The 72,089-nt window shown below is 29.2% G+C and overlaps 1 protein-coding gene and 1 pseudogene across 1 annotated transcript; both read right to left on the bottom strand.

The window, feature by feature from the left end:
• Positions 1–13,817: 13,817 nt before the first annotated feature.
• On the bottom strand, positions 13,818–19,635 carry LOC131175356 (cuscuta receptor 1-like; annotated as a pseudogene).
• Positions 19,636–40,079: 20,444 nt separating this feature from the next.
• LOC110659526 (cuscuta receptor 1) lies at positions 40,080–45,824 on the bottom strand. Its single transcript, XM_058138980.1, has 9 exons — positions 45,413–45,824; positions 45,099–45,254; positions 44,923–44,997; positions 44,671–44,826; positions 44,499–44,573; positions 42,747–42,899; positions 42,528–42,665; positions 42,215–42,364; positions 40,080–42,124 (listed from the first exon to the last, which is right to left on the bottom strand). Exons 1-9 carry the CDS (start codon positions 45,822–45,824, stop codon positions 40,167–40,169), a joined length of 3,273 nt encoding a protein of 1,090 aa, XP_057994963.1. The 3' UTR covers positions 40,080–40,166.
• Between the last annotated feature and the right edge of the window lie 26,265 nt (positions 45,825–72,089).

Genomic DNA, 72,089 nt, shown 5'->3' with positions numbered 1-72,089 from the left:
AGCTTTGCTTATAGGAGGATGCCATTTGGGTTGTGTAATGCACCAGCCACTTTTCAAAGGTGCATGATGGCGATCTTCTCAGATTTCATTGAAGATATAATGGAGGTTTTTATGGATGACTTTTCTGTTTATGGATCTTCATTTGACATATGCTTGGCTAACCTTTCTAAAGTTTTGCAGCGATGTGCAGATACTGACCTTGTGTTAAACTGGGAAAAGTGTCATTTCATGGTTCAGGAAGGGATAGTGCTTGTACATTTGGTGTCTAACAGAGGAATAGAGGTTGATAAAGCCAAGGTTGAAGTGATAGAGAAGATGGCTCCTCCTACCAATGTCAAAGGAATTCGAAGTTTTCTAGGGCATGCCGGGTTCTACAGACACTTTATCAAGGATTTTTCTAAAATAGCTAAACCTTTGTCTAATTTGTTAAGTCATGACATACCATTTGTATTTGACCAAGAGTGTTTGGATGCCTTTTGTAGGTTGAAGCAAGCTCTTATCACTGCACCAATTATGCAACCACCCGATTGGAGCCTACCTTTTGAAATTATGTGTGATGCTAGCAACTATGCAATTGGAGCTGTTCTTGGTCAAAGAAAAGACAAAAGGGCTTATGCTATTTTTTATGCTAGTAGAACACTGGATGAGGCTCAAACAAATTATGCAACAACTGAAAAGGAATTCTTAGCAATTGTCTTTACATTGGAAAAGTTCTGACCTTACATTATTGACTCAAAGGTAGTTATATTTTAAGATCATGTTGCTATCAGGTATTTACTCCATAAAAAGGAGGCTAAACCTAGGCTCATTAGGTGGATTCTGATGCTACAAGAGTTTGATTTGGAGATTAGAAATAAGAAGGGAGCTGAAAATGTAGTTGTGGATAATCTTAGTAGGTTGAAATTGGATGATGAAGAAATGGATGAAGTCCCTATTGATGAGTTTTTCTTGGATGAATAACTTTTCTCTCTTGTTGCTAAACTACCTTGGTATGCAGACTTGGTGAATTATCTATCTTGTGGAGTCTTACCTCTAGGAATGACATGGCAACAAAAGAAAAAGTTTTTGCATGAGGCAAAATTTTATAGATGGGATGATCCTTTACTCTTTAGGAGATGTTGTGATGGTTTAATAAGAAGATGTATTCCTGATGAGGAGATACAGAGTATTGTGCATCATTGCCATGCTTCTGATTATGGAGGACATTTTGGAATCTCTAAAACAGTTAGTAAAATTCTGCAGGCTGGTTTCTTTTGGCCAAACCTTTTTAAGGATATGAGGAAATTTGTGTTAGGATGCGATAAATGTCAAAGGAGTGGAAATCTATCAAAAAGAGATAAAATGCCCCTAAATGATATTCTTGAAGTGGAATTATTCGATGTCTGGGGAATAGATTTTATGGGCCCATTTCCTCCTGCATATGGTAATAAATACATTCTAGTTGGAGTTGACTATGTGTCAAAGTGGGTAGAAGCTATTGCAACACCAACTAATGATGTTAAGGTGGTAGTGAAATTCTTGAAGAAATTTGTCTTGAGTAGATTGGAGCTCCAAGGGCTGTAATTAGTGATGGGGGCTCACATTTTTGTAATAAGCAATTTGAGAGCTTAATGAGGAAGTATGGTGTAGTGCACAAGATAGCTACCCCATACCATCCTCAAACTTCAGGACAAGTTGAAATTTCTAACAGAGAACTCAAACATATCTTGGAGAAAACAGTGAGCAATTCTCGAAAAGACTGGTCTGTCAAACTAGATGATGCTTTATGGGCATATAGGACTGCTTACAAAACCCCTATAGGAACTACTCCCTTTAGGTTGGTGTATGGTAAGTCTTGTCATTTACCTATGGAGCTAGAGCATAAAGCATATTGGGCCATTCAGACCTTGAATTTTGATCTCAAGCAAGCTGGTGAGAAGAGGCTATTGCAACTTAATGAGCTTGAAGAATTGAGGATGGATGCCTATGAAAGTGCTCGTATTTATAAAGAAAGAACTAAAGTTTGGCATGATAAGCATCTTAGGAAAAAGGAATTTAAAGAAGGTGATTCAGTTTTGTTATTCAACTCAAGATTGAAATTGTTCCTTGGAAAACTTAAATCAAGGTGGACTGGTCCATATAGAGTTTCTAATGTTTTTCCTTATGGAGCAATTGAAATTTGGAGTGAAAAATCTGGGAATTTTAAGGTCAATGGGCATAGATTGAAACATTACATAACTGGAGATCCAATAAAAGGAGCAAGCTGTTACAAGCTCTCTGATCCCTCACCTCCTTTTAGTGAGATGCATGAAGAGTCCAGCTAAGGACTATAAATTAGCACTCTTGGGAGGCACCCCAAGTTCTTTTATTTTGCTTTTGTTGATTTACTTTTATTTGCATTACTTTTGTTTTTATCTTAAATCTCCCCAAATTCAATTTTTGACATTGTTGAATCTTGTCCTTTATAGATGTATTTCAATGGATGAAAGTTGTTGCACTGCTGGGGAGTAACTCTTAATCTGATATTTTATCCATTAACTCTCCCAAGATTGGTTTATTTTCATTGCATAACCTGTGCAGGACCCCTTCTTGGCTTATGCAGAGAAATAAAATTTTCAGTAAAAAGGGATCTGCAGCATATGGTATTTGCTTCTTTATTGAGGTTGGGTGTGTAACTTTTAAGTATTTGTGCTTATCATGTTAATATGATGGTAAGTGGGTCATTTTAGTAGTTTTGAGCTTATCTGGGTTGTGTGATTCAATGTGCATATGTTGCATTTTCTTGGCATAACTTGGAGAGTCCATTTTCTTTTGTGGATAAATGCAACTTTGTGTAGATTTTTATTGAGCTTTAATGTGCTAAATGTTAATTTGCAGAGTTTGAGTTGAAATGGCATAATTCACAAATGTCTCTTATGCAGAACTTACTTCTACAAGCTTGTATGGTGCAATTGTGATGGATTCTGTATATATTGATGTGTTTTTTGTGATAATTTCTCATGATTTATGCTTCATAGGATTACATTTCTTCATTCTAATGTATTTTTTAAACTTGCAAAACATTTTCAATTGTAATCTCAATCTTGTTGAAATGTGCATAAGTAACTGCATAACTTATACAGTTTTCAGATCTCATTTTTTGCCATTTTTCGTTTCTGCCAAAACCTGCATAAGCTCTTGCATAACTTATGCAATCCTGCATAACCAAATTTTTGCCATTTCATTTCTTACAGAAATCTGCATAAGAGTGTGCACAACTTATGCAATTCTGCACCGCCACATTTTTGCCAATTTTCATTTTTGTCGAAACTTGCATAAGTTTGTGCATAACTTATGCGCTCTTGCATAACTTCAAATCCTGCATTTTCATTTCTGCCAAAATTTGCATAAGGGAGTGCATAAGTCATGTACTTTTGCACGACCAATTTTTCAGACCTCCCATTTTCTGCCGAAACTTGCATAAAAGAGTGCACAGCTTATACACTTTTCCATAACCAAATTTTCTGGGATTCCATTTTCTGCCGAAACTTGCATAAGGGAGTGCATAAGTCATGCACTTTTACACGACCAATTTTTCACACTCCCATTTTCTGCCGAAATCTGCATGACCAAGTGCATAAGTTATGCACTTTTGCATAACCAATTTTTCAGACCCCTTATTTTCTGCTGAAACTTGCATAAGGGAGTGCATAAGTCATGCACTTTTGCACGACCAACTTTTCACACTCCCATTTTCTGCCGAAACCTGCATAAGAGAGTGCATAACTTATGCACACCCATTCTCCCCTTATGCAGAAAATCACATGTCCTGTGCAAATCAAAATTTTCGACACCCCACTTTCCCACCTCCCACTTCCCGTCGTTCCTGTTCACAACCTCCCTCCTGCTCATTTTTTTCGGCATTAATCCTTCTCCCCACACCTCTTTTCACCGACCGATGCCCTAACTTCCCTTTATCTCTTTCACTTTCTTCTTCCCTCCTCCATTCCCACCATCGACGATAACAACCATGGACACACCTCCCCCTTCCCCTCAAGGCTCTCCTCTCCAAGTCATGCCCCTAGAAATGCAAGCCCCCAATCCCGATTCTCCTCCACGACAAACCCCTCCACCTCTTCCTACGTCCACCTACAAAAGGAGAATCCGGTCTAAATCAACTCGACCCATGGCCTCTGCACCACCTCCCACAAAATGAAAAGACCCATCTGCTACTCCACTTTCAAAGCCTATACCCAAAAACCCCAAAACTTCAGCTTCCACACGACAGGGGTTGGCGTTTCTACCTCTACCCCACAAGCTAAATCACCCTCCTCTAGTAAAAAGCAACCTTCAACAGCAACACAGGTATCCAAACTACCTTGGCCCCTTCCTGATGCAACTGATAAGGCAACTTTTAAGAGACTAAAGGACAGAAAAGTACAACCCACTAGGTACATTTTTTCAGATGCCCTCCAATCATTTGGTTTATTTGATAATGTTGTTGCCTACCTTGATGGTCTAGGTTGGATGAAATTTGTGCATAAACAAGAACTAGTTTATCCAGCTCTAGTTTTGGAATTTATTTCCTCATTTTCTGCTATTATGAAATTGCATGAGATATATTACATGCCAACTATGAAATTTAGGTACTTGGGGCAAAATAGAGAGCCATCATTAGACCAATTTCATAGTATTTTTGGGTTTGCAATTGATGGATTGTTTAGGGTACCATATACAGGCATAGAGGTAGCAAATAAAGGTGTTTGGAATGCTGTTCAGTTTTGGAGGAGTATTACAAACCAATCTCAGAGTTTTTATGCTGGCAGATCCAAGACCTCCCAAATAATAGACCCAACACTTAGATTTATCCATAGGCTTATTACTAGCACTATCTTAGGCCGAGGGACTAGTTCTGGTGCTGTTGGAAAATCTGACTTGTTCATGCTATGGTGTGCTTTTCACAAAGTCAAAATATCTCCTGGTTACTTCTTCTGTGAGCATGTGTTACATATTGCTACCAAATCTGTAGGTGATATAGTCATGGGTGGGCTCATAACTGTTATAGCTAAGCATTTTGGTTTTGATCCGGAAGAGCATCCTCTACCAGCCCTTTCAGACACTCTATATTTTGATGCTACTCACTTATCCAAAACTGGATTCAGTTTGCCACCATCTGACACTGCACAACCAGTAGCAGATACAGGACCCACTGCACAACCAGAGGCACAATCTGTACCACCAGTCCAACAGCATTCTACTGAACCTGCACCACCTACTCAGTCTGCACAGGATACCCCAGCAGAATCTGCACAGCCAACACCATCTGCAGCTGGACCCTCTTCATCCACAGCACCTCCTCCCTTCAACACTAAAGCCTTATTCACCTATCTTGAGAGGCTTAGTGATGATGTATATTTTGTGGATAGGAAGCTTGAATCTGGTCTTGATACCCTCAAGGATCATCATGATTAACTCTTTGATCTTGTTATGGAAACCAGAGAGAAGCAGAAAGAGTTAAAAGAGATGATGAAGCAGCTCATGGCTTTTCTGGGAATGCCACCTCCACCTCCATCACCTCCTCCAGAACCAACCCTTCAGCAGCAGCCAGCTCCATCCAGTCCTTTAGCAGCACCTTTGGACAAGGGAAAAACCATAGAATTAGATTAGTTTTTATTTTGCTTTTGTTCAACTTCTAGGAGTTTTTCTTTTTAGATGTGCTGAAACAATTTTAGTTTGTCTTGAATTTTGTTTTCTTGAAGTTCAATTGGATGGCTATTCCATTAGTTTTTCATTGCTTCTCATTGCCTTTACTGCCCTTTTGTGCATACTTGTCAATACACTATATATATTTACATACCTCTGCTGGTGTTTGCACATTTTTCCTTGATATATCATTATGCTGCAGCTTTTCAATATACTGCACAGGCTGTGAAACTCCTTATGCAAATGTTCTGCATAGCCTGTGCAGTCCCTTATGCAACTCATGCCATCTCGCATGCCTTATGCACTCTCCTTATGCACCTGTTCTGTACAGCATTTATTCTGCATAACTTGTGCAACTTTCTTATGCATCACCATCATCTCTTGAATTCACATTTTAGATGCTAAAACACTGCTCTATACCAGGTAACTCTTTCTTTTTGCTCTTAAATTTAACTATTCTTGGTTATTCCCCTTTGCTTTGAGTTTTGATGCTGCACTGCTTTAGACATTGAGGACAATGTCCAATTTTGAGTTTGGGGGTGTGCATTTTGATTTTTGCTACATTTTTCACATTTTGAGTATAGGAACATCTCATCCCATTCCATTTACATATATATTGTAAATATTCTACATACACATCCATACATACATATACATAACACATTCACATACACATTATACATCACTTAGAAGTTGTACACATTGCACACAAATAGATTTTCTCCATTTAGTTAATGCATTGCTCATTTTTAGGAATCATGCATCATGAAATAAAATCTTTTGCCAAATCCCTTGAGTATTGAAAAGTTGCCTATGAGAGTGATTTGACTTAACTTTAGTTGAGTTTGTGGATTGAAAGTTTCCTAAGAGGTGCAAAGTTTTGAAGTGTTTATCCGTTGCTTATATCTTCTTAGCCAAAAAGCCACCCAACTAGTCCTTTAGAGATTGGAATGTTTAGAGGGAGTTATTGGATATAAGGTAGTCAAATGATGTCTCACCAATCCTAGAACAAATTTTCTAAACCTTTCAAGGCGAAATACCAGTTTATACTTGAAAAGAGAGATGATTAGGCATCCTTTGATTTAAACCTTCTCATTTTAAACCTTTGGCCTTTTCCTAATTAAAATTAACCCTTGCAAACCCCTTTGAGCCTTTTTATTCCTAATTTTTCTTGAAACCCTTATTGCTACCTAGCCAATGAACCAAACACTCCAACCCTTTTCATGAGAATAATTATTTATGATATTAGGTACACTATAAAAAAAAAAAAGAAAAAAAAAACAACACAAAAAAAATAATAAATAAAATAAAAGGGAGAAGAAATGCTTGTCATCTTGTAAAAGTGCTAGTATATGTGCTTTTCACTATTGTCATTCAAATTGAAAGAAATCCACCCAAAGTAATTAAAGGAAATGAGTTTGGGGGTGGCATTTTTAGGGACAATCATCAAGAGAAAATACAAGATACAAGTTTAAAGTATCAAAGTGTCCCTCCATTTTTATGTATTTTGTAAAATATGCTAGCACTTGACAATTCTCATTGTGTATTTCTCTCCTCCATATATATATATATATATATATATATGAAAAAAAAAAAGAAGAAAGAAAGAAAAAAAAATAATAATAAAATAAGAAGTGTACCTTATGTTTTCAAGATTGAAAATATTCTCATGCTTTGAATCCTTTTTCCCCTTCTTCTTCTTAGCCTCATTTTGAACCCCATGGCCCCATTACATCCCTAAAAAGACCTTTGATCTCTTGATAGTACTTGCTACATTAGTGGAGATAGGAGTAGGGAATTTGCCTATGGGATTGGAAAATTATCCATTCATTCATTCAATTCCATCATTCTATATAGAGACACTTTGACTATTGATTGTTCTAGAATTCCTTTTGAGCATGACTCTCTCTTTTGATTGGTTGGTTTGAGAATTTTGGATGATATTTGACTTGATGGCTAAGCGGTGAAAGTTTGAATAAGCATTAAATTCTTTGCATTTTTGAAGGATGAGTATATGGATTGTTGGTATGGCTAAAGGTATGTTAAGTTACTTTAATAAGCGATTTTCATAGCTCTTTGGACAAAGCACCTCTAAAATTGCAATATATTTTAAAGTTTGCTTGAGGACAAGCAAAGACTTGAGTTTGGGGGTATTTGATACATGCATTTTGCATAGTTATTTAGGTTTAATTTCATGGCCATTTTATTTGATTGTTAGTCACTTTTAGCTAATTTCATTAGTTATTTAGATAGTTTTTCATGATTGCTAATTTTTGGATTAATTTGTAATTTTACTTTTTTTTGTAGGTAAAATGGTATTTTTGAGGGACTAAAAAGAAATTTTGCCATTGAGGAGTGATTTCTACAGCCAAAGATGTCAAAAACAAATTTCAAAGTTGAAGTATGCATTGGCCAATTTGTGCATAACTCGCCGCATAAGTTGTGCAGTTCTGCACAGGGAGAAGAAATAACTTTCCAAACTTGCCGAAATCTGCATAAGTTACTGCATAACTTATGCAGATTCATGCCTTGCTTATGCAACCTCACGAAAAACTACATAACTTATGCAGTCTTGCACCCTGCTCATGCAGCTTCGCACAGAGAGCCCAGGAACTAGCCAAAAACTGCATAAGGGACTGCATAACTTATGCAGTCCACTTATGCAGTTCCATAAAGTCTTCATAATGAGCTGGCAGAAGATTCCCTCATAAAAACACACCTCAAACACACTATTTTAGGGCTACTTGTCAGAGAAAAAGATATAAATAGGCCCTTATACCATTTTAGAAAGGGGGAGGAAAAACAAAAAGAAAAGGAGGAGCAGCAGAAGAGTCAAAAAGGGGAGCAAAAAAACATCACCCCTCCATTTTCTAGACAGATTTGGAGTTTTCTTTCCTTTCTTGCATATTTCCTAACTTTCTTGTATTGGGTTTCTTAGTTCTTAGCTTAGATTAAAGATTTATTTCCATATTAACTCAGAATTTCTTGTAAATGTTATGGATAGTGAGTAGTTTTCATGTAATATTTGAGATATTTTGTGGATTTTGATTGGGTAATCCATATTTTGTGGTTTTAATGAGTTTTATTCATTTCTTGTGTGCTCAATGACATGCTTAGTGTAGGATCCCATTAAGTGTTGTTCTTAATCCATGGTTGAAGCACCGAAAGGAGAAAGCCTTGTGATAGATAATCAAGAAATTGGACTTAATTAACTTAGATCTAGAAATAGACTAAGGATTAAGAGGATTTACAGATTAATTAAGGAACTTAATGGGTCTTGATTAATTTTAACTCTACGAAAGTAGGATTAGATTGATTAAGGCACTCTTTATCCCACTCGAAAGGGTATTCAAAGGATTTAAGAATTAATCTCCTTAAAACCCGTAAGTTCCACAAGATTGGATAACCAATTTAAAAATCCCAAAATAGCTTGAATATGAACTCCCGAACTTCGGAAACGCCATTTTTATCATTGTTAATTTCTAATTAAATTTAATTACTTGCCATTTTAAATCTTGCCATATTTCAATTTTCTTATTTTAATTTGATGCAAATTTAGTTAAATCATTACATTGTTGAATAGATTATTAATTTTACACATATAGAATTCACACTTCAGTATCTATCAATTTATTACTTTAATTTCAAAAATAGTTCAAATTAGTCAGAATTTTTATATAAAAAATTCAATCATTAACACAACTCCTCGTGGGAACGATATCTTTTCTATATTACTTGTACGACCCGTGCACTTGTGGTTGGGCCACATCAGCGGGTACGGTGAAGTAGTGGTGGCACTGTCACGGACTGCAGGTGTAACTTCTTGAATATTCTTATAAGGGAACACCTGTTCATAAAAAAGAACATGTTGTGAGATATAGAGTTTAAATGAAACAGAATCTAAACAAAGGTAGCCCTTATGCAATTTACTGTACCCTAAGAAAATACATGGACTAGATCGAGGAGAAAATTTATTTGGAGCATACGGTTTTAAGCATGGGTAACACAAACACCCAAAGACTTTTAATTCCTTATAATTAGGGGGTTGTTTAAATAACAGTTCATATGGGGTAATTGATCCAGTAGGAACAGAAGGCAACCTATTGATTGTGTAAACAGCTGTTTCAAAAGCATAATTCCAATATTTATTTGGGACAGCTGAGTGAAGTAAAAGAGCATGACCTGTTTCTACAATATGACGGTGTTTGCGATCAGCACAACCATTTTGTTCAGAGGTGTGAGGGCAAGACACACGTTGGGTAATTCCATGATCCCACAGATAACTGGTTAATGATTGAAATTCTTCCCCCTAATCAGCTTGAAATGACTTTAATGGTAAACCAAAATATCGTTCAACAACGTGATGAAATTTAATGAATATATTTAAGACTTCATATTTATGTTTCATAAAATATATCCAGCAATAACGAGTAAAGTGATCATAGAAAATCACATAATAATGATGTCCATTGACTGAAGGTTCAGGAGATGGACCCCAGACATCAGAACTAATAAGTTGCAAGGGCTGAGTAGTACTAGTGTGTGACTCAAAGAAAGGAAGTTTATGACTTTTAGTAATGTGACAAGAATTACAAGGCAAATCAGAACCAGTTTTATTAACAGGCAAATTATTAGAAGATAAAATCTGATTAACAATTCGAGCATCAGCATGGGCTAGCCGATCATGCCAGACACTGAATTGCGCAAGATGAGCCTGCGGAGATGACATAGAGCTAGTTTGAAGAGGTAACTGGTAGAGACCATTTTCACTCCGACCTTGGTAAAGAACTTGTTTGGTGGAGATATGCTTCACAAGAAATTTGTCAGGATAAAATTCAAGGGAACAATTATTATGAGCAATAAAAGCAAAAACTGAAAGTAAATTGCTAGCAATATGTGGTGAGTGTAAGATATTTTTGAGAAAAAATTTACGATCATGAATACGAGTAACAGAAGAATCAAAGTGAGAGATGGGTAAAGTGCTACCATTGCCAATAGTTATGGTATCTGGACCAGTATAAGAATGAGGGTGAACGATGTTCCCTTCATCAGCTGTGACATGAAAGTTTGCACCTGAGTCAACAGTCCAAGCTTGAGTAGGATGAGATGTGTTGGAGACAAAATGAGACTGAGGGTTGAATGGTGGTGTAGTAGAAGACAGTGCAGATTTAGGTGTGGGACAATGACGAGCCAAATGGCCATGACCGTTGCAGTTGTAGCAAATGGTAGTGGAATTGGGAAAAGTTGTGGTGGGAGAGACAAGATTAATTCGTCCATGTCTACATCCTCGACCCTTGGAGAAACCTCGCCCATGAGAGGGGGCAACAGTAACTTGAGCCATGGGTAATACAGAAGAATCAAGAGAGAGTTTCTCCATCTTTAATTGGCTCTCTTCGCTAAGCAATAAAGCAAACAAATCATCAAAAGAAATTGCCGAATTGCGAGCCTCAATAGCCCTGGTGAAAGGACGAAACTCAGAACCAAGGCCTTCCATAACATCACTTACGAGGGCTTCTTCAGATATAGGACATTGTAAGGCAGCGAGTTGGTCAGAAATAGACTTGGCACGTCTCATGTACACCTTAATAGAATCCTCGCCTTTGTGTAAATGTTTAAGTTGCTTGCCCAACTGTTGCATTTGGGTGCGAGAACTGGTACCAAAAATACTATGTAACCTCTGCCAGGCTTCTTTAGCTATAGTTAGGCCAATAATCTATGGAAGTATATTCTCAGTAACGGAAGAGAATAGCCAGCTAAGGACAGCTGGTCATATCGAAACCAACTAGCATAATCAGGATTGTCAGAACCATTAGCAAGTTTGGGGTTTGGAGGAGTGACTGTAGGAGAGACATGCGATGCAAGATTGTGACTATTCAACAAGGGGAGAAGCTGTGCTTGCCATAGTAGATAATTTTTGGAGTTAAGTTTAATATTTAGAAAAGGTGAGGCATTGGGATAAGAGACAGTACTAGAATTAGAGGCAGAAAGGGAAGAGGACAGCTGAGAAAGGAGTTGTTGTTTAGTAGACATGGTGCCAAAACGCTGTAAAACTCAAGGCACTAATACCATGTAAAATTCTTACTCTTATTGAATTCCTTTAGAGGTTACAACTATACATATATATAAAGCAGCTACTAGATATACAGAGAAAGTGCAAGATATACACGTAAGGTTATCCTAAGCTATTAGAGATAGAGATAGAGATAACAACAAATATGATTTGTTACAATAAGATATCAGTTGTAACTATTGGATAAACCTTATCGATAAGAGACATAAAATTATTAATATTACATATGAAATTAACAAGGAAGTTTAAAAAAGAAAAAGACATTACTAGGAGATTTTTAAGTGTATATATTGGTTTAGATATATAATAAATGAACTATCACTCACAAACATAATTTAAAATCATTGCCAATTTTCAATGTTATGAAGCACAGATATATTGTTTTATTTTTTTCACTTTTTTTCAATGTTTGTTTGCAGCCTTCGTTGTAGGCATAATTATATTATGACTTTCAAATTTTTAACTATTATAATTACATTTTAATTAAATTTTACAGGTTATGATTGCCTTTTTCTGTGAGAATATTTTGAAAAATGACCATGAAAATAATTGTGAATTACAATTTTTTAAGATTAAAAACTGTCAAATAAATTAATATAAATATATAATTATCGTTATTACATTGATAATTCAAAATCAGATTAAATAAAGTGAATTTGTAAAATTTTAGAAATGTATTATAAAAAAGCTCTATTTAAATGAATAAAAAGTTTGGAATGCACAGCTATTTAAATAATAAAAAACTTGACACGTGTTAATTTTTAGTTAACATGCAGATCTAAATTCACATTTATGTGTGTGTGAATCATTATATATTTTTAAATTTAATTTTAATTTATTAAGTTTTATTTTAATTTTTCAATCAATATTATTAGTTTTAATTTGTGTGCATGATTACATCAAACAAGTACGAGCATTAATTTTCTGCACGTTTGGTTTACTTTGTCAAGTATATAACAATCACATAATAAAATCCACAAATCAAATCACTTGCTGCATATTCATGTCCAAAAAGACTCAATATTCAACCATCATCTCAGAATAAGTTCGAATTTCTTTATGGAAAGAAGTAAAATCAGTAGGAACTTACTGAAACTAAAACAAACTGAATGCTTAAAAGTTTAACGAAGCTTAAAAAAAGAGGTTTCCATTATAGATGGATAGTCTGTGTAGCTGCAGGTTTCCAATGTAAAGTTCAGCAGAGGAATTATTAGTTCAAAGAAATTCTTATAAACACATCAAAATAGAAATAGAGTTAGAAACTGGAAAAATCTTGGAAAATGAGTGGAACTGAAAAGCATTGCGATGTTCTACAAAACAAGTAACTGTTTGTTTTTTGATAGAGAGAAATTTAACACCAATATCACCTACCCATCTGTATCCTGTCTAGGGGAGATTGGGAGTCCAGTTCTACTAGTAAGACCAATAGTTGGTTTGATACCCACAATTAACACAGGATGGACATAAGATGGAGTCATCAGTCTCAGTCCCCAGGGACACTACTGCCATATTTGCTGCTACAGATATTCCTGATCCGCTACTTGACCCACATGGCCCTGCTGATTGAACATAAGGATTCTGCAGCCAAACTCAAACACAATTCCCTTATTTATCTATTACACAATTGAAATCACTTGGCTAATTAATAAAAATAGTATCAATTTGTGAATAGCATTAATTTGTGTGCATGTTTGGTTTGGTTTACTTAACTATTAATTTTCTGCAAACAAGTATGAGTATTCTATTAGTCTTCATTCCATTATTAATCCTTCCATTTGCAGCTTTACGTGGGTCCATCGCTAGTTCTGGATTATAGTGAAAAATCAAGGAAATTAATTTTTTTTTATTATTTTTAGTATTAAGCTAATTAGGTTGACAATCATCAGCAGAATGAATATTTTTTTTTTTATGAAAAGTTGTTGGCAATCTTCTAAAAGTACAAAATTTCTTAGAATTACAGGGTTGTATTATTATAACACTAAATTAAAAGACATTGTGAATTAATTCATTCCAAGATAATATCGCTAGTGATTAATAATTTATTAGTAGGCCTTGTTGTTTTGAATATTGTTTAATAGTCTCCTCCATGAGGAAGCAAATCCTCATTTAACGTCTAATATTAACAATGTCCAGGAATTATTTTTAAATATATAATTAGCTTAAATCATTTACAAGTGCCAGAAAATTCAAATACATCATTTGGTTTGGGGGAAAAAAACTAAATGAAAATAATTGAACACCGGAAAACATAGATCATCAAACAATGAACATGGAGAGCCTCAATTATGTGAAACTCTAAATTTGGAAAATAGAGGAGCATTGTCCACCACAAAATAGTAGCAATTGGTGAGGCTCATCTCTATGAAGTAAAACCATCTCGCTCGCCAATATGGGTTTATGTATAAAATTGCTGCTATTCCTAGCAACACCAAGATGTAAGACACCACAAAGCTCACATAAAAAACACCCAAGTCCATGAAGCCATTATCTTCTTTTTCTCCTGTTGAAGTTCTTGGTGGTGATGGAGATGTGTTGTAGCAACTCTTTGGCAGTGGTGGTCCGCAAAGGAAGGGATTTCCCTCATAGCTACTTTGTTCAAATGTTGCAAATTGTGCAACTCTCTCAGGTGTTTTTCCAGATAGGTTGTTGTGTGCTACACTGAATACAGCTAGAGAATATAGCTGAATAAGTTGAGGAATTTTTCCATCCAAATTGTTATAAGAAAGATCCAAACTCTCAATTTGCTTGAGGTTTGAAAATGTTGGTGGGATTGGTCCAACCAATTTGTTGTGGGACAAATTCAACACCTTGATCATGCCAAGATTTCCAATTTCAGGAGGAATCTCACCTGTCAAATTGTTGCAAGAGAGATCGATTCCAGAGAAATAGAGGAGGATTCTTGGTTGGTAAAAATAGAAATTATTCTTGGTTGTAAACTCCACAGGTTGTTCAGGTTGTACACCAGATATTGGAGCTAACCAATCATCATTTCTAGATCTTAGGCAATAAGGAATATGACCAGAAAGATTGTTATGAGAAAGATCAATCAAGTGTAACTTATCCAACTTGCATAGCTGAAGAGGGATTTCACCTTCAAAATGATTATGACTCAAGAGAATATAGCCCAATGGAATCTTGCCAATCTAATTCGGAATGTGTCCTATCAAGTTATTATGACCGAGATCTAACACTAGCAACGAAAGGCAATTATAGAATGAATCCATTAACAATCCCTGTAGCCTATTTTTAGACAAATGGACTTCTGTCATACCTAGAGGGCAGAAATTGGATGGCAAACTTCCAGAAATGTAATTCTGTGAAAGATCCAAAATTTGAAGAGAAGACATATTCCTCATCCAATTAGGGATCTTACCAGAGATATTATTATGACTAACATCCAACTCTCTCAAGTTATTACAATTAGAAAGGCTATTTGGAATGCTTCCAGTGAAACTGTTGTCTGAAAGTATGAGTTTACCTAATGAGACACAACCCATGGTTAGGTTTGATATACTACCTGATAATCTATTGTTGGATAAGTCTAACATTCGCAATAAGCTCATATTTCCAAATGAATTGGGAATACTACCCTTGAATCCATTTCCGGTCATGTATAAATATACCAATCTTGGTAGATATGTTCCGATCTCTACTGGAATTGATCCATTGAAGCAATTGTCTGAAATATCTAATATTGACAAATTCATATGAGAATGGAGTGGCAGTTGGAGAGGCCCTGAGAGAGAATTGTTGACCAAGTAAAGTGTTGCTAGTTTTGTGTTGTTCTGTATCAACCAATATGGAAACACATCTCTCATTTGATTGTGTGATAGATCAACAGATTGTAGGCTATGCTGATGATGTAGGAATTTGGGGAATGCTCCACAATATCCGCCACCAGATAAATCAAGCCACTCTAATTGAAACCTTGGGTTTAAATATTGGTGATTTGTTTCTGCAAATATCTTGTTACCCATACTACCCAAGTACTTGAGTTTTGAATGGTTAAAAAATGGACTTAATGAGATTGGGATTTGGAAAAGATTGTATGAGAGAGCTAGATATTCGAGACTTGTTAAACTCCTCAGGGGAGATAAAGAGATGTTTATAAAATGATTTTCAGAGAGATCTAACTGTTGAAGGGATGTCAAATTTGCTAGACATAAAGGCAAGCTACCACTGAGTTCATTGTCGCTAATATCTAGCGACTGGACATATTTTAATTCGCATAAACCTGAAAGTTATTCATTTATAAAAAATTTTGTTAGAATATATAATTAAGATAAAAGAGATCTTAAATAAAAAGATATCATATCAAATTTACCTTGGTTCATGAACATTGAGCTATTAAGTTCACAACCCCGCATTGATAATGTTTTGAGGGAGGACAACACTCCAATTATTTGCAGAAAGTTACTGTTAATAACAGATTCATTCAAATATAAATGTTCCAAATTCTTCAGACGTGTCAAACCTGTAATAATAATAATAATAATAAAATTCAAATATATATGGGAGAAGATAATGATATATTAGACTTGAATGTGAAGTTAAAACTCTTGTATTCTCCACGAAGTTAAAATGTAACCATTGTTCTTCTCGATAAAAGAGAGAGTTAGAAAACAAATTTACCTTGGATTGGTAGGGTGCAATTCAGTTGAACTAAAGACAAAAGCTTAAGAGAAGAGAGTGCTTCAAGACTTTGGAGGAAGTTTTCATCTAGAGAAGACCCATCTAGATATAACTCTTTAACATTGGTCACATTAGATCCTGCTTGTAAGGAGTAGCAAATTTTAATTTTTCATGAAAGTATTGCATTTGTAATAAGCATATTTAACTACTGATACTAACCTTTATTAAATAGTGTCCCTTCAAAATTACTCCAACTTAGATCCAGGATCTTGAGATGGGTCAAAGCTCCCAATGATTCTAATAGCTTGCTTCTTCCTTTTATAGTGATATCGTTTAGATAAAGTGTGCTAAAATTTCTCAAGCTTTTCATTCCTACAAGTGAAAATAGAGGAAAAAATAAAATAGTTTTTATAACATATTTAATATTTATTTTATGAAAAAATTCGTCGATTTAAGAATATTATTTTAATAGAGTGAAGTAATTGTGGACAATAGAAATAATTGCACGAAAAAGTATAATATAGACCTATTAGCATAAGATATTTTTCTGTTTTTTTAAATAAAAACTTTCATTTAATTTTAATAAAAATTTAAATTATATTGAAGATTTCATAATTCTGAAAACAATGCTACTAAATTAAAATATACTCATATTAGAATGATTTATAACCATTTAAAAAATATAATGAAATTATAATTTATATAGTAAAAATATTTAATAATTGTATAATTTAATAAGACAAACAAGCAATTATAATATCTTATGTTTCGATTTCTATAATATCTTATATACTATGTGCTTAATTATGAATATGTTCAGTTGTGACTTGGGAAAGTAATCAATTTTTATTATGAGGTTGAAGAGCATCTCATGCAATTGAGAGTATTCACTAATTATAACTTTCAATCTTGTATCTAATCGATCTCGGATTACTTTAATATTTGTTATTATATGCTAATGTAAATGGCATGGAGACAAAGAAGAGAACTAATGAAATATTATTTTTATTTAATTTTATTGCAAAATACTTTTTTTTCAACTAATACTCTTTTCTGATAGAAAATTTTTTTTTAACAAATCCAATTATATAATATTTGTCTTCTAATAGGATGATGAATCGCAAAATCTTTTCTACATATAATGAGGCAATTATATGGTTATGAGATGAATAAAGGTGAATAAATATCATTTAGGTCTTTATTTTTTTGGGTGAATTATATAAAAAGAATTTCATCAAGTCAAATTTAAATAATTTATAGATTAATTATTATTTTAGATTAAAAATATAATTTTTATTTAAAATATTTTTATTAATTTAATTTTAAGATTAAAATATAAATTAATTGAGTTAACATAAAAGAATAGCTTTATATTGACTCATACGAACTATTGAATTGACCATTAATTTTGAGAATCAGTCAAATTTAGATATTTTAAATTCTATAGGAATTGCAACGAATTATTGGTTGAGAAGGAATTGAATTGATGAATATATCAAAATTTACCACTTTTAAAAATAATTAAAAAACAATATATAATAAAGGTATTATGGTCAGGGACATATGCATTCAGAAAATTTTATTAGAAAGACAATATGTATTGTATAAATATTTAAATATGAGTTCTCAGACACATAAATAATTATAATTTTATTTTAAATATTTAATTAATAAATTTATATTTAAACAAGATATTTTGAAACAATACATTTAAATTTAATTTTAATATTAAAAGATATAAAGTAAATTAACCCAAATATTTACTATATGTATTTTAGACAATAAGTTAAAAAGAAAAATCTCTGAATAATGATAAAGATAATATAGTAACTTTTATGCATTTAAAATGGGTTGTGGCCTTAGTAAACATATAATTGTGAAAAAAAGTGAAAAAAGTTAAAATTGATATGTAATAAATACCTCTTGAGCTTATAAATTTTGTAATGTTATTTCCGCTCAAGCTCAGCTCCTCTAAATTGCTCATAGTATCCAATTCTGATTAGTAAAAAAAGCTCAAAATAATTAAATGATTATGAATAATGAGCAATTGAATCAATTAGTAACTTCATAAAAAGGGAGGAAAAATATCTAACCTGTCAAATTGAATGGTCATTTCAATAGATTATATCCTATCGATAGAGTTTTGAGAGATGAAAGCCCCTTAATGGATGGTAAAATATCATTACTAAAGTTATTGTAACTCAAATAAAGATACTCTAGATTGCTCATATTTAGTAATTTTTCACCACCTGCATATAAAAATACACACACACATGTATATTAATTTCTTTTACTTATTTAAGAAAATAAAATAAAATATTCTGCAGAAATAATAATTTATACCATGTAAAGATTTAAAGCCTTCAATTTCGTTGCCCCATATATCCAACACTTTTAGATTTGTTAGATTATTCAATTCTACACCCATGAGTAATAATAAGCATTAAATGCAAAATAATAGAGATAATAGTGTGGTCTATGTGCTATGTGAGACACATAAAGATAGAGAAGAATAGTTATATTCACCTTGAATATCAATTCTTCCTTTCATTTCATTTTCATATAGATATAAATATTTTAAAGATGAGAGATGACTTAGAGATGATAAAATGTTAGTGCTGAAGTTATTATAACTTAAACGAAGAAACTCCAAATTCTCAAGCGTGGATAGCCTTTCAAAACCTACATAAAGAGATGTAAACATGTTTAATAAAGAAAAAAAAATAGATAAAAAAAAAAAAGAAAGAAATGATAATATGAAGTGCATTTTGATGGATATCCAAATACTCATTCAATTTGGATTGTAATTGATTATAGTAATGAAAGAGATAGACTGATTGACCTTCATTCTTAATGCAACCAGCTATATTATTTGTGGATAAATCAAGGCGCTTCAGTTGTTGGAAGGGAAGAAATAAGGAGGCATTTAGATGCCAATCTCTTGAGGAATCCCAATGTCTTATGTTATGAAGAAAGAGTTGCGTAACATGCCCTGTAGTGGCACTGCACCTGACTCTTCTCCAATTACAGCACTCAACATCATCAGAATAATAGTTAGGAGAAAAAGAGTAGTAAACACCACGATAATAGGAAGAAGAAAAGTAGTAATCATGAGAATAATTGAGTTGAGCCTTGAGTTGCAAGAGAGCATTTCTCTCATGCTCCCAACAACCATTAGAGTGCCAACTTCCATGTAATAATAAAACCAGCATCATTAGTAATGGCCAACAAAACTCCTTAATTACCTCCATTTTAATGTTGTTTTTTTGTTATGTATCTCTCACTTTGATCTTATAACACACAGGCTTTAGCCTTTTATAGATATAGGGTCATGGCTTTGCTATTCATAATTAGATTAAACCATCTCATGAAAAAATAGTGCCTAATTAATGTATTTTTAATTGAATGATGAGTACATTTTCAAAATTGTTGACCTGTTCAATGAAATTCTATATCATTAATGTGGTTTTATATGGACCATCCATCTATGTTTTATATGTTTTAAAAAAAATCCATCAATGTTATAAAAATATGGATCATCCATCTATGTTGAAAGTATTTTAAACAAAGGAACATGAAATAATTGTGAATTATTAAAAATCATATATTAACAAATTAAATAAAGTGAATTTTGTAAAATTTTTGAGAAATTTATTACGCAAATCTGCATTTAACTTTGAATATATAAAAATTTAAAATGAATCGATATTTAAATTTACACGACATTTAATTTATAAATTAAATTACTTTTTAATTTTTTAATTAATATTAATATAAATAGAAAAAAAAAACAATGTAATATAAATTCTGTTAAATAATTGACTGGTTCTCGGATTAATCAAAGCCAAATATAAAGTCCTCTTCGTTGTTCAATAATTGTTAATTTATTATTAATATAGTACGTGTTTAGTGAGCGTCTTATTTGGTTTTAAAAATATCATTTTCTACAACAAGTCCTTTGCCCATCTTTTACTCTCTATATTCACTATCAAATAGCCATTATTTTCTATACGAAAAGCAACACTTCTCATTTACTTTATTATTTTATTATTTATGAAAATTATTATTATATTATTTTTTTGTTCTTTTGTGAGAGACCTTCACTTCAAGTCAGTCCTATACACAATATATCTTCTATGTGTAAATTAAATAATTTCATAAAATTTTTTTAATCAAAAGAAATTAAAAAAGAAATATTAATTTATTGATATTAAATAAATTATTTCTAACATTACACACATATAATTTATATATCATTGTCAAATTTCAAGTATTTTTAATTAAAAATAATTTTCATTCATAAAGAGCCATGTAGAATGTACAATAAAATTCTTTTTTCCTTAAATTTAAATATTATAATATACTTGTTCTCTCATATTAATGATAACTGTGATTTAAATTTATCTTGAAATCATGGCACTATTTCTCACCATGAAAATTATTAATAACATTACGTCGATTTTTTTATTAGGTATCTTACAAGAATTAATGCAATAGTATTTCAAATGTTTCAATTTATATGATACAATAAATTAACAATAATAAATTGCATCAAATTATAATATTATGATCACCACAAGAGGTGAGATCAAATGGTATGGGTCTTTTCTTCCTTAATCAGTGATTTCGAATTCAAGTTTTGAGTATGAAACACCTTTAAAACTTAGGAGGGAGTGTTTCACTCTCCTTTGTGGGCTTATCCGATGCAAATCTAGATTAGACGAGCTAGCGGGGTTTCAAATACCAAATAATTTCTATAAAAAAAAATATAATATTACAATCGATTTATTTGTTGAATACAAAATTTTAATAAAAAAGAAAAATATATTATATAAAATAAATAAAACTATAAATAAAACTAATATATATGCACACACAAAAAATCGTTTCATCTTTCAATGATATAAAAACATCTGATTTTCAATTATATTATTCAAACGTTTTTGAGTGTTTATAAACGCAATTGAAATAATTGTGAATTTTTTTTAAGATTAAAAATTTTGAAAATAAAATTAAATTATAAATTTACAAAACATCATTTTATCATATTTATTATTCAAAATCAGAAATTAACAGATATTAATTAAAGTGAATTTTATAAAATTAAAAAAATTTATTGTATAAATCTCGATTTAAATTTTAAATATATAATAATTTAAAGTGAATAGATATTTAAATTTACATTATATTACTATTTCATATTTAATTTATAAATTAATTTTCTTTTTAATTATAATTAATATTATTAATATTTTATTGGGCCTTCACTTTGTGTGGATTTCATTAAGCGGCTGCCATTTTAATTGGTTTAGTTTAGTTAACTATTAATGTTGATACGGATTGATCTTTTTAACTTTTAAGGAGACGTTGGCTTTTTAAGTCAACTATATAAATTTTTACATTTATCATTTGATTCATTTTCTTATATATAGTGTATTTTTTAAAAATAATTATGATATAGATTTTTTTCGTCTATTTTTTTTTAACAATTTTGGATTAATAATAATAATAATAATAATAATAATAATAATAATAATAAAGTTGATATTCCATGTGTTTTGTGACTTTTTTTTTGTTTTAAAATTTTAATTTAATATTTGTTTTTATATTTTAAAATTATATTATAAAATTTTCATAATTAAGAGAGATATAAAATAAAATAAAATATATAAAAAAATTACAAAATAGAGAAAACTAAAGAAATCGATTCACCTTTCAATGTTATAAAAATATCAACCATGCATCTATGGGTTCTATGATGCTTTTTATTATTATTTTAATTTTTTTTATGTGTTTGTTGTATGCATAACTCTATATAAAATTGTGACTTAAAATTTTAAGTTTGACACTAAAAGTAATTTTTAACAAAATTCTATAGTTTATGTAATTTTGTGAAAATATTTTAAACAAAGGAATATGAAATAATTGTGAATGATGGTTTTTTAAGTTTAAAAGTTTTGAAAGAAACTAAATTATAAGTTTATAAAATATTATTTTATTAGATTGATTATTCAAAATCATAAATTAACAGATTAAATAAAGCGAATGTCATAAAATTTGAGAAATTTATTATATAAATCTCATCAGAATTTTGAATATATAAAAATTTAAGATAATACTATTTAAAATTACATTACATTAATATTTTATATTTAATTTATAAATTAATTTTTTTAATTAATATTATTAATATTTTGTTAGGCCTTGATTTTGATATATTGTCTTAAATATGATGCCGTGCTCTTTGATTCAGTTTACTTTAAGCATTATTATTGATGTGGATTGATCATTCATTCTATTATCGATCTTTTAATTTTCAAAAGACCATTGGATTAATTTTCTTAAACAAGTCTTTTTCGTCTTCCATTCTCAATATTTACTATCACAGAAATTATTTTCTGCAAGAAGTGACACGTCTCTTTTATTTTATTTTTTGTATGATAACTGCTATTATAATGCTTTTTTTTTTTGGAGGTGGAGATATTAGTGGGAGATTTTTAGGTCTTTAAGTTATTAAGAGGCATGCATATATATAATACAATATTAAGAATATATATATATATATATATATATATATATATATATTTCAAGTATTTTTAAGTAAAAATAATTTTCATTCATAAAAAGCCATATATAACATGTACAATAAAATTCAATTTTTCTTAAATTTAATTATTATATTATAATTGTGAATTTTGTTAAGATTACAAAAATTTTGAAAGTGAAATTAAATTATAAATTTATAAAACATCATTTTATTAGATTGATTATTTAAAATCGTAAATGAACATATTAAATAAAGTGAATTTTGTAAAAATTTGAGATATTTATTATACGAAACTTTATTTGAATTTTAAATATATAAAAATTTAAAATGATAATAATTGAATTTATATTATTTTAATATTTCATATTTGAATTTATTCATTAAATTTTATTTTAAAATTTCAATTAATATAATTAATATTTTTATTGGACCTTGACTTTTTGAAATGCATTAAACAACTACTGTGCTGCTACAAAGTCATTTTACTGCACAGATTATTTAATATTTTATTTTAATAATATCGTTTAATATATATTTTTATATCTTATATTTTCAAAATCATTCTACAAAATATTTTAATGATAAATTTTAAATTAAATATAATTTTATATCAAGTGTTAATATATAATTTTTTATAATAGCAAACAGTATAATGTCGTATTTGAAAAAAAAAACTATGTATTTAATTTTAAAATTTTTAAATAAATTGATTAATAGATTATTTTCTATTATTTTTTAACTTAATTGACATATGCCAATAAAATGATAAATAAAATAGGAAAAAAAATATGTCACGTGGCAATATTTTAGCTTTTTTATTAAGTTCAGTGGACACATATATATATCATTATTAAAAATTCTTAGATTTTAAATAAATGAAATATTATTAAATAAATATTATAAATAATTTATTTAAATATACATTAATATAATTTTATAAAAAAAAATAATTCATATTTTTTTAATTTAATCAGAATTTGATTAAAAAAGATTATTTTTTAGAGATACATAATATAACTAGCAGAATTTTATAAGTCCTGAAATTATAAAATTGGGAATTTTAAAATTCTTAAAAGATGTAGTAAAAAAAATTTTATATAATCTTTTTATGAGATAAGATTTTAGTAGTTGAAATTTTCTTATATGACAAAACAATTATGATATTCATTTTATTCACTAAATTTCTCTTAGTAAAAATACCTCTAATAATAATAATATAGGTTATTCATTAAATTTTTCGTAAATAATTTTATATAGATTCTTTCTCGACAACAATTCATGCGATAACATTTCAAGAGTTTAAATTCATTTAATAAAATAAATTAAAGATAATAAATTTTATCAAATTGCAATACCACAATCGATTTATTTAAAAAGAAATTAAAAATAAAAAAAAAACTCTTATACAAAGTTTAATTAATTAAGAGAGATAAAAATTAAAAAAAAATTAAAAAATCTACAAAATAGAGAAAACTAAAGAAATAACTTCACCTTTCAATATTATTAAAATATGGACCATCCATCTATGCTTTGCGTTCTATGAAGCTTCTTATCATTATTTTAACTTTTTTTTTTAATGCATAACTATAATAATTGTGACCTAAAATTTTAAGTTTGAAGCTAATAGTACTTTTTAACAAAATTCTATAATTTATGATTGCTTTTTGTGAAAATTTTTTACACAAAGGAATATGAAATAATTGTGAATTATAATTTTTTAATTTTAAAAGTTTTGAAAGAAACTAAATTATAAGTTTATAAAAAATCATTTTATTAGATTGATTATTCAAAATTATAAATTAAATGATTACATAAAGTGAATTTTATAAAATTTGAGAAATTTATTATGTGAGTGTGCATTTAATTGAATATATAAAAATTTGAAATGAATAGATATTTAAATTTACATTATATTTAATTTATCAATTAAATTTCTTTTTAACTTTTTAATTAATATTAATAATATTTTGTTGGACTTTGATTTTGCGTGCTGTTTGGTTTAGTTTACTTAATTATTATTATTGATATGGTTTAGTTTAATGGCTTTTAAAATTTAAGTCAATCATGTAAATTTTTACTTTTCTCATATCATTTGATTAATTATATATATATATATATATATATATATATATATATATATATATATATATATATATATATATATATATATATATAGTGTGTTTTCTAAAATAATTATGATATAGAATCCAATATTATTATGAATGATTTTGGAATCAAACCAGTATTAAGAGGTGGGAATAATTATATTGTTGAATAATATATATAAGATAACAATGTAATATAAATCAATAAGTATTTAGTGTAATGGTAAAATTTATTGTTATTTTAAGAGGAGAATTTAAATTCAATCATTGGAAAAGATATTATTGAACAAGTAGCCATAAACCCCAAAAAAATTAATTTATGATATGTAAAATAAACATAAAGAATATCACAATATATATAAAAAAATAATGACAATATAATATAAATTCTGTTAAATAATTACTCAATTCTCCGATCAATCAAACCCAAATATTAATTCTTCTTCAATGATCATTTCATTTACAAAATGTATCTATCATTGATATATTATTAACTTATTCAATGAAATGTAGCTATCATTTATGTATTGTATATTTAGTGAGAGCGTGTGATTTGGTTTTAAAAGTATAATTTTTTACTACAGTCCTTTGCCCATCATTCACTCTCTATATTCACTATCACATGCTATTATTTTCTATTAAAAGCAACACTTTTCTTTTATTTTATTATTTATGAAAACTATTATTATATTGTTGTTTGTTCTTTTATGAGAGACCTTGATTCAAGTCAATCTATACACAATATATCTTCTGTGTGTAAATTAAATAAGTTCATATTGATTTTTTTTTTTTTGCGAAAAGAAATCAAAAAAGAAATAATACATATTATTCACTATATTTTTTATTTTTTTTTTATAAAATTAAATATGAGAACTTCCTGAATTGAGATAAGATTCATATATAACAATATTGCATAAGATTATCATCAATGTATAAAAAAAGAAATAGAAAGACATATGTGGAGATATATGGAGATATTAGTGAGAGATTTTTAAGAGATTATCATATATATATTTGCATCAAATTATAATATTACAAGGGATTTATATGTTAAAAAATAAAAAATTAATAACAAAAATATTTTATATAAAAAATAATACTTTCAGATATTAAGAAAAAAAAATCTACAAAATCGTTTCACCTTTCAATTGAAATCTATGGGCGCTTTGATTTTCTATTATATTATTTTAACATTTTTTTTTGTGTTTGTAAAGGTAATTGAAATAATTGTGAACAATTTTTTTTTAAGTTTAAAAGAAATTTGGAAATGAAACTAAATTATAAATTTATAAAACATTAATTTTATTAGATTGATTATTCAAAATTATAAATTAACAGACTAACTAAAGTGAATTTTGTAAAATTTGAGAAATTTATTATTTAAATCTCAATTTGAATTTTAAATATAAAATATGTAAAGTGAATAAATATTTAAATTTATATTATTATTTTATATTTAATTTATAAATTAAATTTCTTTCCAATTTTTTAATTACTATTATTAATATTTTATTGGACCTTCACTTTGCATATATTGCATTAAACAGCTGCCGTGTTGATTGGTTCAATTTAGTTAGTCATTCCATTATTGATCCTTTTAATTTTTAAGGGGATTTTGGCTTTTAAGTGAACTATAAATTTTTAAATTTATGGTTTGACTCATTTTCTCGTGTATAGTGTATTTTTTAAAATAATTATGATATAAATTTTTTCTCCTCTATTTTTTAACAATATTGGATGATACATTTTACACACTATTATTGATAAATAATAATATATATAAAAATAAAATCCAATATAAAGAATAATTAGGATCTAGGAAATAATATTATAGTGAAAATCTTAACAATCTATTTAACTCATCAATTCAGTGAATTAAAATTATGATAGTTTTGAAAATTTTGAAATTTTCAAAAAATTTATAATATTTAAATTCAGTGTAACGTGATTTATTATTATTTTTTTAAAATGAATTAAAAATTATACGATATAAGATTATCATAAATCATTATTAAACATAGTGTAACTTTCTTACTCTCAAATAAAATACTTATATTGTTATTATTTTAAAAATTTATAACTTACCTTTAAAGTTTTCAATCAAATATAGTGTAAGCCGTGAGGAGCAATTGCTTATCAAAACATCACTAATGAAAGTGAAGTAATTTTTTTTTTTTTTTAGAGGAAGGTTTAGTGGACCTCACAATAATATGCTCTAGTAGTTTTGTCATGTGTTGTGTGGCTTATTTATTTTTTATTTTAATATTATAATTTAATATTTATTTTTTATATTTAAAAATTATATTATAAAATGAAATAAAAATAAAAAAAATTTAAAAATATAGACAGCAAATCGAGCATTATTCCATAGATTAACAATAATTTATAAATTAAATTTCTTTTTAATTTTTTAGTTAATATTAATATATAATATTTTTTTGGTTTAGTTTACTTAAGTATTATTATTGACATGGATTGATCATTCCATTATCCATGCTTTTTACTTTTAGAGACCTTGGTTTAATGGCTTTTAAAATTTAAGTCAATCATATAATTTTTTTTTTAGTTTTCTTATATCATTTGATTAATTTTTTTGTATATATTCCAAAATAATTATGATATAGAATCCATTATTATTATGATTGATTTTGGAACCGAACTTGCATTAAGAATTGGGAAAATTTAAGATTATTAAAATTCATAATAAGTCTATTTATAATTAAAAGATTAATTCAAAATATTTAGTCATATTGTTAAATAATACATAACAATAACAATGTTATATAACCAATAAGTGTTAAGTGCAATGATAAGATCTATTAATTTAAGATTATTAAAATTCATAATAAATCTATTTATAATTAAAAAATTAATAGAAAATATTTATTCATATTGTTAAATAATACAAAACAATAACAATGTTATATAATTAATAAGTGTTAAGTGCAATGATAAGGTCTATTGCTCTTCCAAAGAAAAAATTCAGGTTGGATCATTAAAATAAATATTAAAATATTATTAGGAGATCCACCACAAATTCTAAATAAATTAATCTATTAAATAAAATAAATAAGAAGAATATTTTGATATACCAAAAATAATAATATAGTATAAATTCAATTAAATAATTACTCAGTTCTCATATCAATCACACTCAAATATTAAGTCTTTTGCGTATTTTTCACTCTGTGTTCACCATCGCATGCCATTATTTTCTACAAGAAGCGACACTTTTCTTTTACTTCATTATTTTATTATTTATGAAAACTATTATTATATTGTTTTTTGTTCTTTTAAGAGAGCTCTTGATTCAAGTCAATCCATTCACGATATATCTTCTATGTGTAAATTAAATAATTTTATATAGATTTTTTAAATCAAAAGGAATTAAAAAAGAAATAATACATATTATTCACTAAATCTCTCTTAATAAAAATATCTTAATTCTTTTTTTTTTTTTACTTTTTTTTTATAAAATTACATATGAGAACTTCCTGAATTGAGATAAGATTCATATATAACAATATAATATTGCATAAAATTATCATCAATACATAAAAAAAACATTATCATCAAAAGACATTGCTTTCAGGTCAATTAAATAAAAATTAAATTTTGTATATATATTATAAACATTTCTAAAATTAATATTTATTAATGAAACCATCATAATCTTAGCTGTAATTTTCTTTCCTTCTACTTTCATGATCAAATGATATTATGATCTTTCACAAATTACAAGACTTTTTGTTGGACATTGTCAAAGCGTGTAAACAAACTACAAAGAAAAAATCTCTTCCAAATTTAACATTTTTTTTTTAATTTCTATGTAAATTATTATTGAAGTTAGACGACCAACTCAACCCACATTATACGATTTGTTTGTTTAAAAGACCTTGACTTCAAGTGAATTGAAACAAATTTGAAGGTAACAAACGGATTAGATCATGAAAATTTGAGTTATTTTGGATTCAAATCATTTTAAGTTTTTTTTTTTTTTTAATTTTTGTCAAGTATAGTTATTTTGAATTGCGAGTGAATTTATGGATTACAGATTTACTTTGAATTTGAGTTTACCATTTGATTGCCATACAAAAAGGAAAATTTTGAGTCAAAATTCAGAATAATTTATGGATTGCAGATTCTTTCAAATCGCTTCAAAATAATTAATTTGAATTTAAAATTTATCTATTTAATTTTGTAGCAAAACATATGTTAAGATGAATCAAATCCAAATGAATTAGTTTTGGATTGTTATATTACAAGTTAAATTAGAATTGGGAGATTAGATAAAATAAGAAATTTAGTAGAATTTAAAAATTTTAATAATTAGAGTCCTAAAAAGATTAGGTTTTAGTTACCTATATATATGATTAGTTGGTTGGCCATTATATGGTAGAGAGTTCACGAAGTTGAGAGATGTATCAAATTTAATGAGTTTTTGTAACACCCTAGGCAAATCCCACATCGACAAAACACGGGAGACATGCTGGGTTCATAAGTTGATAGTTCGTAACCCCTATTGACGCGTTGTAAAACCGTGCGGGCTTCGGCCCAGAGCGGACAATATCACTAGTGGGCCGGGCCGTTACATTTGTGGTATCAGAGCCGCTCCGCGTGCAACCTTGAACGATGGTGGGGCAAACCTCAGCGAGGACGCTGAGTCCCATAAGTGACCTTTAGGCAAATCCCACATCGGCAAAGCACGGAGATGGTCTTGGGCTCAAAAGTAATGATATATAAGATGGGGGAACTAATCACTAGAGGCGCCTTTTGGTGGAATGGCCTGGAGAGTTGGAAGAACTCCAGGGTTAAACGTGCTCGTTTGAGAGAAATCCTAGGATGGGTGACCTCCTGGGAAGTTCTCCATTCCACCTATGGGACAAAACCGTGAGGCTTATGGCCAAAGCGGACAATTCCTCTAGTGGCTGGTTCCCGATCGTTACAATTGGTATCAGAGCCGCTCGCGTGTCCTCTTGGGCGATGGTGGGGCAAACCTCAGCGAGGACGCTGAGTCCCGAAAGGGGGGGAGAAAGGTCCCTTAGGCAAATCCCATATCGGCAAAGCACGGAGATGGTCTTGGGCTCAAAAGTAATGATATATAAGATGGGGGAACTAATCACTAGAGGCGCCTTTTGGTGGAATGGCACGGAGAGTTGGAAGAACTCCGGGGGTTAAACGTGCTCGTTTGAGAGAAATCCTAGGATGGGTGACCTCACGGAAGTTCTCCATTCCACCTATGGGACAAAACCGTGAGGCTTATGGCCAAAGCGGACAATTCCTCTAGTGGCTGGTTCCCGATCGTTACAATTGGTATCAGAGCCGCTCGCGTGTCCTCTTGAGCGATGGTGGGGCAAACCTCAGTGAGGACGCTGAGTCCCGAAAGGGGGGGAGAAAGGTCCCTTAGGCAAATCCCACATCGACAAAGCACGGAGATGGTCTTGGGCTCAAAAGTAATGATATATAAGATGGGGGAACTAATCACTAGAGGCGCCTTTTGGTGGAATGGCCTGGAGAGTTGGAAGAACTCCAGGGTTAAACGTGCTCGTTTGAGAGAAATCCTAGGATGGGTGACCTCCTGGGAAGTTCTCCATTCCACCTATGGGACAAAACAGTGAGGCTTATGGCCAAAGCGGACAATTCCTCTAGTGGCTGGTTCCCGATCGTTAAAATTGGTATCAGAGCCGCTCGCGTGTCCTCTTGGGTGATGGTGGGGCAAACCTCAGCGAGGACGCTGAGTCCCGAAAGGGGGGGAGAAAGGTCCCTTAGGCAAATCCCACATCGGCAAAGCACGGAGATGGTCTTGGGCTCAAAAGTAATGATATATAAGATGGGGGAACTAATCACTAGAGGCGCCTTTTGGTGGAATGGCCTGGAGAGTTGGAAGAACTCCAGGGTTAAACGTGCTCGTTTGAGAGAAATCCTAGGATGGGTGACCTCCTGGGAAGTTCTCCATTCCACCTATGGGACAAAACAGTGAGGCTTATGGCCAAAGCGGACAATTCCTCTAGTGGCTGGTTCCCGATCGTTAAAATTGGTATCAGAGCCGCTCGCGTGTCCTCTTGGGTGATGGTGGGGCAAACCTCAGCGAGGACGCTGAGTCCCGAAAGGGGGGGAGAAAGGTCCCTTAGGCAAATCCCACATCGGCAAAGCACGGAGATGGTCTTGGGCTCAAAAGTAATGATATATAAGATGGGGGAACTAATCACTAGAGGCGCCTTTTGGTGGAATGGCCTGGAGAGTTGGAAGAACTCCAGGGTTAAACGTGCTCGTTTGAGAGAAATCCTAGGATGGGTGACCTCCTGGGAAGTTCTCCATTCCACCTATGGGACAAAACTGTGAGGCTTATGGCCAAAGCGGACAATTCCTCTAGTGGCTGGTTCCCGATCGTTACATAAAGCTTATGGTTTCGTTTCAAATAAATTATTTATAATAAAAGAATTTAAATGAATTCTCATATAATTATATTTAATTTTTATTTTTTAAATAAATTTTTTAAATTAAAACAATAAATTATTTTATTTTAAATATAAAAATTAATTAAAAAGAAATTAATTAATTTTCATTTTTATAACATTTTATATTCCAAATAGAGGATTATAAATTCAATGGGTCAAATTTAAACCCTTCAAAGTTTGTCTCATTTACCCCCGCTAATTGCACAAAAATAAAAATTGTTATTGAAGTTAGACAACCAATTCAACTCATATTACACGATTTATTTATTTAGAAGACCTTGACTTCAAGTCCATTGAAACAAACCTGAAATTATTTCTCTTTTGAACGTGGCAAGTGATCATCTAAATTAATTAAAAAAGTACTTTTGTATTTATATTATAAATAAAAATTAAAATTTTAATATAATATTAAATTCAATTATAATTTTATTTTAAATACTTATCAATTTAACTTCGAGGTGACAAACAAGTTGGATTATACAGGTTTAGATTATTTTGAATTAATTAGAAAAAAAAAAAAAAAAGAAGAGAGATATGAGAGAGGGAAAAAAATTATTCTATAAATATGAGAAGGAGAAGATAAAAGTTAGAAAAGGAAGAGGTAAACACAAAAGGAGAGAGTTGCGTCCTTTAGAGCTTAATAAATATGTTTTGACTTTTTATAGATGTTACTATTTATTTTACAAGATTAAAATAGCAATTATTTAGGTGGATAGTTCAACGAATCTAAATTTATTAAATAGAATAATATTTTAAAAGTTTTCTTCTCACATATAAGTAATTTAATATAGTATATATAGAGATTTAAGGGAAAAAAAAAACCACTCACCTAAAGCTAGCTCCACCCTTACTCAATAGGCATGAACCCCACTCCACAATGATCAAAAAATCAAATAACATTTTCACAGTATTCCTATTTATAATAATAGTCTCTTAATTTTAATCTAATTAAGAATTCAATTCAATTTAAAAATAATACTATAATAATAATTCTAACTAACATAAAAAATAATTCTTCATGCTATTTCCCTTGTTTGGAATGTTGAATTTTGTAAGAATTTAATTCAATTAGAAAATATCTCTCTCACTCTAATTAGGAAATGATCTCTTTTAAATTTCACTAAGATTTTTGAGTCACAAATCTAACATTAAGCTTATTCTCAGAATTCCCTTTTTTTTTTTTTCTTTCTCACAAATCAAACCAAGAAATTTCCTTTATTCATGTTCATCAACTTTGCTGTTCGGTTCTGGCAGCCCTACTACTGGTAGTGCTGTCATAATCCAATGGCATAATTTTTCACAAATTAAGTCTTCATTTTTGTCACGCAACTCATATCATATTCATTCTTCAAAGAAGACTTGACTTGTTGCAATTATATATACAAAACTCAGGATTTGCCGTAGGTCAGTTACATCATCAACACAATAAGAAAGTTGTAGAATAAAGTCTCATCTATGATAGGCCCAAGCCCATATGTACAAGTCTAATGATAAACTTTAAATATAAGCTCATTAATCCATTGACTTAATACTTATTGTATGTTGGAATTTCAAATGATTACTTATATGGTATTATATCAATATCAATTACAATTATGCTAGAGGTTACAATAATTGTAATAAGGTCATTTGATTACAGTATTAAGTGATTCTTTCCACAACAAAAAATGGAAAGTTGAAATATCTGTGTAATTATAATGCTATTCAATATTATAGCACATAATGAAAAAAAAAAAAGGTTGGGGTGTGGAAGTGGCTGTTCATTCATTCTTTCTATGTTCTTGAAGGTTCACTGCTAAAAAAAAGGTACATTTAGATTGTGAAATCTATGTATATAGTTCGTCTATTATGATGTGATTATATATGCGGTTATGTGATACAAGTGATGTTATATTTTTATGCATGTATGAGTACATAGATCTTTATTTTTAATATTCCAACATTGGTATAAGAGCTTTGAAATCTTATTTTCCATAGCCTATTTGTTATATTTGATATATCAAATAAGTTAAAGTATGATATATATATATATATATATATATATATATATATATATATATATATATATATATTAGATCTAAAATTTTATTTTTTTTCTCTATTCTGGATTTTTACGAATATGATTGATGATCCTATTTTGAGACATTGTAACTTTTTGTGTGATCGTTTTTTTTTTAATTCATAGAAAAGTAAATATTACAAGCTTTCTATAGAAACCTTATTTGTGTAATTTAGACTTATATTGAGAGAGTTATGGCCTCTCAAAGTTACAGAAAATTCACTGAATTTGGGTAGAATAAGGTTAGAGGTTGAAAATGAAGGTTTTTTTTTTATCCTAGTTTTGTCTCAAAAGTATGCGTATCCAAACACCATATTGGAGCTTCTGTTTATAAAAAATAAGCTTGCCATCATAATCAGGATACCTGAAAACCCCCACCAGAATTTTTTTTGTGGCCAAAGGAGGCCGTCTTGACGGCGCGTGTATTGCACGCGCTCCGTTCGGCACGATGACACGAGCATGTACACGGCACATGCGTCCCAGCAACTTCAGCTGGGCTTGGCGAGTGCTAAGCCTAGCATGCAGCACGGCCCAGCGAAGCGCGTCGGTTCATTTGTGGGCCTAGCCCAGTCCGCTTGCATGTCTGGCCCAGCCCACATCTACTTGCTGCTTTCCCCTGGTTCGTGCCAAACGGCGTGTAGTTTTGAGTAAACTATGCATCGTTTAGTCCAAACGACAGGTCATTTTGGACCCTGTTAAAAAAAAAAATTCAATTTAAAAAAAAATTATATAAATTAAAATTAGTTCTAAATAAAAATATTATATATTAGTGATAATTTTTTTTAATATAATTTTTTTTCAAGTATTTTTTATCACTAATAATAATAATATCTATAATAATAATAAATTTGTTTTTATTATTATGGGTATCATTTTATGTAAAATGGTATTTTTTTAAAATAATAATAAATTTATTTTATTATTATGTGAATCATTTTTCTGTAAAATGATGTTGTATTTAATAATAATAAATTTTTCTTTATTATTATTATTTGCATTTTTTTTTAAAATGATATTTTTTTTAGAACTTATTGTTGACCCTTATTTTTGTGATTTATTATAAGTATGTGCATTGAGGCCATGGGGAACCTGATGATGAAAAAATTATATGACTGTAAGATGTAATTGAAGGTATTAAGCTGAATTATTAATTCTATGGCATGATCTTGAAAAAAAAAAATAATAATATCTTTTTTTGGGAAATTAATTTAATTAAATTTAAATAAAATTTTATTTTATTTAAATTTAATATGGGTAGTTCTTAAATGGACCTAATTAAGTTTAATTGGGCCCCCATGGGCCTTAAAAAGCCTAGTTAGGAGGTGCAACGGAAAATGCTTTGGGTTTTAGGTGTCCCGTTTTGCTAGGATGAGTATTGGTGGATTGAGGTAAGGGAGGGTCAGATGGAATAGCAGACTCAGATTTAGGATATGAGGAGAAATCAACAATGAGAGGTAGACCAGGTATGGAAGTAGGTGGGGATGAGGTGTAGCGGGATAAAAGACGTGATGGAGACGGTGAGACATTGCTGGTTGGGACAGATGACATGGCTAGAGGTGGAGGAGAAGGTTCGGTCAGTGGTGAATTTAATGAGGACTGAGGTGGTGATAATGTAGACGAGACATGTGGTTGTATTGGATTTATTTTGGGAGGAGGGCCTAATATTCCAACTGTAGTGTTTGGCAAAGAGGATGGGCATGATGAATTGGTGGAATTATGCATGACAGTGTTTGGTAGCAAAGGTAGCGGGTACGGTAAAGTAGTGGTGGCACTGTCATGGACTGCAAGTGCAACTTCTTGAATATTCTTATAAGGGAACACCTGTTCATAAAAAAGAACATGTCATGAGATATAGAGTTTAAATGAAACAGAATCTAAACAAAGGTAGCCCTTATGCAATTTACTGTACCCTAAGAAAATACATGGACTAGATCGAGGAGAAAATTTATTTGGAGCATACGGTTTTAAGCATGGGTAACACAAACACCCAAAGACTTTTAATTCCTTATAATTAGGGGGTTGTTTAAATAATAGTTCATATGGGTTAATTGATCCAGTAGGAACAGAAGGCAACCTATTGATTGTGTAAACAGCTGTTTCAAAAGCATAATTCCAGTATTTATTTGGGACAACTGAGTAAAGTAAAAGAGCATGACCTGTTTCTACAATATGACGGTGTTTGCGATGAGCACAACCATTTTGTTCAGAGGTGTGAGGGCAAGACACACGTTGGGTAATTCCATGATCCCACAGATAACTGGTTAATGATTGAAATTCTTCCCCCCAATCAGCTTGAAATGACTTTAATGGTAAACCAAAATATCGTTAAACAACGTGATGAAATTTAATGAATATATTTAAGACTTCATATTTATGTTTCATAAAATATATCCAGCAATAACGAGTAAAGTGATCATAGAAAATCACATAATAATGATGTCCATTGACTGAAGGTTCAAGAGATGGACCCCAGACATCAGAACTAATAAGTTGCAAGGGTTGAGTAGTACGAGTGTGTGACTCAAAGAAAGGAAGTTTATGACTTTTAGTAATGTGACAAGAATTACAAGGCAAATCAGAACCAGTTTTATTAACAGGCAAATTATTAGAAGATAAAATCTGATTAACAATTCGAGCATTAGCATGGGCTAGCCGATCATGCCAGACACTGAATTGTGCAAGATGAGCCTGCGGAGATGACATAGAGCTAGTTTGAAGAGGTAACTGGTAGAGACCATTTTCACTCCGACCTTGGTAAAGAACCTGTTTGGTGGAGATATCCTTCACAAGAAATTTGTCAGGATAAAATTCAAGAGAACAATTATTATGAGCAATAAAAGCAGAAACTGAAAGTAAATTGCTAGCAATATGTGGTGAGTGCAAGATATTTTTGAGAAAAAATTTGCGATCATGAATACGAGTAACAGAAGAACCAAAGTGAGAGATGGGTAAAGTGCTACCATTGCCAATAGTTATGGTATCTGGACCAGTATAAGAATGAGGGTGAACGATGTCCCCTTCATCAGCTGTGACATGAAAGTTTGCACCTAAGTCAACAGTCCAAGCTTGAGTAGGATGAGATGTGTTGGAGACAAAATGAGACCGAGGGTTGAATGGTGGTGTAGTAGAAGACAGTGCAGATTTAGGTGTGGGACAATAACGAGCCAGATGGCCATGACCATTGCAGTTGTAGCAAATGGTAGTGGAATTGGGAAATGTGGTGGGAGAGACAGGATTAATTCGTCCACGTCTACATCCTCGACCCTTGGAGAAACCTCGCCCATGAGAGGGGGCAACAGTAACTTGAGCCATGGGTAATACAGAAGAATCAAGAGAGAGTTTCTCCATCTTTAATTGGCTCTCTTCGCTAAGCAATAAAGCAAACAAATCATCAAAGGAAATTGCCGAATTGCGAGCCTCAATTGCCCTGGTGAAAGGATGAAACTCAGAACCAAGGCCTTCCATAACATCTGTAACACCCTAGGCAAATCCCATATCGACAAAACACGGGAGAGATGTTAGGTTTATAAGTTGGTGGTTCGTAACCCCTAGTGACGCGTTTTAAAACCGTGAGGGCTTCGGCCCAGAGCGGACAATATCACTAGTGGGTCGGGCCGTTACATTTGTGGTATCAGAGCCGCTCCGCGTGCAACCTTGAGCGATGGTGGGGCAAACCTCAGCGAGGACGCTGAGTCCCATAAGGGGGGTGGATTGTAACACCCTAGGCAAATCCCACATCAGCAAAACACGGGAGAGATGCTGGGTTTATAAGTTGGCAGTTCGTAACCCCTAGTGACACGTTTTAAAATCGTGAGGGCTTCGGCCTAGAGTGGACAATATCACTAGTGGGTCGGGCCGTTACAACATCACTGATGAGGGCTTCTTCAGATATAGGACATTGTAAGGCAGCGAGTTGGTCAGAAATAGACTTGGCACGTCTCATGTACACCTTAATAGAATCCTCGCCTTTGTGTAAATGTTTAAGTTGCTTGCGCATTTGTTGCATTTGGGTGCGAGAACTGGTACCAAAAATACTATGTAACCTCTGCCAGGCTTCTTTAGCTGTAGTTAGGCCAATAATCTATGGAAGTATATTCTCAGTAACGGAAGAGAATAGCCAGCTAAGGACGAGCTGGTCATATCGAAACCAACTAGCATAATCAGGATTGTCAGAACCATCAGTAAGTTTGGGGTTTGGAGGAGTGACTGTAGGAGAGACATGCAATGCAAGATTGTGACTATTCAACAAGGGAAGAAGCTGTGCTTGCCACAGTAGATAATTTGTGGAGTTAAGTTTAATATTTAGAAAAGGTGAGGCATTGGGATAAGAGACAGTACTAGAATTAGAGGCAGAAAGGGAAGAGGACAGCTGAGAAAGGAGTTGTTGTTCAGTAGACATGGTGCCAAAACGCTGTAAAGCTCAAGGCACTAATACCATGTAAAATTCTTACTCTTATTGAATTCCTTTAGAGGTTACAACTATACGTATATATATAGCAGCTACTGGATATACAGAGGAAGTGCAAGATATACACGTAAGGTTATCATAAGCTATTAAAGATAGAGATAGAGATAACAACAAATATAATTTGTTACAATAAGATATCAGTTGTAACTATTGGATAAACCTTATCGATAAGAGACATAAAATTATTAATATTACATATGAAATTAACAAGGAAGTTTAAAAAAGAAAAAGACATTACTAGGAGATTTTTAAGTGTATATATTGGTTTAGATATATATTAAATGAACTATCACTCACACACATAATTTAAAATCATTGCCAATTTTCAATGTTATGAAGCACAGATATATTGTTTTATTTTTTTTCACTTTTTTTTAATGTTTGTTTGCAGCCTTCGTTGTAGGCATAATTATATTATGACTTTCAAATTTTTAACTATTATAATTACATTTTAATTAAATTTTACAGGTTATGATTGCCTTTTTCTGCGAGAATATTTTGAAAAATGACCATGAAAATAATTGTGAATTACAATTTTTTAAGATTAAAAACTGTCAAATAAATTAACATAAATATATAATTATCGTTATTACATTGATAATTCAAAATCAGATTAAATAAGGTGAATTTGTAAAATTTTAGAAATGTATTATAAAAAAGCTCTATTTAAATGAATAAAAAGTTTGGAATGCACAGCTTTTTAAATAATCAAAAACATGACACGTGCTAAGGTTTACTTAACATGCAGATCTAAATTCACATTTATGCGTGTGTAAATTATTATATATTTTTAAATTTAATTTTAATTTATTAAGTTTTATTTTAATTTTTCAATCAATATTATTATTTTTAATTTGTGTGCATGATTACATCATCTCCAAAAGGACTAAATATTCAACCATCATCTCAGAATAAGTTCGAATTTCTTTGTGGAGAGAAGTAAAATCAGCAAGAACTTACTGAAACTAAAATAAACTGAATGCATAAAAGTTTAACGAAGCTTAAAAAAAGAGGTTTCCATTATAGATGGATAGTCTGTGTAGCTGCAGGTTTCTAATGTAAAGTTCAGCAGAGGAATTATTTGCTCAAAGAAATTCTTATAAACACATCAAATATAGAGTTAGAAACAGGAAAAATCTCGGAAAATAAGTGGAACTGAAAAGCATTTGCGATGTTCTACAAAACAAGTAACTATTTGTTTTTTGATAGAGAGAAATTTAACACCAATATCACCTACCCATAAGTATCCTGTCTAGGGGAGATTGGGATGACTCCAGTTCTACTAGTGAGACCAATAGTTGGTTTGATACCCACAATTAACACTGGATGGACATAAGATGGAGCCATCAGTCTCAGTCCCCAGGGACACTACTGCCATTTGCTGCTACTGATATTCTTGATCCGCTACTTGACCCACATGGCCCTGCTGATTGAACATAAGGATTCTGCATCCAAACTCAAACACAGTTCCCTTATTTATCTATTACACAATTGAAATCACTTGGCTAATTAATAGAAATAGTATTAATTTGTGAATAGCATTAATTTGTGTGGATGTTTGGTTTGGTTTACTTAACTATTAATTTTCTGCAAACAAGTAAGAGTATTCTATTAGTCTTCATTCCGTTATTAATCCTTCCATTTGCAGCTTCACGTGGGTGCATCGCTAGTTCTGAATTATAGTGAAAAATCAAGGAAATTAATGTTTTTTTTTTATTATTTTTAGTATTAAGCTAATTAGGTTGATAATCATCTAGCAGAATGAATTTTTTTTTTTTTTTTTTTTATGAAAAGTCGTTGGCAATCTTCTAAAAGTACAAAATTTCTTAGGCTCTGTTTGGATGGATGGAGTGAGGGAAGGGTAAATAATGGTAAGGAGGTGTAAATAATTATTATAACACTGTTTGGAAAGGGGTGATTAATAATTTATTAGTAGGCCTTGTTGTTTTGAATATTGTTTAATAGTCTCCTCCATGAGGAAGCAAATCCTAATTTAACGTCTAATATTAACAATGTCCAGGAATTATTTTCAAATGTATAATTAGCTTAAATCATTTAAAAGTGCCAGAAAATTCAAATACATCATTTGGTTAGAGGGAAAAAAACTAAATGAAAATAATTGAACACTGGAAAACATAGATCATCAAACAATGAACATGGAGAGCCTCAATTATGTGAAACTCTAAATTTGGAAAAAAGAGGAGTATTGTCCACCACAAAATAGTAGCAATTGGTGAGGCTAATCTCTATGAAGTAAAACCATCTCCCTCGCCAATATGGGTTTATGTATAAAATTGCTGCCATTCCTACCAACACCATGATGTAAGACACCACAAAGCTCGCATAAAAAACACCCAAGTCCATGAAGCCATTATCTTCTTTTTCTCCTGTTGAAGTTCTTGGTGGTGATGGAGATGTGTTGTAGCAACTCTTTGGCAGTGGTGGTCCGCAAAGGAAGGGATTTCCCTCATAGCTACTTTGTTCAAATGTTGCAAATTGTGCAACTCTCTCAGGTGTTTTTCCAGATAGGTTGTTGTGTGCTACACTGAATACAGCTAGAGAATATAGCTGAGTAAGTTGAGGAATTTTTGCATCCAAATTGTTATAAGAAAGATCCAAACTCTCAATTTGCTTGAGGTTTGAAAATGTTGGTGGGATTGGTCCAACCAATTTGTTGTGGGACAAATTCAACACCTTGATCATGCTAAGATTTCCAATTTCAGGAGGAATCTCACCTGTCAAACTGTTGCAAGAGAGATCGATTCCAGAGAAATAGCGGAGGATTCTTGGTTGGTAAAAATAGAAATTATTCTTGGTTGTAAACTCCACAGGCTGTTCAGGTTGTACACTAGATATTGGAGCTAACCAATCATCATTTCTAGATCTTAGGCAATAAGGAATATGACCAGAAAGATTGTTATGAGAAAGATCAATCAAGTGCAAGCTATCCAACTTGCATAGCTGAAAAGGGATTTCACCTTCAAAATGATTATAACTCAAGAGAACATAGCCCAATGGAATCTCGCCAATCCAATTTGGAATGTGCCCTATCAAATTATTATGACCGAGATCTAACACCAACAATGAAAGGCAATTATAGAATGAATCCATTAACAATCCTTGTAGCCTGTTTTTAGACAAATGGACTTCTATTATACCTAGAGGGCAGAAATTGGATGGCAAACTTCCAGAAATGTAGTTCTGCGAAAGATCCAAAATTTGAAGAGAAGACATATTCCTCATCCAAATAGGGATCTTGCCAGAGAGATTATTATGACTAACATCTAACTCTCTCAAGTTATTACAATTAGAAAGGCTATTTGGAATGCTTCCAGTGAAACTGTTGTCTGAAAGTATGAGTTTATCTAATGAGACACATCCCATGGTTAGGTTTGATATACTACCTGATAATCTATTGTTGGATAAGTCTAACATTCGCAATAAGCTCATATTTCCAAATGAATTGGGAATACTACCCTTGAATCCATTTCCCCTCATGTATAAATATACCAATCTTGGTAGATATGTTCCGATCTCTACTGGAATTGATCCATTGAAGCAATTGTCTGAGATATCTAATATTGACAAATTCATATGAGAATGGAGTGGCAGTTGAAGAGGCCCTGAGAGAGAATTGTTGACCAAGTAAAGTGTTGCTAGTTTTGTGTTGTTCTTTATCAACCAATATGGAAACACATCACTCATTTGAATGTGTGATAGATCAACAAATTGTAGGTTATGCTGATGATGTAGGAATTTGGGGAATGCTTCACAATATCCACCACTAGATAAATCAAGCCACTCTAATTGAAACCTTGGGTTCAAATATTGGTGATTTGTTTCTACAAATATCTCGTTACCCCTACTACCCAGGTGCTTGAGCTTTGAATTGTTGAAAAATGGACTTAATGAGATTGGGATTTGGAAAAGATTGTTTGAGAGAGCTAGATATTCGAGACTTGTTAAACTTCTCAGGGGAGATAAAGAGATGTTTCCAATAAAATGATTTTCAGAGAGATCTAACTGTTGAAGGGATGTCAAATTTGCTAGACATAAAGGCAAGCTACCACTGAGTTGATTGTAGCTAATATCTAGCGACTGGACATATTTTAATTCGCATAAACCTGAAAGTTATTCATTTATAAAAAATTTTGTTAGAATATATAATTAAGATAAAAGAGATCTTAAATAAAAAGATATCATATCCAATTTACCTTGGTTCATGAACATTGTGTTATTAAGTTCACAGCCCCACATTGATAATGTTTTGAGGGAGGACAACACTCCAATTATTTGCAGAAAGTTACCGTTAATAACAGATTCATTCAAATATAAATGTTCCAAATTCTTCAGACGTGTCAAACCTGTAATAATAATAATAATAATAATAATAAATTCAAATATATATGGGAGAAGATAATGATATATTAGACTTGAATGTGAAGCTAAAACTCTTGTATTCTCCACGAAGTTAAAATGTAACCATTGTTCTTCTCGATAAAAGAGAGAGTTAGAAAACAAATTTACCTTGGATTGGTAGGGTGCAATTCAGTTGAACTAAAGACAAAAGCTTAAGAGAAGAGAGTGCTTCAAGACTTTGGAGGAAGTTTTCATCTACAGAAGACCCATCTAGATATAACTCTTTCACATTGGTCACATAAGATCCTGCTTGTAAGGAGTAGCAAATTTTAATTTTTCATGAAAGTATTGCATTTGTAATAAGCATATTTAACTACTGATACTAACCTTTATTAAATAGTGTCCCTTCAAAATTACTCCAACTTAGATGCAGGATCTTGAGATGGGTCAAAGCTCCCAATGATTCTAATAGCATGCTTCTTCCTTTTATAGTGATATCGTTTAGATAAAGTGTGCTAAAATTTCTCAAGCTTTTCATTCCTACAGAGGAAAAAATAAAATAGTTTTTATAACATATTTAATATTTATTTTATGAAAAAATTCGTCGATTTGAGAATATTATTTTAATATAGTGATGTAATTGTGGACAATAAAATAATTGCACGAAAAAGTATAATATAGACCTATTAGCATAAGATATTTTTCTGTTTTTTTAAATAAAAACTTTCATTTAATTTTAATAAAAATTTAAATTATATTGAAGATTTCGTAATTCTGAAAACAATGCTACTAAATTAAAATATAATCATATTAGAATGATTTATAACCATTTAAAAAATATAATGAAATTATAATTTATATAGTAAAAATATTTAATAATTGTATAATTTAATAAGACAAACAAGCAATTATAATATCTTATGTTTCGATTTCTATAATATCTTATATACTATGTGCTTAATTATGAATTTGTTCAGTTGTGACTTGGGAAAGTAATCAATTTTTATTATGAGGTTGAAGAGCATCTCATGCAATTGAGAGTATTCACTAATTATAACTTTCAATCTTGTATCTAATCGATCTCGGATTACTTTAATATTTGTTATTATATGCTAATGTAAATGGCATGGAGACAAAGAAGAGAACTAATGAAATATTATTTTTATTTAATTTTATTGCAAAATACTTTTTTTTCAACTAATACTCTTTTCTGATAGAAAATTTTTTTTTAACAAATCCAATTATATAATATTTGTCTTCTAATAGGATGATGAATCGCAAAATCTTTTCTACTTATAATGAGGCAATTATATGGTTATGAGATGAATAAAGGTGAATAAATATCATTTAGGTCTTTATTTTTTTGGGTGAATTATATAAAAAGAATTTCATCAAGTCAAATTTAAATAATTTATAGATTAATTATTATTTTAGATTAAAATTATAATTTTTATTTTAGATTAAAATTATAATTTTTATTTAAAATATTTTTATTAATTTAATTTTAAGATTAAAATATAAATTAATTTAGTTAACATAAAAGAATAGCTTTATATTGACTCATACGAACTATTGAATTGACCATCAATTTTGAGAATCAGTCAAATTTAGATATTTTAAATTCTATAGGAATTGCAACGAATTATTGGTTGAGAAGGAATTGAATTGATGAATATATCAAAATTTACCACTTTTAAAAATAATTAAAAAACAATATACAATAAAGGTATTATGGTCAGGGACATATGCATTCAGAAAATTTTATTAGAAAGACAATATGTATCGTATAAATATTTAAATATGAGTTCTCAGACACATAAATAATTATAATTTTATTTTAAATATTTAATCAATAAATTTATATTTAAACAAAATATTTTGAAACAATACATTTAAATTTAATTTTAATATTAAAAGATATAAAGTAAATTAACCCAAATATTTACTATATGTATTTACTAACATTTCCTTTCTTACATGGAAAGTTTTTAGATAATAAGTTAAAAAGAAAAATCTCTGAATAATGATAAAGATAATATGGTAACTTTAACTTTTATACATTTAAAATGGGTTGTGGCCTTAGTAAACATATAATTGTGAAAAAAAGTGAAAAAGGTTAAATTGATATGTAATAAATACCTCTTGAGCTTACAAATTTTGTAATGTTATTTCCGCTCAAATCCAGCTCCTTTAGATTGCTTATAGTGTCCAATTCTGATTAAGCAAAAAGATTCAAATAATAAAATGATTATGAATCATGAGCAATTGAACCAATTAATAACTTCATAAAAAAGGGGGAAAAGAATCTAACCTTTCAGATTGAATGGTCCTTTTAATAGATTATATCCTATCCATAGAGTTTTGAGAGATGAAAGCCCCTTAAGGAATGGTAAAATGTCAATGCCAAAGTGATTGTCACTTAGATCAAGATCCTCCAGATTGCTCATATTTAGTAATTTTTCACCACCTGCATATAAAAATACACACACACACATGTATATTAATTTCTTTTACTTATTTAAGAAAACAAAATAAAATATTCTGCAGAGATAATAATTTATACCATGTAAAGATTTAAAGCCTTCAATTTCGTTGCCCCATATATCCAACACTTTTAGATTTGTTAGATTATTCAATTCTACACCCATGAGTAATAATAAGCATTAAATGCAAAATAATAGGGATAATAGTGTGGTCTATGTGCTATGTGAGAAGATAGAGAAGAATAGTTATATTCACCTTGAATATCAATTCTTCCTTTCATTTCATTTTCATATAGATATAAATATTTTAAAGATGAGAGATGACTTAGAGATGATAAAATGTTAGTGCTGAAGTTATTATAACTTAAACGAAGAAACTCCAAATTCTCAAGCGTGGATAGCCTTTCAAAACCTGCATAAAGAGATGTAAACATATTTAATAAAGAAAAAAAAATAGATAAAAAAAAAAGAAAGAAATGATAATATGAAGTGCATTTTGATGGATATCCAAATACTCATTCAATTTGGATTGTAATTGATTATAGTAATGAAAGAGATAGACTGATTGACCTTCATTCTTAATGCAACCAGCTATATTATTTGTGGATAAATCAAGGCGCTTCAGTTGTTGGAAGGGAAGAAATAAGGAGGCATTTAGATGCCAATCTCTTGAGGAATCCCAATGTCTTATGTTATGAAGAAAGAGTTGCGTAACGTGCCCTGTAGTGGCACTGCACCTGACTCTTCTCCAATTACAGCACTCAACATCATCAGAATAATAGTTAGGAGAAAAAGAGTAGTAATCATAACGATAATAGTAAGAAGAAAAGGAGTAGTAATCATGAGAATAATTGAGTTGAGCCTTGAGTTGCAAGAGAGCATTTCTCTCATGCTCCCAACAACCATTAGAGTGCCAACTTCCATGTAATAATAAAACCAGCATCATTAGTAATGCCCAAAAAAACTCGTTAATTACCTCCATTTTAATGTTGTTTTTTTGTTATGTATCTCTCACTTTGATCTTATAACACACAGGCTTTAGCCTTTTATAGATATAGGGTCATGGCTTCGCTATTCATAATTAGATTAAACCATCTCATGAAAAAATAGTGTCTAATTAATGTATTTTTAATTGAATGATGAGTACATTTTCAAAATTGTTGACCTGTTCAATGAAATTCTATATCATTAATGTGGTGTATATTTAGTAAGCATGTTATTTGGTTTTAAAGCTATCGTTTGTACCAAATGTCTTCCTCTTCTTCCACTTTATATTCATTATCAAATGCCATATTTTCCGCCAGAAGTACTTCTCTTTTACTTTATTTTTTTACTATTTATGAAAAATGTTATATACACACACATATATATAAAAGAATAGATAAAACTCTCTATTTGAAATTTAAAATGAATGAAGATTTCAGTTTGCTAAAGTATTAATCAACGTTGATATGGATTGATTATTCTATTATCATTTTTTTTTTAACTTTTAAGGAGACTTTGACTTTAAAGTCAATTATATAAATTTTTGGATTTCTTATATCATTTTATTCATTTTCTTGTGTATTGTGTATTTTTCAAAATAATTATGATATCCATTTTATTCACTTAATTTCTCTTAATAAAAATAACTAATAATAATAGTATAGGTTATTCACTGAACTTTTCTTAAATAGTTTTATATAGATTCCTTCTTAACGACAATTCATGCTATAACATTTCAAGAGTTTAAATAAATTCATTTAATAAAATAAATTAATGATAATAAATTGAATCAAATTGCAATACCACAATCAATTTATTTTTTAAAATAAAAAATTTTCAAAATAAAAGAAATCTTATATAAAGTCTAATTAAGAGAGATATAAAATAAAAAAATCTATCAATGTTATAAAAATATGGACCATCCATCTATGTTTTATATGATGCTTTTTATTATTATCTTATTGTTACTTAAAATTTTAAGTTTGAAGTTGAAAGTACTTTTTAATAAAATTCTATGGTTTATGATTGCTATTTTTTGAAAATATTTAAACAAAGGAACATGAAATAATTGTGAATTATTCAAAATCATATATTAACAAATTAAATAAAGTGAATTTTGTAAAATTTTTGAGAAATTTATTACCTAAATCTACATTTAACTTTGAATATATAAAAATTTAAAATGAATCGATATTTAAATTTACACGACATTTAATTTATAAATTAAATTAATTTTTAATTTTTTAATTAATATTAATATAAGTAGAAAAAAAAACAATATAATATAAATTCTGTTAAATAATTGACTGGTTCTCAGATTAATCAAACCCAAATATAAAGTCTTCTTCGTTGTTCAATAATTGTTAATTTATTATTAATATAGTACGTGTTTAGTGAGCGTCTTATTTGGTTTTAAAAATATCATTTTCTACAACAAGTCCTTTGCCCATCTTTTACTCTCTATATTCACTATCAAATAGCCATTATTTTCTATACGAAAAGCAACACTTCTCATTTACTTTATTATTTTATTATTTATGAAAATTATTATTATATTATTTTTTTGTTCTTTTGTGAGAGACCTTCACTTCAAGTCAATCCTATACACAATATATCTTATATGTGTAAATTAAATAATTTCATAAAATTTTTTTAATCAAAAGAAATTAAAAAAGAAATATTAATTTATTGATATTAAATAAATTATTTCTAACATTACACACATATAATTTATATATCATTGTCAAATTTCAAGTATTTTTAATTAAAAATAATTTTCATTCATAAAGAGCCATGTAGAATGTACAATAAAATTCTTTTTTCCTTAAATTTAAATATTATAATATAATTGTTCTCTCATATTAATGATAACTGTGATTTAAATTTATCTTGAAATCATGGCACTATTTCTCACCATGAAAATTATTAATAACATTACATCGATTTTTTTATTAGGTATCTTACAATAATTAATGCTATAATATTTCAAATGTTTCAATTTATATGATACAATAAATTAACAATAATAAATTGCATCAAATTATAATATTACAATCACCTCAAGAGGTGAGATCAAATGGTATGAGTCTTTTCTCCCTTAATCAGTGATCTCGAATTTGAGTTTTGAGTATGAAGCACCTTTAAAATTTAGGAGGGAGCGTTGTACTCTCCTTTGTGGGCCTACCCGATACAAATCCAGATTAGACGAGCTAGCGGGCTTTCGAATACAAAATAATTTCTATCAAAATAAAAAAGTAATATTACAATCGATTTATTTGTTGAATACAAAATTTTAATAAAAAAGAAAAATATTTTATATAAAATAAATAAAACTATAAATAAAACTAATATATATACACACACAAAAAATCGTTTCATCTTTCAATGATATAAAAAACATCTGATTTTCAATTATATTATTCAAACGTTTTTGAGTGTTTATAAACGCAATTGAAATAATTGTGAATTTTTTTTAAGATTAAAAATTTTGAAAATAAAATAAAATTATAAATTTACAAAACATCACTTTATCATATTTATTATTCAAAATCATAAATTAACAGATATTAATTAAAGTGAATTTTATAAAATTAAAAAAATTTATTGTATAAATCTCGATTTAAATTTTAAATATATAATAATTTAAAGTGAATAAATATTTAAATTTACATTATATTAATATTTCATATTTAATTTATAAATTAATTATCTTTTTAATTATAATTAATATTATTAATATTTTATTGGGCCTTCACTTTGTGTGGATTGCATTAAGCGGCTGCCATGTTAATTGGTTTAGTTTAGTTAACTATTGATGTTGATACGGATTGATCTTTTTAACTTTTAAGGAGACTTTGGCTTTTTCGTCTATTTTTTTTTTAACAATTTTGGATTAATAATAATAATAATAATAATAATAATAATAATAAAGTTGATATTCCAGGTGTTTTGTGACTTATTTTTTTTTGTTTTAAAATTTTAATTTAATATTTGTTATTATATTTTATATTTTAAAATTATATTATAAAATTTTCATAATTAAGAGAGATATAAAATAAAATAAAATATATAAAAAAATTACAAAATAGAGAAAACTAAAGAAATCGATTCACCTTTCAATGTTATAAAAATATCAACCATGCATCTATAGGTTCTATGATGCTTTTTATTATTATTTTAATTTTTTTTATGCGTTTGTTGTATGCATAACTCTATATAAAATTGTGACTTAAAATTTTAAGTTTGACACTAAAAGTAATTTTTAACAAAATTCTATAGTTTATGCAATTTTGTGAAAAAATTTTAAACAAAGGAATATGAAATAATTATGAATGATGGTTTTTTAAGTTTAAAAGTTTTGAAAGAAACTAAATTATAAGTTTATAAAATATTATTTTATTAGATTGATTATTCAAAATCATAAATTAACAGATTAAATAAAGCGAATATCATAAAAGTTGAGAAATTTATTATATAAATCTCATCTGAATTTTGAATATATAAAAATTTAAGATAATAAATATTTAAAATTACATTACATTAATATTTTATATTTAATTTATTAATTAATTTTTTAAATTAATATTATTAATATTTTGTTAGACCTTGATTTTGATCTATTGTCTTAAATATGATGCCGTGCTCTTTGATTCAGTTTACTTTAAGCATTATTATTGATATGGATTGTTCATTCATTCTATTATCGATCTTTTAATTTTCAAAAGACCTTTGGATTAATTTTCTTAAACAAGTTTTTTTCGTCTTCCATTCTCAATATTCACTATCACATGCATTATTTTCTGCAAGAAGTGACACGTCTCTTTTATTTTTTTTTTTTATGATAACTGCTATTATAATGTTTTTTTTTTTTTTTGGAGGTCGAGATATTAGTGGGAGATTTTTAGGTCTTTAAGTTATTAAGAGGCATGCATATATATAATACAATATATATATATATATATATATATATATATATATATTCAAGTATTTTTAAGTAAAAATAATTTTCATTCATAAAAAGCCATATAACATGTACAATAAAATTCAATTTTTCTTAAATTTAAATATTATAATATAATTGTGAATTTTGTTAAGATTACAAAAATTTTGAAAGTGAAATTAAATTATAAATTTATAAAACATAATTTTACTAGATTGATTATTCAAAATCATAAATTAACAAAATTAATTGAATTTTTTAAATTTTGAGAAATTTATTATATAAATCTCGATTTGAATTTTAAATATATAAAAATTTAAAGTGAATAGGTATTTAAATTTACATTATATTAATATTTTATATTTAATTTATAAATTAAATTTCTTTTTAATTTTTAATTAATATTATTAATATTTTATTGGACCTTGACATTTTGAAATGCATTAAACAACTACTGTGCTGCTACTAAGTCATTTTACTGCACAGGTTATTTAATATTTTATTTTAATAATATCGTTTAATATATATTTTTATATCTTATATTTTCCTAATCATTCTATAAAATATTTTAATGATAAATTTTAAATTAAATATAATTTTATATCAAGTGTTAATATATAATTTTTTATAATAGCAACCAGTATAATGTCGTATTTGAAAAAAAAACTATGTATTTAATTTTAAAATTTTTAAATAAATTGATTAATAGATTATTTTCTATTATTTTTTAACTTAATTGACATATGCCAATAAAATGATAAATAAAATAGGAAAAAAATATGTCTCATTGGCAATTTTTTTGCTTTTTTATTAAGTTCAATGGACACATATATATATATATCATTATTAAAAATTCTTAGATTTTAAATATAAGAAATATTATTAAATAAATATTATAAATAATTTTATAAAAAAAATAATTCACATTTTTTAATTTAATCAGAATTTAATTAAAAAAGATTATTTTTTAGAGATACATAATATAACTAGCAGAATTTTATAAGGCCTGAAATTATAAAATTGGGGATTTTAAAATTCTTAAAAGATATAGTAAAAAAATTTTAGATAATTTTTTTATGAGATAAGATTTTAGCAGTTGAAATTTTCTTATATGCCAAAACAATTATGGTATTCATTTTATTCACTGAATTTCTCTTAGTAAAAATACCTCTAATAATAATATAGGTTATTCATTAAATTTTTCGTAAATAATTTTATATAGATTCTTTCTCGACAACAATTCATGCTATAACATTTCAAGAGTTTAAATTCATTTAATAAAATAAATTAAAGATAATAAATTTAATCAAATTGCAATACCACATTCGATTTATTTAAAAAGAAATTAAAAATAAAAAAAACTCTTATACAAAGTATAATTAATTAAGAGAGATAAAAATTAAAAAAAAAATAAAAAATCTACAAAATAGAGAAAACTAAAGAAATAACTTCACCTTTCAATATTATAAAAATATGGACCATCCATCTATGCTTTGCGTTCTATGAAGCTTTTTATCATTATTTTAACTTTTTTTTTAATGCATAACTATAATAATTGTGACTTAAAATTTTAAGTTTGAAGCTAATAGTACTTTTTAACAAAATTCTATAATTTATGATTGCTTTTTGTGAAAATTTTTTACACAAAGGAATATGAAATAATTGTGAATTATAATTTTTTTAATTTTAAAAGTTTTGAAAGAAACTAAATTATAAGTTTATAAAAAATCATTTTATTAGATTGATTATTCAAAATTATAAATTAAATGATTACATAAAGTGAATTTTATAAAATTTGAGAAATTTATTATGTAAATTAAAATTTAAGTCAATCATGTAAATTTTTGGAATCAAACCTGTATTAAGACGTGGGAATAATTATATTGTTGAATAATATATATAAGATAAAAATGTAATATAAATCAATAAGTATTTAGTGTAATGGTAAAATTTATTGTTGGAGAATTTAAATTCAGTCATTGGAAAAGATATTATTTGAATGAGTAGCCATAAACCCCAAAAGAATTAATTTATGATCTGTAAAATAAACATAAAGAATATCACAATATGTATAAAAAAATGACAATATAATATAAATTCGGTTAAATAATTGCTCAATTCTCCGATCAATCAAACCCAAATATTAATTCTTCTTCAATGATCATTTCATTTACACAATGTATCTATCATTGATATATTATTAACTTATTCAATGAAATGTAGCTATCATTTATGTATTGTATATTTAGTGAGCGAGTGTGATTTGGTTTTAAAACTATCATTTTTTATTACAGTCCTTTGCCCATCATTCACTCTCTATATTCACTATCACATGCTATTATTTTCTATTAAAAGCAACACTTTTCTTTTATTTTATTATTTATGAAAACTATTATTATATTGTTGTTTGTTCTTTTATGAGAGACCTTGATTCAAGTCAATCTATACACAATATATCTTCTGTGTGTAAATTAAATAAGTTCATATTGATTTTTTTTTTTTTACGAAAATAAATAATACATATTATTCACTATTTTTTTTTACTTTTTTTTTTATAAAATTAAATATGAGAACTTCCTGAATTGAGATAAGATTCATATATAACAATATTGCATAAGATTATCATCAATGTATAAAAAAAAAATAGAAAGACATATGTGGAGATATATGGAGATATTAGTGAGAGATTTTTAAGAGATCATCATATATATATATTTGCATCAAATTATAATATTACAAGGGATTTATATGTTAAAAATTAAAAAATTAATAACAAAAATATTTTATATAAAAAATAATACTTTCAGATATTAAGAAAAAAAAATCTACAAAATCGTTTCACCTTTCAATTGAAATCTATGGGCGCTTTGATTTTCTATTATATTATTTTAACATTTTTTTTTGGTGTTTATAAATGTAATTGAAATAATTATGAACAATTTTTTTTTAAGTTTAAAAGAAATTTGAAAATGAAACTAAATTATAAATTTATAAAACATTAATTTTATTAGATTGATTATTTAAAATTATAAATTAACAGACTAACTAAAGTGAATTTTGCAAAATTTGAGAAATTTATTATTTAAATCTCAATTTGAATTTTAAATATAAAATATGTAAAGTGAATAAATATTTAAATTTATATTATTATTTTATATTTAATTTATAAATTAAATTTCTTTCCAATTTTTTAATTAATATTATTAATATTTTATTGGACCTTGACTTTGCATATATTGCATTAAACAGCTGCCGTGTTGATTGGTTCAATTTAGTTAGTCATTCCATTATTGATCCTTTTAATTTTTAAGGGGATTTTGGCTTTTAAGTGAACTATAAATTTTTAAATTTATGGTTTGACTCATTTTCTCGTGTATAGTTTATTTTTTAAAATAATTATGATATAAATTTTTTCTCCTCTATTTTTTAACAATATTGGATGATACATTTTACACACTATTATTGATAAATAATAATATATATAAAAATAAAATCCAATATAAAGAATAATTAGGATCTAGGAAATAATATTATAGTGAAAATCTTAACAATCTATTTAACTCATCAATTCAGTGAATTAAAATTATGGGAGTTTTTGAAAATTTTGAAATTTTCAAAAAATTTATTATATTTAAATTCAGTGTAACGTGATTTATTATTATTTTTTTAAAATGAATTAAAAATTATACAATATAAGATTATCATAAATCATTATTAAACATAGTGTAACTTTCTTACTCTCAAATAAAATACTTTTATTGTTATTATTTTAAAAATTTATAACTTACCTTTAAAGTTTTCAATCAAATATAGTGTAAGCCGTGAGGTGCAATTGCTTATCAAAACATCACTAATGAAAGTGAAGTAATTTTTTTTTTTTTTTAGAGGAAGGTTTAGTGGACCTCACAATAATATGCTCTAGTAGTTTTGTCATGTGTTGTGTGGCTTATTTATTTTTTATTTTAATATTATAATTTAATATTTATTTTTTATATTTAAAAATTATATTATAAAATGAAATAAAAATAAAAAAAATTTGAAAATATAGACAGCAAATCGAGCATTATTCCATAGATTAACAATAATTTATAAATTAAATTACTTTTTAATTTTTTACTTAATATTAATATATAATATTTTTTTGGTTTAGTTTACTTAAGTATTATTATTGACATGGATTGATCATTCTATTATCCATGCTTTTTACTTTTAAGAGACCTTGGTTTAATGGCTTTTAAAATTTAAGTCAATCATATAATTTTTTTTTTTTAGTTTTCTTATATCATTTGATTAATTTTTTTGTATATATTCCAAAATAATTATGATATAGAATCCATTATTATTATGATTGATTTTGGAACTGAACTTGCATTAAGAATTGGGAAATTTTAAGATTATTAAAATTCATAATAAGTCTATTTATAATTAAAAGATTAATTGAAAATATTTATTTATATTGTTAAATAATACATAACAATAACAATGTTATATTGCTCTTTCAAATAAAAAATTCAGGTTGAATCATTAAAAAATATTAAAATATTATTAGGAGGAACCACGATAAATTCTAAATAAATTACTCTATTAAATAAAATAAATAAGAAGAATATTCTGATATACCAAAAATAATAATATAGTATAAATTCAATTAAATAATTACTCCGTTCTCATATCAATCACACTCAAATATTAAGTCTTTTGCGCATTTTTCACTCTCTATGTTCACCATGGCATGCCATTATTTTCTACAAGAAGCAATACTTTTTCTTTTACTTCATTATTTTATTATTTATGAAAACTATTATTATATTGTTTTTTGTTCTTTTATGAGAGCTCTTGATTCAAGTCAATCCATTCACGATATATCTTCTATGCGTAAATTAAATAATTTTATATAAATTTTTTAAATCAAAAGGAATTAAAAAAGAAATAATACATATTATTCATTAAATCTCTCTTAATAAAAATATCTTCATTCCTTTTTTTTACTTTTTTTTTTATATAAAATTACATATGAGAACTTCCTGAATTGAGATAAAATTCATATATAACAATATAATATTGCATAAAATTATTAGATATCCTTCAATAATTAATGCTATAGTATTTCAAATGTTTCAATTTATATGATAAAATAAATTAACGATAATAAATTACATCAAATTATAATATTTCAATCAATTTATTCTGTTGATAAAAAAATCTAATAAAAAAGAAAATATTTTATATAAAAAGAATAAAACTTTCAGAGATAAAAAAAAAATAAATCTACAAAATAAACTTACAATTATATGAGTTTTCTATTATATTATTTTAACTTTTTTTTTTTGTGTTTATAAACGAAATTGAAATAATTTTAATTTTTTATTTTTCAAATGACTTAGCTCTCAGGTCAATTAAATAAAAATTACATTTTCTATATATATTTTAAAACATTTCTAAAAGTAATATTTATTAATGAAACTATCATAATCGTGGCTGTAATTTTCTTTCCATCTACTTTCATAATCAAATGATATTATGATCTTTCACAAATTACAAGACTTTTTGTTATACATCGTCAAAGCGTGTAAACTAATTGCAAAGAAAAAATCTCTTCCAAATTCTACCATAATTTTAGTCACAAATTTAACATTTTTTTTTATTTCTATGCAAATTATTATTGAAGTTAGACGACCAACTCAACCCATATTATACGATTTGTTTGTTTAGGAGACCTTCACTTAAGTCAATTGAAACAAATTTGAAGGTGACAAATGGATTAGATCATGTAAATTTGAGTTATTTTGGATTCAAATCATTTTAAGTTTTTTTTATTTTATTTTTGTCAAGTATAGTTATTTTGAATTGTGAGTGAATTTATGCATTACAGATTCACTTTGAATTTAAGTTTACTACATGATTGCTATGCAAAAAAGAAAATTTCAAGTCAAAATTCAGAATAATTTATGGATTGCAGATTTTTTCAAATCGCTTCAAAATAATTAATTTGAATATAAAATTTATCTATTTAATTTTGCAACAAAACGCATGTTGAGATGAATCAAATCCAAATGAATTAGTTTTGGATTTGTTAGAGTACAAGTTAAATTAGAATTAGGAGATTAGATAAAATAAGAAGTTTAGTATAATTTAAACTATAAATTTTAATAATTAGAGTCCCAAAAGACTAGGTTTTAGTTGCCTATATATATATATATGATTAGTTGGTTTGCCATTATATGTAGAGAGCTCACAAAGTGAAGAGGTGTGTCGAATTCCATGGGTTTTAGTTTTATTTAAGTGACTTGTAAGAGTAAGAAAATAATTAGTGATTGTAATTATTTTTTCTTTATAGTGTATTTTTTTGGTGGGTTAGACTTATGCTGAATCACATTAAATTTTGTGTTCTTTAATTTGTATAGGTGTGATTTTTACAACAAGATGATACGAATTGTCGTGCATCGCAGAACTGTATAAACTACAAAGAAATAAAGTAAATACATAAAATACCAGATTTACGTGATTTACTCTTTTATATAGGGTTATGTCAATGGGTATACCATCTACTATTATTAATAATAATAAGTAATTCATTACAATCTCAAGTTATACTATCCATCATTCCAATAACTCATAAAAACTGCTCATAGTAAATATATTAGTTAATCCTCTAAATCTCTTATAGATATAATTCAATATATTTACTACTATAATTATTACATCACAAATGGTATTTTCAACTATAATAGACAATAATACCTTCATCTTGGTTTATGTCTTTTCTCCACCTTAGGTCGAAGCATCTTTTTCTCCAAAAAAACTGCAATGGGCAAAAGTTCACCATCAATTGGTAAGGCAAAATTCTCAAAGAATTGGCAAAATTCTTTTTGCAATAGGACAGATTTCACTTCATAAACTAAAAGTCAAATAATCTTTCTACCATTCTTTTATTTATTATGTTAATTCCTCAAGCCTAATTTGATTACGAGTCTCACTCAATTTAGAAATAACACTAAAATAAGAGTTATACTCTATATCGAAATATTCATCCATCTTATTGAAAAATATTTTTCGCATTCAAATTAGGAAAAGTCTTACAAATAAAATAAAATGTTGAGTCATAAATCTAACCTCTTTCAAATGGGTACGTTAACAAAACCTTGAGAATGATTTTATACAATTAATTGAGATATTTATTTATTGATTCTCTAAGTGAAAAAGGAAAGCAAAACATCAATATATGCGCATAAATTTGATCTAGATCACATATATTAAGCTTCTTCTCTTGTTTCCTTTTATGACTGCCTTTTCTGTGAAAATATTTTGAAAAAATGTCCATGAAAATAATTATGAATTATAATATTTTCAATTAAAATTTTTCGAATAAATTAAATTATAAATTTATAATGATATATCATGTTATTGCGTTAGTAACTCAAAATCAGATTAAATAAAGTGAATTTTTTAAAATTTTAGAAATTTATTAAATAAAACTCTAGCTATTTAAATAAATAAAAAAAATTTGGAATGAACAGATATTTAAATGATTAAACTTGGCATCATGTTAATATACAAATTTTCACTCAAAATACAGAAGTCTATGTATGTGTGTGTGGATTATTGTGTATTTTTTTATGTTAATTTATTAAGTTTTATTTTAATTTTTAAATCAATATTATTAATCTTTCATTGGACATTTGTGGACATGATTGCATCAAAAAGATGTCGTGCAGTTTGGTTTAGTTTACTCAACTATTAATTTTCTGCAAACAAGTGAGTCTTAGTCTTTCTTCCATTATTGATTCTAACTTTTAACTTTTAAGGGAGACCTTGACTTTAAGTCAACTATATAAATTATAATTATTATTTAAGGAAATAACATTAAATTGTAAATCTAATTGTAGTGCTTGGGTTACTTCCATGAAGTGATTGTCTGGTATTCATTTGTAATTATATCCGAGTTGAAGCTGAGTTAAAGCTTATGGTTTCGTTTCAAATAAATTATTTATAATAAAAGAATTTAAATGAATTCTCATATAATTATATTTAATTTTTATTTTTGTAAATAAATTTTTTAAATTAAAACAATAAATTATTTTATTTTAAATATAAAAATTAATTAAAAAGAAATTAATTAATTTTCATTTTTATAACATTTTATATTCCAAATAGAGGATTATAAATTCAATGGGTCAAATTTAAACCCTTCAAAGTTTGTCTCATTTACACCCGCTAATTGCACAAAAATAAAAATTGTTATTGAAGTTAGACAACCAATTCAACTCATATTACACGATTTATTTATTTAGAAGACTTTGACTTCAAGTCCATTGAAACAAACCTGAAATTATTTCTCTTTAGAACGTGGCAAGTGATCATCTAAATTAGTTAAAAAAGTACTTTTGTATTTATATTATAAATAAAAATTAAAATTTTAATATAATATTAAATTCAAATATAATTTTATTTTAAATACTTATCAATTTAAATTCGAGGTGACAAACAAGTTGGATTATACAGGTTTAGATTATTTTTAATTAATTAGAAAAAAAAAGAGAGACATGAGAGAGGGAAAAAATTATTCTATAAATATGAGAAGGAGAAGATAAAAGTTAGAAAAGGAAGAGGTAAACACAAAAGGAGAGAGTTGTGTCCTTTAGAGCTTAATAAATATGTTTTCACTTTTTATAGATCTTATTATTTATTTTACAAGATTAAAATAGCAAGTATTTAGGTGGATAGTTCAACGAATCTAAATTTATTAAATAGAATAATATTTTAAAAGTTTTCTTCTCACATATAAGTAATTTAATATAGTATATATAGAGATTTAAGAAAAAAAAAACTACTCACCTAAAGCTAGCTCCACCTTTACTCAATAGGCATGAACCCCACTCCACAATGATCAAAAAATCAAAAAACATTTTCACAGTACTCCTATTTATAATAATAGCCTCTTAATTTTAAACTAATTAAGAATTCAATTCAATTTAAAAATAATACTATAACAGTAATTCTAACTAACTTAAAAAATAATTCTTCATTCTATTCCTCTCGTTTGGAATGTTGAATTTTGTGAGAATTTAATTCAATTAGAAAATATCTCTCTCACTCTAATTAGGAAATGATCTTTTTTAAATTTCACTAAGATTTTTGAGTCACAAATCTAACATTAAGCTTATTCTCAGAAGTCGCTTTTTTTTTCTTCTCACAAATCAAACCAAGAAATTTCCTTTATTCATGTCCATCAACTTTGCTGTTCGGTTATGGCAGCCCCACTACTGGTAGTGCTGTCATAATCCAATGGCATAATTTTTCACAAATTAAGTCTTCATTTTTGTCACACAAGTCATATCATATTCATTCTTCAAAGAAGACTTGACTTGCTGCAATTATATATACAAAACTCAGGATTTGCCGTAGGTCAGTTACATCATCAACACAATAAGAAAGTTGTAAAATAAAGTCTCATCTATGATAGGCCCAAGCCCATATGTACAAGTCTAATGATAAACTTTAAATATAAGCTCATTAACCTATTGACTTAATACTTATTGTATGCTGGAATTTCAAATGATTACTTATATAGTATTATATCAGTATCAATTACAATTATGCTAGAGGTTACAATAATTGTAATAAGGTCATTTGATTACAGTATTAAGTGATTATTTCCACAACAAAAAATGGAAAATTGAAAGATCTGTGTAATTATAATGCTATTCAATATTATAGCACATAATGAAAAAAAAAAGGTTGGGGTGTGGAAGTGGCTGTACGTTCTTGAAGGTTCACTGCTAAAAAAAAGCTATATTTAGATTGTGAAATCTATGTATATAGTTCGTCTATTATGACGTAATTATATATGCGGTTATGTGATACAAGTGATATTATATTTTTATGCATGTATGAGTACATAGATCTTTATTTTTAATATTCCAACATTGGTATAAAAGCTTTGAAATCTTATTTTCCATAGCCTATTTGTTATATATTATATGTCAAATAAGTTAAAGTATGATATATATATATATATATATTAGATCTAAAATTTTATTTTTTTTCTCTGTTATGGATTTTTACAAATATGATTGATGATCTTATTTTGAGACATTATAACTTTTTGTGTGATCATTTTTTTTAAATTCATAGAAAAGTAAATATTACAAGCTTTCTATAGATACCTTATTTGTGTAATTTAGACTTATATTGAGAGAGTTATGGCCTCTCAAAGTTACAGAAAATTCACTGAATTGGGGTAAAATAAGGTTAGAGGTTGAAAATGAAGTTTTTTTTTTTTTTTTTTTTATCCTAGTTTTGTCTCAAAAGTATGCGTATCCAAACATCATATTAGAGCTTTTCTTTATAAAAAATAAGCTTGCCATCATAATCAAGATACCTGAAATCCCCCACCAGAATTTTTTCCGCGGCCAAAGGAGGCCGTCTTGACGGCGCGTGTATTGCACGCGTTCCGTCCGGCACGATGACACGAGATGTACACTATAATAATAATAATAAATTTGTTTTTATTATTATGGGTATCATTTTATGTAAAATGATATTTTTTTAAAATAATAATAAATTTGTTTTATTATTATGTGCATCATTTTTGTGTAAAATGATATTGTATTTAATAATAATAAATTTTTCTTTATTATTATTATTTGCAATTTTTTTTTTGAAAAATGATATTTTTTTTAGAACTTATTGTAGACCCTTATTTTGTAATTTATTATGAGTATGTGCATTGAGGCCGTGAGGAACCTGATGATGAAAAAATTATATGACTGTAAGATGTAATTGGAGGCATTGAGCTGAATTATTAATTCCGTGACATGATCTTGAAAAAAAAAATAATAATATCTTTTTTTAGGAAATTAATTTAATTAAATTTAAATAAAATTTTGTTTTGTTTAAATTTAATATGGGTAGTTCTTAAATGGACCTAATTAAGTTTAATTGGGCCCCCATGGGCCTTAAAAAGCCTAGTTAGGAGGTACAACAGAAAATGCTTTGGGTTTTAGGTGTCCCGTTTTGCTATGTGTAACCATGGGGTGAGTATTGGTGGATTGAGGTAAGGGAGGGTCAGATGGAATAGCAGACTCAGATTTAGGATATGAGGAGAGATCAACAATGAGAGGTAGACCAGGTATGGAAGTAGGTGGGGATGAGGTGTAGCGGGATAAAAGACGTGATGGAGATAGTGAGACATTGCTGGTTGGGACAGATGACATGGCTGGAGGTGGAGGAGAAGGTTTGGTCAGTGGTGAATTTAATGAGGACTGAGGTGGTGATAATGTAGACGAGACATGTGGTTGTATTGGATTTATTTTGGGAGGAGGGCCTAATATTCCAACTGTAGTGTTTGGCAAAGAGGATGGGCATGATGAATTGGTGGAATTATGCATGACAGTGTTTGGTAGCAAAGGCAGTGGGTACGGTGAAGTAGTGGTGGCACTGTCACTGATGCGCAGTACAACTTCTTGAATATTCTTATAAGGGAACACCTGTTCATAAAAAAGAACATGTCGTGAGATATAGAGTTTAAATGAAACAGAATCTAAACAAAGGTAGCCCTTATGCAATTTACTGTACCCTAAGAAAATACATGGACTAGATCGAGGAGAAAATTTATTTGGAGCATACGGTTTTAACCATGGGTAACACAAACACCCAAAGACTTTTAATTCCTTATAATTAGGGGGTTGTTTAAATAACAGTTCATATGGGGAAATTGATCCAGTAGGAACAGAAGGCAACCTATTGATTGTGTAAACAGCTGTTTCAAAGGCATAATTCCAGTATTTATTTGAGACAACTGAGTGAAGTAAAAGAGCATGACCTGTTTCTACAATATGATGGTGTTTGCGATCAGCACAACCATTTTGTTCAGAGGTGTGAGGGCAAGACACACGTTGGGTAATTCCATGATCCCGCAGATAATTGGTTAATGATTAAAATTCTTCCCCCCAATCAGCTTGAAATGACTTTAATGGTAAACCAAAATATCGTTCAACAACGTGTGAAATTTAATGAATTTATTTAAGACTTCATATTTATGTTTCATAAAATATATCCAGCAATAACGAGTAAAGTGATCATAGAAAATAACATAATAATGATGTCCATTGACTGAAGGTTCAGGAGATGGACCCCAGACATCAAAACTAACAAGTTGCAAGGGCTGAGTAGTACGAGTGTGTGACTCAAAGAAAGGAAGTTTATGACTTTTAGTAATGTGACAAGAATTACAAGGCAAATCAGAACCAGTTTTATTAACAGGCAAATTATTAGAAGATAAAATCTGATTAATAATTCGAGCATTAGCATGGGCTAGCCGATCATGCCAGACACTGAATTGCGCAAGATGAGCCTGCGGAGATGACATAGAGCTAGTTTGAAGAGGTAAATGGTAGAGACCATTTTCACTCCGACCTTGGTAAAGAACCTGTTTGGTGGAGATATCCTTCACAAGAAATTTGTCAGGATAAAATTCAAGAGAACAATTATTATGAGCAATAAAAGCAGAAACTAAAAGCAAATTGCTAGCAATATGTGGTGAGTGTAAGATATTTTTGAGAAAAAATTTACAATCATGAACATGAGTAACAGAAGAACCAAAGTGAGAGATGGGTAAAGTGCTACCATTGCCAATAGTTATGGTATCTGGACCAGTATAAGAATGAGGGTGAATGATGTTCCCTTCATCAGCTGTGATATGAAAGTTTGCACCTGAGTCAACAGTCCAAGCTTGAGTAGGATGAGATGTGTTGGAGACAAAATGAGACTGAGGGTTGAATAGTGGTGTAGTAGAAGACAGTGCAGATTTAGGTGTGGGACATTGACGAGCCAGATGGCCATGACCATTACAGTTGTAGCAAATGGTAGTGGAACTGGGAAAAGTTATGGTGGGAGAGATAGGATTAATTCGTCCACGTCTACATCCTTGACCCTTGGAGAAACCTCGCCCATGAGAGGGGGCAACAGTAACTTGAGACATGGGTAATACAGAAGAATCAAGAGAGAGTTTCTCCATCTTTAATTGGCTCTCTTTGCTAAGCAATAAAGCAAACACATCATCAAAGGAAATTGCCGAATTGCGAGCCTCAATTACCCTGGTGAAAGGACAAAACTCAGAACCAAGGCCTACCATAACATCACTGACGAGGGCTTCTTCAGATATAGGACATTGTAACGCAGTGAGTTAGTCAGAAATAGACTTGGCACGTCTCATGTACACCTTAATAGAATCCTCACCTTTGTGTAAATGTTTAAGTTGCTTACGCAATTGTTGCATTTGGGTGCGAGAACTGGTACCAAAAATGGGCAAATGACAAAAAAGGTGTAATAAAAAATAAAAAATACAGAAAAAGGGTGACTTTCAAACTAATTACCAAAAAGAGGTGAATTATGCTTAGTTGGATGAAGTGAGTGCAGAACGCTAATTATAATAAGCGTTTTTAAGGTCGGGCGCTATTCAAAATAGCGTTCGTGTCAAAATTTGAAAGGAGAGTGGGCGCTATTCAAAATAGCGTCCGACTTTCCTGTAATAATAAAAAATTAATTAAAAAAAATTTAAAGGTTGGACGCTATTTATAATAGCGTCCAACCTTTTTTTTAAAATTTTTAATAATTTTATTTTATATTTTAAATAAAATATAAATATTATTTTAATAAATAAAATTAGAATATATAATATTATATATTATAATATTTTTATTATAAATATTATTTTTTAATTTAAAATTAAATTAAAATTTAATAAAATAAAAAATTAAAATTAAAAAATAAATAATTAAAAAATTTTAATTTTTGTTGGACGCTACTATAAGTAGCGTCCAACTTTTCTTTAAATTTTTAATAATTTTATTTTATATTTTAAATAAAATATAAATATTATTTTAATAAATAAAATTATAATAATTAATATTATATATATTATAATATTTTTAATTATTTTATTTTATATTTTAAATAAATTAAAAAATTATAATAAAAATATAAAATAAAATAATTAAAAAAATTAGACTATCAGTTGCGTCTAATTTTTTTAAAACCTTTTTAATTATTTATTTTTTTAATTTTAATTTTTAATTTTATTAAATTTTAATTTAATTTTAAATTAAAAAGATAATATTTATAATAAAACTATTATAATATATAATATTAAATATTATAATTTTATTTATTAAAATAATATTTTTAATTTATTTAAAAGATGAAGTAAAATAATTAAAAATTTAAAGAAAAATTGGACGCTACTTATAGTAGCGTCCAACTTTTCTTAAATCATTTTAATTATTTATTTTTTAATTTTAATTTTTTATTTTATTAAATTTTTATTTAATTTTAAATTAAAAAGATAATATTTATAATAAAAATATTATAATATATAATATTACATATTATAATTTTGCTTATTAAAATATAAAATAAAATAATAAAAATATTATAATATATAATATTAAATATTATAATTTTATTTATTAAAATATTATTTTTAATTTATTTAAAATATAAAATAAAATAATTAAAAATTTAAAGAAAAGTTGGACGCTACTTATAGTAGCGTCCAACTTTTCTTAGATTTTTTTAATTATTTATTTTTTAATTTTAATTTTTTATTTTATTAAATTTTTATTTAATTTTAAATTAAAAAGATAATATTTATAATAAAAATATTATAATATATAATATTACATATTATAATTTTACTTATTAAAATAATATTTATATTTTATTTAAAATATAAAATAAAATAATTAAAAATTAAAAAAAAGGTTGGAAATTAAAAAATAATATTTATAATAAAATATTATAATATATAATATTATATATTATAATTTTATTTATTAAAATAATATTTATATTTTATTTAAAATATAAAATAAAATTATTAAAAATTAAAAAAAAGGTTGGACGCTATTATAAATACCGTCCAACCTTTAAACTTTTTTAATTAATTTTTTATTATTACAGGGAAAGCTGGACGCTATTTTGAATAGCGTCCAGCTCTCCTTTGAAGTTTTTGACGCGGACGCTATTTTGAATAGCGTCCGGACCTTAAAAACGCTATTATAGTTAGCGTCCTGCACCCACTTCGTCCAACTCAGCATAATTCACCCCTTTTTGGTAATTAGTTTGAAAGTCACCCTTTTTTTGTATTTTGTATTTTTTATTACACATTTTTTGTCAATTGCCCACCAAAAATACTATGTAACCTCTGCCAGGCTTCTTTAGCTGTAGTGAGGCCAATAATCTATGGAAGTATATTCTCAGTAATGGAAGAGAATAGCTAGCTAAGGATGAGTTGGTCATATCGAAACCAACTAGCATAATCAGGATTGTCAGAACCATCAGCAAGTTTGGGGTTTGGAGGAGTGACTGTAGGAGAGACATGCGATGCAAGATTGTGACTATTCGACAAGGGGAGAAGCTGTGCTTGCCACAGTAGATAATTTGTGGAGTTAAGTTTAATATTTAGAAAAGGTGAGGCATTGGGATAAGAGACAGTACTAGAATTAGAGTGTGACGCCCCTCACCCGTCTACAGTGTAGCGGAGTGATGAGTGCCACATTCGGTGCCGGAGCACCCAATCTTGTCTTGTCATGTCTATTGTAAATTTTAATGTCATTTAAAATAGGTAATTTAAGTGTAGAATTTTTTTTTTTAATATCTTATTTCTATGGAGACCCGGACAGATCCTCCTCTGTTTAATTAGCATCTGGCGGGTTCCACTATCACCTGTTAACATATTCATAGTCATCTCACATATTTCCATATCATATTCTCTTTTATCATATCATTCACAACTATTTATGAGATCTCAAAATGAAGTATCATCTATTGCATTCATATGGAAATTCATAGATAATAAATTACAAGTTTTCATTTCAATCTCAAGTTTAATTTCAAGTCCAAAATGAAATACATCATAAACTAGTAATTACATCATGACTAAACATAATGAACCAAAATACTAGTCTATACATGGGCCCTACCAAAATACAAAAGACCGGTGAGGTGACTCTGGCGATGTGGCAAATGCAGTTAGAGCTCACGATTGCACTCTCAGTCTGTCTTCACATCGCTTGGGCCCGATCTCCAGATCTCACGCGATGGAAATGGAAAACCAACGCGCTAAGCATAACGCTTAGTGGTGCATAATTTATAATAACAATAATTTAACAATTTGAAATAATATCTGCAACTCATAATTTCTAGGTCTTTTATTTTTTTTATTGCTCTTTGGAAGTAATTAACATTATCGGGATCTTTTATGATTACTTATTTTATTTTAAGTCTTAATTAATTTTTTTTATCAGTGCCCAAGAAACCTATAACAAATTATAAAAGCTGGATGCACGGGTGTATACTGGTTAGACAGCCGTATGTCTATCGATATCGTCTGTCGTGCACGAGGCGGTATCGGGCATGAGACCATTGTCGGGCATGAGACTTTTGTCAGGCTTGTAAAGCCAGAAATAAAGTAGGTACAATGGCCAGTAAGTAGGCATATAGCCTGTAGAACAATCATACCAGACATATATTGTCAGTTCATGATTTTCTCGATAGGCAGTACTGCTATCTATAGTCCCTAATTGGTATACCAATTTATCCAACTAAATAAATAAGTCTAGGCATATTATGGGTAATTAAATATTTTTAATTAATTTAGCACTATTCACTATTACTATTTTCTAATACTGTTTATTGGTACCATTAATTTCATATTAATAGGACATTAATCCTAATTTACATATTCATATCATTTTTAATATTTGATTTTCCTTATGAGTATTGTAATTATCATATACAGCATTTTTCCCATGAACCTTTCTTTAGGTTCATATTGATGTGTTATCTTTATCTAGGAATTTGACTAGGTTAGGATGTCTATTTAGTCACACTTCCTTCAAAACAATTGCTCCTCTATGTTTAAACTTGAATTTCAGTTTTTGAATCACTGAATTTGGGGTTATAGAACTCAAGTTATGGTCAAAATACCAAAGGAACAATATTTTGGACAATTTCTGGGTTGGCAATTTTAGTGACTAAACTTGTGCAAACAATTTGATTTGGTTAAAGGCAAAACTAGGTCAAGTGGTCTCCATGAAAAGTGGAGCCCTATGTCTAAGCTTTCCATTGATGAAATTTTAGGTCATTTGGACCAATATAGAGAGAGTTATGACCATTCATTTGGTCATTTTCTGGGTTGGCACTTTTAGTGACCCAACTTGTGCTAACAATTTGAATTGGTTCAAGGCAAAACTGGGTCAAGTGGTCTCCATGAAAAGTGTAGCCCTATGTCTAAGCTTTCCATTGATGAAATTTTAGGTCATTTGGGCCAGTATAGAGAGAGTTATAACCAAATGAACACGCACTGTTCATTTGGTCATTTTCTGGGTTGGCAGTTTTAGTGACCCAACTTGTGCTAACAATTTGAATTGGTTAAAGGCAAAACTAGGTCAAGTGGTCTTCATGAAAAGTGTAGCCCTATGTCTAAGCTTTCCATTGATGAAATTTTAGGTCATTTGGACCAGTATAGAGAGAGTTATGACCAAATGAACACGTACTGTTCATTTGGTCATTTTCTGGGTTGGCAGTTTTAGTGACCCAAATTGTGCTAACAATTTGAATTGGTTAAAGGCAAAACTGGGTCAAGTGGTCTCCATGAAAAGTGTATCCCTATGTCTAAGCTTTCCATTGATGAAATTTTAGATCATTTGGACCAGTATAGAGAGAGTTATGACCAAATGAAAACGCACTGTTCATTTGGTCATTTTTTGGGTTGGCAGTTTTAGTGACCCAACTTTTGCTAACAATTTGAATTGGTTAAAGGCAAAAATGAGTCAAGTGGTCTTCATGAAAAGTGTAGCCCTATATCTAAGCTTTACATTGATGAAGTTTTAGGTCATTTGGATCAGTATAGAAAGAGTTATGACCAAATGAACACGCAAATGAACTCATTTGGTCATTTTCTGGGTTGGCAGTGTTTGGTCATCCGGGTTTGGGCAGAGAATTGGTCATGATTTTGACAGAATTTGGGCAGGGTTTCTTCTTGAAAAATGAAGGTTTGGATGTCCCAAAACACCTTCAATTGGCCTCATACCAATTGGAGTCACACATTGTCAGTTAGGGTTCAACAAACACACCTGGACTCATCAAGTCCCAACTTTGTAGAAAATTTGACGCTCCCAAAATTCAATCTCCTCCTTCTCCAAACTCCAAATAAGCATACATATCACTTCTATTATTATCAATCTCAACACAATTAGGTCAAATTCAAAAATGTCACAAAATCCCCACTTTCAAGTGTACAACCCTTATTTCAAACATCAAATTCATATATATAACCATGAAATCAATTTCCACATATAATACCTTGTTAATTAACTTCCCTAACTAAACTAAAACCAACAAAATCCATCATTTTCATGGTTCCTCTAGGGCTGCCAAATTCAAGGGTTTCTTTCCCAAATTTTTTTGTTTTTAATTTCATGTAAATCTTCACTTGGTTTAGCATGATTTTCATGCTTAAAGAAGAGATTAAGAGTTTTGAGCACTAACCTTTTTTTGTAACTTGTTAAACTTCACTTTCCTTACTTTTTTTTGGTATCCATAGCTTTCTTAAGGTGTGGGGAGTATTTTTAATAAAGAGTGTTATGGGTTTTGGTGAGTGAAAGCTTGGGAAATCAAGCTTGGAAGCTTGAATATCAATGGAAGAAATGGGGACCAAGGGTGGAGGCACAATGGAGAGAAAAGGTTGGTGGGTTTTGTCATCTTATGGTATATATATATATTCTATTTATGTACTTTAATTTTTTTAATTTTTCATAAGCCATTTTTCTTTTCTTTTCCTTTCTTTTCTTTTCTTTTCTTTTCTTTTCTTTTCTTTTCTTTTCTTTTCTTCTTCTTTCTCTCCTCATTTCCCTAATTCAAATTCAATAAAAATATTTTATGTTAATTATTTTATTTGTCAAATTTTTAATTTGACATTTAGATCAAAATTCACCTCTGGGGGTGAAATGACCAAAATGCCCTTCATGGTGCATATCGGTTTATTTTTATTATTTTATTTTCTCAAAATTTTTTCTATATTTTCTTAACATTTATTTCATCAATTTATGCCTCATCACTATCGTCTAAGCGTAGTTTCAGATATTTTGGTATCAGAATAGACATTGGTTGTCGGAACAGTGAAATGTACGAACTATCTATGGTGAGGGCGTTACAATTCTTCCCCTCTAATAAAAAATTTCATCCTCGAAATTTACCTGATGTGAAGAGCTGAGGGAACTACTGCCTCATCGTCTCCTCGCTCTCCCATGTCGCTTCTTCCGTGTTGTGGTGTCTCCATAAGACTTTCACTAGTGGGATCCTCTTGTTTCTGAGTTCTTTCACTTCCTGTGCTAAGATTCTGATGGGTTCTTCTTCATATGTCAAATCAGGTTGCACAATTATCTCCTCTGCTGAAATGGCATGTGGAGGGTCTGATCTGTATCTCCTGAGAATCGACACATGGAATACACTGTGGATCTTGTCCAGCTCAGGTGGTAAAGCTAGCTCTTTGGACCCACACGCTCAATGACATCGTATGGACCAATAAACCTAGGGCTCAACTTACCCTTCTTACCAAATCTTAGCACTTTCTTCCAAGGTGATACCTTAAGAAACACCTTATCGCCAACCTCATACTCTATATCCTTTTTCCTCAGGTCGGCATATGACTTACATGCATCCGAGGCGACTTTCAAATTGTCTCTGATGAGTTTCAATTTTTTCTCTGTTTGTCTCACTAAATCTGGGCCCACTACTTTCTCCTTACACATTTCTGTCCAGTATAAGGGAGTCCTACATCTCCTCACATACAATGCTTCATATGGTGCCATTTTATCTTTGGCTTGGTAGCTATTGTTATAAGCACACTCTACCAAAGGAAGATACTTCTCCCAACTTCCTTCAAAATCAATGATGCAGCTTCTCAACATATCCTCCAATACCTATTATGTGATTCATGTCATTTTTAGTAGTCTTTTAACATTTATAATAATTTACTAGGTTCTAAGGGTTACCTGAATCACCCGTTCTGACTGTCCATCCGTCTGTGGATAAAAAGCCGTACTGAAGTGTAGTCGAGTGCCTAAAGACTCTTGTAGCCTCTTCCAAAACCTCGAAGTAAATCTCGGGTCTAGGTCAGATATGATCGATGTTGGCACTCCATGTAGCCGGACTATCTCATCTATGTAAATTTCTGCTAATCTCTCTAATGAGTAGTCAGTTCTAACTGGTAGGAAACGAGCTGACTTGGTCAATCTATCCACAATCACCCATATAGTATCATGCTTCCTCTGTGTCAATGGTAGCCCAGTCACAAAATCCATGATGATGCGGTCCCATTTCCACTCTGGGATGGATATAGGTTGCAACAACCCTGATGGAATTTGATGCTCAGCCATAACCTGCTAGCATGTCAAACATCTAGTCACAAAATCACCAATCTCTTTCTTCATTACAGGCCACTAATAATGTGTTTTCAGGTTTTGGTACTTCCTGAGTGCATAGCATGAAAGCTACTATGCGCCTCTGTCAAGATATTCTTCTTTAGTTCCTCATCTCTTGGTACACATATTCTGCCTTTATAGTACATGCACCCATCTTCTTTCAACTCATAATCAGTCTCCTTCCCCTCTTGAGTTTTACCCATAACAGTTAGCAACTTTTCATCCCTTAACTGTGCTTCTTGTATTTGCTGTAACAAACTTGGCTTTACACACAACTCAGCCAAAAGTACCCCATCCCGTGCTAAAGACAACCGAGCATTTAATGCTCTCAAAGCCATCATGAGCTTCTGCTTGGGCGTCAGCCACTACATTTGCTTTTCAGGATGATAGTCGATTACACAGTCATAGTCTTTAAGGAATTCAATCCATCTCCTCTGTCTCAAATTAAGTTCCTTCTGAGTTGGCAAGTACTTTAGACTCTTGTGATCAGTGTAGATGTAACACTTCTCACCATATAGGTAATGCCTCCATATCTTCAATGCAAATATTATTGCCGCCAATTCTAGATCATGAGTTGGGTAGTTCTTTTCATGTGGCCTTAGCTATCTAGAAGCATAGGCAACTACTTTCCCTTCCTGCATCAGAACACACCCAAGCCCATTATGAGAGGCATCACTATAAATCACATAGTCTTTCTCTGACTCTGGCTGTGTCAACACTGGAGCTTCTGTAAGCATAGCCTTCAGCTTCTCAAAGCTAGTTTGACATTTATCATTCCAGTCAAACTTTACATTCTTATGCAGTAACTTAGTCAGTGGGGCTGCTATAAGAGAAAATCCCTTCACAAATCTCCTGTAGTATCCAGCTAACCCCAAAAAGCTTCTGAGTTCTGTTACATTTCTGGGAGGCTTCCATTCAACTATTGCTTCAATCTTTCTTGGATCTACCCTGATTCCATCTGCCGACACAATGTGTCCAAGAAAGGATATCTCATCCAACCAGAAGTCACACTTGGATAACTTGGCATACAACTGCTTTTCTTGCAGTGTCTGTAGTACTACTCTCAAGTATTCATCATGCTCCTCCCAGTTCTTAGAATACACCAATATATCATCTATAATGACTACAACAAACCGATCTAAGTAGGGATGAAAGATGCGATTCATTAGGTCCATGAAAGCTGCTGGTGCATTTGTTAGCCCAAATGGCATCACTAGGAACTCATAATGTCCATACCGGGTCCTGAAAGCAGTTTTAGGAACATCTGTCTCCTTCACTCTCAACTGGTGATAGCCTGATCTGAGATCTATCTTAGAGAATACTCCAGCTCCCCTCAACTAATCAAACAGGTCATCTACCCTAGGTAAAGGGTATTTGTTTTTCACAGTCTTCTTATTCAAATTTGGTAGTCTATACATGGCCAGAAAGTGCAGTCCTTCTTCTTCACAAATAGCACTGGCGCTCCCCAGAGTGACATACTAGGGCGTATGAAGCCCTTGTCTAGTAGCTCCTATAACTGAATTTTTAACTCTCTCAGTTCAGTAGGTGCCATCCTATATGGAGCAATGGACATTGGTGCAGTACCCGAAATAACCTCTATAGCAAACTCCACTTCTCTATCAGGTGGCAAACCCAACAACTCTTCCGGAAACACATCCGGAAAATCACATACAGTAAGGATCTCCTGCATGCTTGGGCTAGTCTTCTTGGTGTCAACCACATGTGCTAAGAAAGCCTCACAGCCCTTTCTTATCAATCTCCTGGCTGTTGTGGCTGATATGATGGTGGAAAGACAACCTGTTCCTTCACCCATAACTGTAACCTCATTCCCATCTAC

This window comes from Hevea brasiliensis, chromosome 17 (genome assembly GCF_030052815.1).
Source record: "Hevea brasiliensis isolate MT/VB/25A 57/8 chromosome 17, ASM3005281v1, whole genome shotgun sequence".
Lineage (NCBI taxonomy): Eukaryota > Viridiplantae > Streptophyta > Magnoliopsida > Malpighiales > Euphorbiaceae > Hevea > Hevea brasiliensis.
This window is presented reverse-complemented; position numbering and strand designations above follow the sequence as displayed.

Bases quoted from the DNA above. Each gene is read 5' to 3' on its own strand.
- LOC110659526 (XM_058138980.1), bottom strand. From the start codon at position 45,824: ATGGAGGTAATTAACGAGTTTTTTTGGGCATTACTAATGATGCTGGTT. The intron at 44,998-45,098 runs GTGAATATAACT...TCATGGGTGTAG, and splicing joins AGGAAGAATTGATATTCAAG to AATTGAATAATCTAACAAAT. The intron at 42,666-42,746 runs GTTAGTATCAGT...CCTTACAAGCAG, and splicing joins AGGGACACTATTTAATAAAG to GATCTTATGTGACCAATGTG.